This window comes from Salvia miltiorrhiza, chromosome 2 (assembly GCF_028751815.1).
Source record: "Salvia miltiorrhiza cultivar Shanhuang (shh) chromosome 2, IMPLAD_Smil_shh, whole genome shotgun sequence".
Lineage (NCBI taxonomy): Eukaryota > Viridiplantae > Streptophyta > Magnoliopsida > Lamiales > Lamiaceae > Salvia > Salvia miltiorrhiza.
In genome coordinates, this window is record NC_080388.1 from 63443758 (window position 1) to 63512673 (window position 68916).

Here is a 68916-nt window from a genome sequence, read left to right on the forward strand (position 1 = left end):
CCCTGCCACTTTGGTTTCAGCCCAACCCTTACTGCAGCGTTGTACTCATACTAGCGTGGGATTATTATAGTCACATTCCCACAAGTCCCTTTTTATGGTTTTCTCGCAGAGCCCTTGGGTCAACCTTTCCTCGTTACTTAAGGTCAGCGCTGGAATCTCTAAAGCTGGGACAGTGCACATTTTACTCCTCGTCAGTAACCCTCTATAATCAATTATTTGTTGGCAGATCCAGTTTACTAAATTTTCATTACTATTTTGCACGATATTAATATTTTGCACTGGATTCAAAAAAATCAAAATATTTTGCACTTGTACCATGCTGTGAGAGATTTTTTTTTCTTGGAAGGCATGCGGTGGGATTCAATGTACCCACTTTATGTCCCACTTTGTGTCCCACTTTCAATTTTGTTTAATTTCTTATATATATTTTCTTCAATTTCAATTTTTTATGCTTTAGTTTAATTTTGTGATTATTAACTAGGGTTTATTCAATCAATCTAGGGTATAAAATTATTTTTTATCATTTAATTTCACTTTTATTAGCTAATAATAGGTTGATAAATTCAAAGTCATGGTATATGCTTTTTAAAAAATTTAAATTTTTGAAATAAAAATTAAATATAATTCATAGTATTATAATAAATTTTATTTTTATAAAAAATATTTTTAAAATAATAGATATAAACATGGGACACAGTAGCACACATAAGATTGTGGTACACTGAATCTCATCCAGTAGATAAGTTGAATCTATTGTTATTGAGAAACAAATATTTACGATTAAAAATGTTGAGTACAAAAGTGGTGCGAGAGACCTATTTTATCTTATAAAAATGAAAGCGGCGTGTGCGATCCAAGAAATTAACTTTGAATCATATGCTTATATTCATCAAGGAGGGCCACGCGTATTTATCCGTAATAATAAATTAATAATACTCCTTCCTATGCAATTAAGCTATAGATCCTTTTGTGTTTTTCTTTGTCTATCTATGTTTTAATTGTGGTTTAGGGATTGGTCGGTTTTAAATTATAAAATTATCAAGTATAAAATTATATTAAATCACAATTTCAATTGTCAGCTCTTTAGTAAATAAAATTATAACAACTTAATTAATATAATAATTAATTTTTTATTAATAATTTGAATTAATTTAATAATTTATAATTTAAATTAATATGATAGTTTATGATTAATCATTTCACTATAAATTATTATGATAATGATTATCTGTCTCATTACACATTCAAGTATTACAAAATAAATAATAATTTAAATGACGAAAGACTAAAAAGATAGAGAAAATTTTATGTAAGCATGTCGATAAATATTTAAACATGTTTAGAGCATGTATACTCGTACCCGCCCAAATTTGAATAATCGAACACAACTAAATTTATAAATATAATAATTGATTATTTGTCTAACAATTATCATTTTTATTTTCATGAATTTACTAAATTTTAATATTTCCTATTTCTATTATAATTAACATTCACAAATCATTTAATAACATCACATCACAATTATATATATAATTATATGTAAATATTTATAAATAATTTATATAAATATTCATTGATTTATAATTTTTGCAACTTCTTTATTAATTGATTGATTAATAAGAATTAATGTTAATTAGAATATATCATTAATAATTATAATTTATAGTCAAAAAAATATGAAATAGAGAATAATGGCAAATAAAGAAGAATTATGAGATTTTGAAATGATGAAATTTAAGAGTAATACATGTAATAAAATCATTTTCCTATTATATAAGATTACTCTAAGGAGTTGCAGAAGAAGACGAAGAGTTTGGGCATTTATATGGCTTTCCTTAAGAATAAATTATCAATAATTAAGACTAATTTGAGCATATATATTCCAATTTTCATTAGTATGTGTGCTAAACCTAGCTCAAAACCACCTTTTATATAAATAAGAGGGGCTATTATTGATAATACCAATCTTCTTTATAATTGGAAAATGAATTTAGCCCATGTGGCATATCTAGAATCTCGCCATTTTGAAAATTCTCTATTCTCCTTCATTCTCATTTTCTTCACAAGTCACATCTCTTTATCCCACATTGATTTTTAATCAAACTCCATCTTGACTAAATGCTATATAAATACTTGTGTATTATCTCATCCCTTATATATATGTTTGCACCATCAATTTAATTTGGTCAATTAACTTTTATGTTAGTTATGTTTTATTAATTCTATAATCCAACATTTAGCTTTACGATATTTTAGCAAATGTAAAATCTATATAAAATCATATTTATAAAATAAAATGATGCAATATGAATCTCATCTTGATTTTTATGACACTTTCTTAGTTCATAACCTAAACAAAGTATTTATAATAGGAAAATGAATTTAGCCCATGTGGCATATCTAGAATCTCGTAATTTTGAAAATTCTCTATTCTCCTTCATTCTCATTTTCTTCACAAGTCACATCTCTTTATCCCACATTGATTTTTAATCAAACTCCATCTTGACTAAATGCTATATAAATACTTGTGTATTATCTCATCCCTTATATATTTGCACCATCAATTTAATTTGGTCAATTAACTTTTATGTTAGTTATGTTTTATTAATTCTATAATGCAACATTTAGCTTTACGATATTTTAGCAAATGTAAAATCTATATAAAATCATATTTATAAAATAAAATGATGCAATCTGAATCTCATCTTGATTTTTATGACACTTTCTTAGTTCATAACCTAAACAAAGTATATAATTTTTGCAATTTTTATGAAACAAAATTGAATTCCAAATCTTTTTTCATAAAGCTTTACAAATTAAAAATCCAAATTGAATAATATATTTTGTAATCTTCTAACCATATTTTAAATTACATATCAATTTTTCATTAGACTTTACAAACTGAAAATCTAAATAAAATGATACAATTTGAACTCACATCAAATTTTGTCATTCTATTAACATAGTATATATATTAATTACGTAAAGAAAATCAATTTTTGTAAGCGTATTCTATCAATGATAAGCATTAAAATTTAAAATATACACAGTATATTAGTTTATATAAAGTAAATAAATTAAGATGGTGATTATTCTATAAAATTAAATTATGAAAATACTTATATGTTTTTGAAAATATATACTCCCTCCGTCCCGTAATTACAAATATCCAACTTTCCATAATGGGATGTCCCATTACAAATGTCACATTCTTTTTTTGACAATATATGCTCTCTCTATACATAATTTAAATAATTTCCATCAACCCACTTTATTTACTTTCTACACATTTCTTAATCTCGGTGCCCAAAAAGTAATGAGACATTTGTAATGAGACGGAGGGAGTGATTTGTATGCATAGTTTAAACTCGAACTCGAATAGGAATAAGTATTTTACTCTGCATAAAACAAGTAGAGAGAGAGAGAGCGAGAGCGCCGTTTCCTTCTTCGTCGGATCTCCACAGCGCCTCGACGGCGCCGTTTCCGCAGAGCCCCCGCGCCGCTGCCCGCCGCGCGCCGCCCTGCTGCCCGCGCCGCTGCCTGTGCCTCCCCGGATCCGCGCCTCTGCTGCCAGCGCCAGATTCGTCCACTACCAGCGTTACTATCCACTCCGGCGCTCTGCCCTCCGGAACCGCGCGACGCTGCTCTCCGGCTGGACCGGCTCTACCCACGTCAGTCAGCCCAGGCGCCGCTCTGCCCTTCGGAACCGCGCTGCTCTCTCGCGGCGCTGCCCGGTGGACGGATCAGTTGCGCAAGCCACCTCGCCAGATCCGCCCACAGATCTGCCACCCAGAAGTAGCCGCCCAGAAGTAGTCTTTCTGTGGTAGCTACCTTCGACTCCAGACCAGCGTGACTATCCACTCCGGAGAGACCACGCCTCCAGGCCCAACGCAGCCCTCAAGTCCGGCGAGAACGCGCATCCAGCCAGGCCTTCCGACTCTTTATGAAAGATCAGCGTCCAGATCCGCAAGTCAGCCCTTCCTATTCAAAAGCTAATTTCTACTTCCATTATCTCGGGTGATGTGCAGTTGATATAGATGCGAACTGAATTTAGTACTTGAGACAGCAAATTACCTTGAAGGTTTTCAAGCAGATGGGTTGTTGTTGGGGTTGAATGTATTGTAGGATAAGTGTAATGAATTGAATGTGCCATGGTGAAACGAATGGACAAGACTTGAACTGAAATTAGCAAAGTTTAAGGACAGCTTATCTTACAGTTGTTTGGTTAGATTGATGTATTGTTTGTTGTAGTTGATTACTGCATAAAACAGGTGATTTTCTCTACAATGGAGCCTAGAGTGAGCGAGAGAGAGTGGAGAGTGGTGAGAAGAAGAGGGATTGGTCCAAAACATGTCGAGAGAAAACAGGCAAGAAGCTGGAATCGGAGCAGTTTGAATGGGAGGAGAGATTGGAGTTCGAATGAACGTAATAACACTTCAACCTTTTTCTTTAACAACATCCCAGAGGATTGCAGCCTTGATTTTCTCAGACGTAAGTTCGAGACGGTTGCGAAGACGGTGGATGTATACTGCCCAAGGAAGAGAGATCTTTGGGGAAGACCGTTCGGCTTTGTTCGATTTGAAAAGGTGGAGAGGTCTGAGACTTTACTGATGGACCTCAACAAACTTTGGATTGACAGTTATAAGGTTAGAGTTTATAAGCCTAAATTCCAAAGGGATTATAAACCTAAATTCGAAAGGGTTGATGAGAAGAGAAGGAATGAGCAGAATAGCGTCAAAGAAAAGAAGTTGGAACAGATACAGCCATGCACCATGAAGGTGTATAATAGGCACGCAGGTGTCTCCTTTAAGGAAGCTCTTACAGGTGCTAAAGATGATAAAGAATTTGATGATGAAACATTACAGTTCCAGACGACGGAAGAAGATTTGGTTTGGCTTAATGGGGCTTTTACAGGTTACATTAAATCTGAGTTTCTCTGGGAGGAAGTTCAAGAGGAAATAAATAGTGAATGCGCAGGTTGTTTTAAGCTGAACTCCCTCGGTGGCAACATGGTCCTAATCCAAAGCAGCAACGAGCAGACGACCGAGGAAAATCTCAATAAGCTCAACGAATGGAGAGACTTCTGGTTGCAGTGGTGGAGGCCTTGGAAATCTGTTGATATCAACTATCAAAGAGTTGTCTGGACTAAATGGACCGGAGTCCCGCTACATGTTTGGAATTCCCGTTTCTTCAGTACGGCAAGCGCGAGGTTCGGGTTGCTTCTGAAAATTGAAGAAAAAACAAGAACGAAAGAGAGGCTGGACGTGGCTTTTATACAGATGTCTACTGGGTTCAACTCCATCGGAAACATACTGAAATGTAAAATCGACGGTGCTTCGTTCCAAATCCGGGTGGAAGAAATGCCCTATAATTTCGTTTCCCCGGAGGAGGAGGTGTGGTCTTTGGACGAAGATGCTGACTCAGAATGTTCTTTACAAGATATCTCACAGTCTCCGGCGAAGGCTTTCATTGTCGAGTCGGAAACAGAGGACGGTGAAGGAAACGATTCGGTTACTCAAAAAAACGGCGTCTCGGAACTCGAGAGGAAGGTTGTGGAAACTAATGGCCCGTTCTTACATTACTCTGACACAGATAAAGGAAGCCAAGTCCAGCGGGTTTCCTCCGAAGGGACTGATAAATCGCCTTTAAATGAGTCAGAGACCAGAGGTAGATAGATCAATGAAGGGAGTAGAAACGAGAAAGAGAAGGAATTTCAAAATGAACTTGAGGGGGAGGAGTGCGATCCCTCGAGGGTACCAGATTCTCTCACTGCGGGGGTTGTTTCTAAGAAAGGAACGGCGAACAGACGAGGAGGAGGTTTGAGGAAGAAAACTCAGAAATCAAAAGCCACCGAAAATCAGCATCAAGTTTGGGGCAATTTCATTGCTGATATTGAATCAGAGGGTGAGATGGGCAAGAATGGAAGCGGCTCGCGATCTACTGAGGCGGATTGGGAGAATTCGGAGAGAGATGAAGATACAAGAACATGGCTCTTTGCCAAGAAGTTGGGTTTGTCGAGCAATCACCAAGACGCGGTCATGATCGAGCAATTGAAGGAGCAAAGAGCAAAGGCAGGACATCCGAAGGTCGTGGGTGATATTGAAACAGGTTTTTAATGAATATTTTATCTTACAACATTAGAGGCTTGGGGAGTTCCATTAAACAGAGTGATATCGGAGAATTGGTTAGGAAAAATGCTTTAGATTTTTGTTTTGTTCAGGAAACCAAAATGGAAATTTTATGTTCCTCAATGTGTGATAAGTGGTGGGGGAGGAGTAATTTTGATTGGGCTGTGAGGGAGTCAGAAGGCAGATCGGGTGGAATACTATCGGTCTGGAGTAAGGATAAGTTTGTGGCAACTAGTAAATGGAACGTGACGGGGGCTGTTATTGTTAATGGGATTTGGCTACAAGGAGGCCTGCATTGTTGTTTTGTTAATGTGTATGCGCCCATGGGAACCACCGAAAAGGAATCTTTGTGGGATACATTACAGCTCATTGCTCTTCAAAACAAAGACTCTTGCCTGTGTTTTCTTGGCGACTTCAACGCAGTGCGTGATCCGGGAGAAAGGGTGGGGAAAGGTGCTGTCTTTAATCAAGCAGATGCAAGGTCTTTTGACGCTTTTATTAGGCAAAGTAATCTGCTGGAAATCAGAACACAGGGGAGAAAGTTTACGTGGTATCAACCTGGTGGAGGATGTAAGAGCAAACTAGACAGATTTATGGTCAACGAGAAATGGATGCAGGAATGGCCGGACACAGTCGGAAGGGGGCTTCAGAGATCAGTGTCGGATCATTGTCCGATCTTCCTGACTACAAAAACCAAGAACTGGGGACCCAAACCTTTTAGGTTCCTCAATTCTTGGCTCTCCCACCCAGATTTTTGCGCGTTGGTAAGGAAATCTTGGGATGAAGCTAAAATTGAAGGATGGAGCTGCTTTGTGTTCAAAGAGAAATTGAAATTGGTGAAGAGTGCGTTGAAAGAGTGGAATCTGAGGATTTATGGCAACATTGAGCACGGATTGACAGATCTTAAGGATGAACTTCAGGAGCTGGACATTTTTGATGACACCTTTGGTCTTGAGGAGAGTGAGACAATCAGGAGAAATGAATTACGAGCAAAGATTTTCCTTAAATCCAAAGAAAAATGTAGTCTTCTCCAACAAAAGGCGAAAGTCAAATGGGTCAAGGAGGGCGATCTGAATACTAGTTTTTATCACAAAGCAATTGTTGGGAGAAGAAAGAAGAATGAAATTGCAGGGCTTGATGTTGGGGGCCGTTGGATCGAGGATCCAAAGAACATTAAGGAGAACGTCAAAACGTTCTTCGAGAATCACTTCAAGAAGACGTCGCGCGTCCTACCTATGATACCGGGAGATTTCACTGCTCGGAGAGTTTCTGCAGAGAATAATGCGGAGCTGATCAAAACTTTTTCAGAATCAGAAATTAAAGAGGCCATTTGGAGCTGTGACGGTGACAAGAGCCCGGGACCGGATGGTTTTAACCTCAAGTTCTGGAAAGCGTCATGGGAGATTATCAAGAAAGATTTTTTAAAGGTGATGACTGAATTTCACTCCAATGGCAAAATCCCTCGGGGATGTAACTCTTCATTCATCGTTCTCATTCCTAAAAAGAAGGAGCTTGCTCACTTGAGGAGTTTAGGCCTATTTCACTTATTTGTAGCCTCTACAAAGTCATTGCGAAGGTTTTGGCGAATAGGATGAAACAGGTCATGGATTCAGTTATTTCGGATAATCAGTGCTTTCATTGGCGGCCGTTACATCCTTGATGGGGTCGTGGTTCTAAATGAAGCAATCGCGGAGGCTACTAAGAAGAGAAAAGGGAGGATTATCTTCAAGGTGGATTTCGCGAAAGCATATGACTCCGTCGAGTGGGATTTCTTGGATTTAATGCTTGAAAGAATGGATTTTGTACCATTATGGAGGAAATGGATCCGAGGTTGTATCTCCTCGGCGACGACGAATATTTTGGTGAATGGATCTCCATCTGGTGAGGTGTGTTTAAAAAGAGGATTACGGCAGGGGGATCCGCTTTCCCCATTTCTCTTTCTTATTGCAGCGGAGGGGCTCCACTCTTTGATCACGAGAGCTGTTGAGAAGGAGTTGATTAAGCCGGTAAAGGTAGGAAATGATTACATTTCAATTCCGCACCTCCAATACGCCGATGATACGGTCTTCTTGATGGAGGATGATGAAAGAAATGCAGTGGCAGTTAAAAGGATTCTCAGAGTGTTCCAGCTACTGTCAGGGCTTGCTGTGAATTTCAAAAAATGTTGTCTCTTCGGAGTTGGGGTCGAGGAGGATAAGATCGAGAGGATGGCGGCTGTTTTGGGTTGTGATGTAGGCTCCTTACCTTTCAATTACCTCGGTATTAAAGTGGGTAGCAAGGGCAAAAAGGTTGCTGATTGGAAATACTTGGTTGAAAAGGTGAGAAAGAAAATCGATTCGTGGAAAAATGGGAAGTTCTCTCTCGCGGGCCGAGTGACCTTGGTGAAGGCTGTGCTTCAATCTATACCGATTTACCAGCTCTCTTTTACCTGTTTACCAAAATCAATTGTGAGTTCTCTAAATGCTTTACTTGGTAATTTTCTGTGGGGAGGGGGTTCCAGTAAAAGTGCGATTGCTTGGGTGAAATGGAAGGTGCTTTGTGCTTCAAAAGATGAAGGCTTGGGGCTTAAAAATATTGAGTGGTTTAATCAGGCACTTGTCGTTAAATGGTTGTGGCGGTACCTTACTGGAAGGGACATGCTTTGGGCTAAAATTGTTAGGTCCATTTATGGTGAGGTTGAGTGGGGAGAGACAGGTCTGGAAAACGCGGGGAAAGGTAGATTTAGAGATGGGTGGTGGCCGAAGATCGTTTCTGCGGCGGGAGGGGCGAGCAATTTTTGGTTTGTTCAAAATTTGAAGCCAAAGGTGGGGGATGGGAAGACCTTTAAATTCTGGAGTCAGTGGTGGGTTGGACAAAAGCCGTTGAAGTTTACTTTTCCTAGACTTTTTCAGTTGAGTGCTAATAAAGAAGCTGCAATCTGTGAAGTTGGGGAATGGACTGATACTGGATGGTGTTGGGATTTAAGGTGGAGAAGAGAGCTATTTGACAGAGAGAGGGAAGGAGTTTCGGAGTTGCTTAGCCTTGTTTCTGGTACTAATCTGTGTGCAGGTAACAAGGACGGATGGACATGGAGTGGCGACATTGGGAGAGGCTTTACAACCAAGTCCGCTTATGAAGCTATTAAAGATCAAGCAAACGAGACTACGGAGGCGGTGGAGGAAACTGATATGAGTACGAAGGTGTGGAAGATCCCTATTCCAAACAAAGTCAAGCTTACCGCATGGAGAATTTTGAAGAACAGAATTCCGACGTGTGACAATCTCTCGAGAAGAAATGTGATGTTGTGTGAAGTTGAGGTGGGATGTAACGCCTGTTTTCATCGGCAGGAATCCATGAACCACTTGTTGATCCACTGTCCAAAGACCTCAAAGGTATGGGAAGCAATCTTTCAATGGCTCGGAGTTAGCATGGCACAGCCATATGACGTGTCCTCGCACTTTCAGTTCTTTACTAATTTGAGTAGCCGGAAAAGAAATAAGAAGCTCTTGATGGCTCTTTGGTGTTGTACTACTTGGCTTATTTGGAAAATGCGTAATGAGAGTAGATTCGAGAACAAAAGATGGAAGAGTGCAAACTTGTTTGGAGAAATCAAAGCTAGAGTGTGGAGTTGGGGTAGAATTTTTGGTTTTATTAACGATGGAGTTGGGATTCATAGGTGGATGTCGAATGATGAATCACCGATGATTTTGTAATCTTCTTGGTACTACTGGTGCCTTTTCGTTCTATAATATTTACTTTCCTTATCAAAAAAAAGTTTAAACTCGAATAGTGATAACTGTTGCTATTTTGGTGTCAAGAATTTGGTTAATACATTTTTTTTATAAACAGCGACAACGATAATTTAAATGAATTTGGATCATTATTAAGACCGATTACTATATTATAATAATTTATATTAATAAATTTGAACAAGTTTGGATAATTTGTGATATTAAGTACTAAAATCATCTTTGGGACGCCATAAAAAAAGAGACAGATTGAATTATCAGAAATTGAAGTATCAGATAAGTCAAAGATTAAAGTAGCCAAAACTACATCAGCACAATCAGGGGCCTTCACGTGACACTATTCGAAATTAAGTTTCATAGCATGTTTAAGTCCTTGAAATATCAAGAAACCCTAACCCGTGGCGATATTTATTATACACACAACAGTATTAATTTGTAAATTAGAATGGAAACACGTAGAGTATTTTAATTTGTTGGTCATTTGCCATAAAGCACATGTCGGAGTGTAAGCGAGGAGAATTGCAGTGACATGCATGGATGAAAACAATATAATTAGATCTAACAAATTAAAATGATACAAAATGCGATAGTTTAAGCAAAAAACAGCACACTAACAATTCATAATTTGAATTCGAAAGAGGCTGCTCAATTCTTGAATTTAGAGGAGGTTGATCATTGCTTGGTTGCTCAGTGTTTGAATTCGGATGAAGCTGCTTCTCTCTTCTTCTTCTTTTTTTTCTTTTTAATGAAGGCTTTGTGCTTGAATTTAGAGAAGGCTGTTGAATTCTTGAATTTGGAGGAGGATGATCATTGCTTGAATTCGAATGAGAGTGCTCAGTGTTTGAATTTGAAGGAGGCTGCTCCATTCTTGAATTTGAAGAAGGTTGTGATGAGGAGTAAAATATGCACCAGCTAGTGTTATGCAATATAAGGGCCGAATTATTTATATCTATTATTATTATAGTGTTACTATTGTTATTTTCGATATTCTGTATAGAGTTGACTAATACAGGACTGATCTGATGAGACACCGAGGTTCGAATATTCTTTCAAAGAAAATAGAACTCAGTTTTGGCCAGCCTTGGTTCCCAACTTCAACAACTCATCAGCAACAGCCACAAAACCTCTTCATTTTCTATCATTGAAAGTTTGTCTCCCTCTCAATCATTCACACGACGCATACACAGCAATCGCTGCCGGCGAGAAGTCACTACTCTCCCTCGTCTTCTCTCTCCCTCTATTTCTCAACCCCCATCTCCCTCGGCCTCTCTGGTTTCGCGACAGAACGGCCGCCATCCACAAATGGATAAATCCGAATTATTAAAAAATGCTCACCGCTATGATAGAAATACATTGAAAGGTGAAATGAATAGCAACGAAGGTTAAATGAGCCCGAAAGTCAAAAAAATTGTGTGGAAAAACATAGTTTTGTGAAAGAGTCGGCTTCACCTCATTCAAAGATGAGCAAAACACGTTAAGAAATGCCCAATGACAAGGTTGGATCTACCTCATTCAAAGATGAGCAAAATACGTTGAGAAATGTCCAATGGCACGGTTGGATCTACCTCATCCAAGAATGAGTAATATTTTTAAGAAAAAGCTCAAGAATAAAGGTTGGATTACCCAAGAGTGAGTAAAATTCTTAGAATGCTTAACCGAAAAATTGGTCTCATTTCACCCAAAAGTGAATAAAATTCTAAAATTACCCAACGGCAAAGTTGGCTTCACCTCATCTAAAGATGAGTGAAATTCTTGGAAGAACCAAGGGCAAGTATTGGCGCAAGAAATGAAAGTTGATCACATTTGACGATGTTAAAAAATTAAAAGGGAAATCAAGTCTGTACCACGATTTATATGGCTGAAAATTATTATCATTGTTGATTTATATGGCTGAAAATTCTTATCATTGTTAACAACTTGCAGGGCTCGAACATCTCGTTTGTTTAGCCGAATTAGGAGAGCAGCACAACGTTGGCTCCAGCAATAACTTCACTGGTTGAACACGAAGAAGACATCGAGGTTCGAATATTCTTTCAAATGAAAGAGAACTCAGTTTGGGCCAGCCTTGGTTCCCAACTTCAACAACTCAGCAACTGGCACCGTCTGTGGGAAATCGAGCTACAACGTGAGTTTCAATCTTACGTTCTTCCCGATTTTTCAAATTTCCAGAATTTGTCCTCTATCGCTCTTTCGAGGAGAAACCATGTAAAACTTTCCTTGATGTATGACTAAAGTTTTCGATGGACGGACTTCTTTGACTTCCTTCACAACACGGTTGAAAAAAGTTTCAAATTCCATCTTCTTGCCTTTTGTTTTATGACGGTAGAACCTACTAATATTAGGCAACAACTTCTATCATCCCTTTCTTCCATTATGAAAAAACAACAAAAATATTTTAATTCTAAAATCATAACCACATCTTGATAATTTGATATTGAAGATAACAAACAATGAACAAAGGAAGGGGAGACAAACAAAGGATAACGATGGAGGCAAACAAAAGATAACGATGAGTAGTAGTCCTATCTTTTTACAGATTATCATCACAATTCTTATCAACAGCGCAGAACTTATACAAATTCCATTTCCAGATATTTCAGAATACAATTACACAAACCAAATTGCAGGCCGGTGAAGTTCAAAGCAAACCTGAAGAAACTGACGAGCGGTATCTATTACAAGAAACCTGCAGAATATATGGAGCTCTCAAGAAATAGTGAGAGTGTGTGGGTGAATGGAGAAGAAGATTGGGATGAAATGGAAATTTGGATTGAAACTTGCTGACTACTTCTTTTATTTTGTTAAACTTATTTTTTCTTGTTTTATCTGAAGCTTCTCTTTTGCTTCTCCTTAATTTATCTCGCCCATAACAATTGTTCTTCTTTTTAAAGAAAAAGTATATCTGCGCTACTAGTTTAAAAATAATAAGATTGGATATACCGCACGCCACCTCATGCATTATTCAGCATCACACATTCACACTCATCGTCATCGCACACCAAATATCTATATCATGATTCATTTCACATGAACTCCTATGAAACTCATCAACTATTAACTGAAACTGACTTACAACTAATTATATATGGAAGCTTTTGTAAACACATATATACTTTTGTAGAATTACGCGAGTCGTTATTTCAGAACTTGATGTATAATAATTATGTGTCGCATTGGGATTGCATTAATATAACAATAATTTCATGCGCGTGTGTAAAAGCATGGCCAATAAGTCAAGATTTGGATGTAATTTGTAACAATTATTTTCTTTTAAATTTAGCCACTATGATAAAATAGAGTTTGCGTGTAATATGTAAAATAAACATTTCTGATAGCAGACTACATTAATTTATAACTTATCTTGCATTGAGTTGAGTTGAGTGGGTACTGAGTCGTCAATACGATAGGAATAGATATCAAAGAATATAAGTAGTAGTAGTATGTAACATTTAAAATGTGAGAATATCATATATACTAGTATCAAATAAATCTAATAAATTCAGTCAGTCATTGATATGGAATTGGAATTTGTGAATATACAATATAGTAAAGCACGTGTCGCTTTCTTAATTTGTATTGGAAGGTGGCGACATTTGTGAGTCTCTATCTAGAAAGTTAGAAACGAAACGAAGAAGAATCAAAGTAAAAGTGAAACTGCGCTCTACGCCCGTTGTTTGTGTTTGACACAGCACTATACTTAATTTGTGTTTCCATTTTCCAACGCGTTATTGCTTTCGTTCAAATATAACATTCAATTTCAACCCCATTAATTCATTCCCAAATTAATCAATACATGGGTAGTTGCATCTCCTCTGAATCCGTCGCCGGCCCCTCCGCTAACGTGGTCGCCATCACCGGTGAACTGCGCCTCTTCTCTCTTCCCATAACCGCTTCCCAAGCACTCCAATCCCTTAATTTATCCCCAAATTCCTTCTTCATCTGCAACTCCGACCGCCTCTACTTCGACGATTTCATCCCACCCCTCGCCCACGACGACCTACTCGACGCCGCTCAGATTTATTTCGTCCTCCCTGCCGCCAGGCTCCAGTATCGCCTCGCCGCCTCCGACATGGGGGCGTTGGCCGTCAAGGCCAGCCTGGCGCTCGACCAAATCGGGCGCCGGAAGAAGAAAGCTCGGATCTCCCCTACTTGGACGGCGGTGGAGGATCCGCAGTCGAATCACACCGTTAATTACAGAAAGAGTTTCGTGAGCGATGATGGTGGTAGTAGTAAGTCATCGGCGACGCCGCGAGTATCGAGATCGACTTCTTTGAGGAAGCTAAGCAGATACTCTTCCCGGCGAGCTATGCAGGCAGTTAGATCCTTTAAGATTAAGCTGTCCACCATAAATGAAGCATAGTTAACCCCAAACAAATAAAATGTAAATTTGGTTTGAGACTTGTAAATTGTTATCCAATTCTTTTCATTTACCAACTAATCCTTCATATCTCAAAACTTTTCTGTTCGATTTCGTTAGCTATATGAATTGCATGCTGTCAATGCAATGCAATCCAGCACTTCAGTTATTGTCCACTGTAATTCCTATTTATATACAAATACAATTAGTAGTTTAATCAACACTAACATGAGTTCTTGCATGCATCAAATATTTGAATTCGACGTATGATTAAATTTCATTTGCTGGGATTTAATGTGAGTCCATTTGTACGGCAATACGAACTTTTGACTTTGGCGTGCAATCAATTCAAACTTGTTAATAAGTTTTCTTCAGAATTAATTAAGTCATTCAAACGTGGAAATTACATAAAAGGAAACAAGTTAAGATTAAAATAAAGAAAAAAAAACTACAACCTACTTATGACTTTTTGTTGCGAACCTAGATTTATTAGAGCATCCACACCTAAGACACACCCCTCTCCAATGCATTGTGTCTTAGGTGGGTGCTTAGATCCCCATTTCCACAAAATTCATATTTCTACATTTTTATTTTTAAAATTCAAATTTCATTAAAATTAAAATTCTACATTACAATAATTTAAATAAAATTAAAAACATAATTAAAATGGAGCAAACCCCATCATTGGAACCCTCGATCCGCCTTGTTGCTCCATGTATTCATCGAATTCACGATCCATCTTTGGAAATGTAGAAGAGAGAATTTTTTTTGGGAGAGAATTGTAGTTGAAGGTGTTGGTGAATTTGAAAGAATGGAAGGAAGAGTAGTATTTATAGAAGGGGAAAAAAGAAAAAAAAAATAAAAAATCAAAATAACCGTTGAAAATTTGCAACGGTCGTTTTTTTTTTTTTTTTTTAAAAGAAAATTTGGAAACGGTCGAATTTTGCCAAAATAGCCGATTTTTGGATATTTTTTTTTTTAAAATTAGGCGCGTCCGCAGGACGCGCCATCTCATCTCCTCTCTCGCCTCGTGCCGTAGCCTCGACCCCGCCTCGCATCTGGGCGCCCCTCCAGCGCGCGGCCGCCTCCTTCGCCCCGGGTCGACACCGCCCTCGACATGGCCGCTGTGAATGCTCTTAACCTCTTGTTTGACTTATAGCCAAGTAGTGGTTAGCAAAATTATGATTTTGTACAGAAAATCCTACGTTTTGTGTATGTTATAAAAGTTTGTAGCTAGGTAGTGACAAAATATATCAATAATAAGCATATGAATAATTCAAAACAATACTGTTTGTGTATATGAACATTAATTTTTCTCTCTTAAGTCGAAATTCCTTAGCAGAAGTCCAGCAATATAGTAATGCTTTGCATTTATATATGGTGGAGGTTAGGAGATTGGATTGGGCCATTTGGTTAATAATCATGACCGACAGGCTTAATAAGGCCATCCACTATGGTGGGGTAGTAATTTATGTGGAAGGAGTAGCACCATAGTGGAGTAAAATTTTTTGGGTAGCAAGAATTTTGGGGTAGCAAAATTGCTACCCGGTAGCAAACTGAATTCGTGGGACCCAAATGCTTCCCCTACCCCACTTTTTCATTTCCTATGTTTCATTTTTCAATTTCTCTTTCCTTTCCTATTTGTTTCATTTATTTTGTTTTTTCTTCTTTGCACTTTTCGTTTGGTATTTAAATTTTCATGTTGTGTGTATTTAAATTTGTGTTTTTAATTTTAGTTATGTGTTGTAAGAAATTAATTTTCAATAAAATACGCGTTTGAATTTTAATTTTTGTTAGCATAATTGTAGTAATTTTAAAATTTTATGTTATCATTTAAATAAAATAATTTATTCGTATAATTATATTAATTTTAAAATTAATTTATTCATATAATTATATTAATTTTATTAAAACAAAATATAATACAAAATTAAATACACAAATATATTGAGGTTTGGTAAAATAATAATAATAGTGGGGTCCATGAATAGTTAAAGTGAGGTAGTGCTATAGTGGAGAAAATATGGGGTAGTTGAAAAAGGAGGTAGTAGATGAGGTGGCACACATGTGGCATCCACTATGGGTAGCACTATAGTGGATGCCCTAAGGGCGCGTTTGGTTTTGGTTATAACACCATATTAACTACTCCCTCCGTCCACGAAAAAGTGCCCCATTTGGGTGCTGGCACGGGTTTTAAGAAAGCTGAAAAAGGTGGTGTAAAGGTGGTGTAAAAGACTAAAAGGGTAGTGTTAATGTATTGTGGTTACTTTTACTAATCTTGCACTAACTATTTGGCATTATTTTATTAGGTGAATTAAATGAAAGCATTTAAATGAGAAAACATTAAACAAAAGTGCCGATTCAATAAATAAATGAACTTGAAATTCAGAAAATAAATAAATAAATAAATACATAAAAAAATGGAAAATAAATAAATTGGAAATAAAATTTTCAGAAAATAAATAAATTGAAAATTCGAAAATAAATAAATAAATAAACTGAAAATTGAGAAAATAAATAAATAAACTGGAAATAAATAAATAAATAAGTAAATAAACTGGAAAATAAATAAACTGAAAATTCAAAAATTAATAAATAACTAAACTTGAAATTCAGAAAATAAATAAATAAAATGGAAATAAATAAATAAACTGGAAATAAATTAACTGAAAATTCAGAAAAAAAAATAAATAAATAAACTGGAAAATAAATAAACTGAAAATTCGAAAATAAATAAATAAATAAACTGAAAATTCAAAAATAAATAAACTTGAAATTCAGAAAATAAATAAATAAATAAATAAACTGGAAATAAATAAACTTGAAATTCAGAAAATAAATAAATAAATAAACTGAAAATTCAAAAATAAATAAATAAATAAACTGGAAATAAATAAACTTGAAATTCAGAAAATGAATAAATAAATAAACTGAAAATTCAGAAAATAAATAAATAAATAAACTGGAAATAAATAAATAAATAAGTAAATAAACTGGAAATAAATAAACTGAAAATTCAAAAATAAATAAATAAATAAACTTGAAATTCAGAAAATAAATAAATAAATAAACTGAAAATTCAGAAAATAAATATATAAATAAAATGGAAAATAAATAAACTGGAAATAAATAAATAAATAAATAAACTAAAAATTCAGAAAATAAATAAATAAACTGGAAATAAATAAATAAACTTGAAATTCAGAAAATAAATAAATAAATAAACTGAAAATTAAGAAAATAAATAAATAAACTGAAAATTAAGAAAATAAATAAATAAATGGGATTGATTAGGCGTGGGGGAGTTGGTTTTGTAGTTTTAATTAGTGAGTTAATTGTGTGGATTAATTGCATAGATTAAATAAAAGTGTGGATTTATTAATGGCATAAGTTGTAAATAAATTGAAAAGTAAAGGGTATGAATGTACAAAAAGGTAAACAGGGCACTTTTTCGTGGACAAAAAAAAAGGGGTAAGTAGGGCACTTTTTCGTGGACAGAGGGAGTAATTTATTCCAGGTTAGTCTTATGTTTGGTTTCCTCTGCGAGCACCGCGGACGGCCCGGCGCAATGTCAAGGCCCGGACGAAATTTGGCGGATTACTCAAGATTACTAATATCGCCTCCACCCTCCGATTATTCCATAATACAGATGCTAGAGAAATGATTTATCTTTTCTACCCTTCGCACGAAATTCGAAGCTCATTCAAAAAAAGACATTCTTCCTCATTTCTTTCTCCTTCATCGCGATTCTGAAGCAAAAATCAAAACAAATCCATAGCAGCAACTGGAACGGTAAAGAACCACATCGTTCGAATCTTCAACCGAAATTGGTATTCAGTTTTTATGTGGATTTATGGCTTCGATTGGTATATCATTTGTTGTCGTTCTTTTGAGAGTTGCAGATGATGTGGTTGAGAGAAGGGTAGGCGGATATTTTCAAAAATTGGTGATGATGTCGTTCTTCAACCGAAATTGGTATTCACTTTTTATTTGAGAGTTGCAGATGATGTGGTTGAGAGAAGGGTATGCGGATATTTTCAAAAATTACAGAGGGACAAATGTGTCCTTCTTTATGTTAATCTAACCTATATTAGTGGATACCAAACTAAATAAAGGCGTGACTAACTATAATATCAAACACCAATCAGTATTATTAATCACGCTTTATCTACATTATGTAATCATTAGCTAAACTATACTGCCTAATCCTTTAACCAAAACCAAACTCGCCCTAAGGTTGATAACAACGATACGGGATTATTCTGACTGAGAAATGTTGGAGACCTCGCCATGACATGAGGCTGGGTCAAACCCGCGCTGCTTCATTTGATTATTATGCGTAAATGATATTTTTATTAGTTATTAATAATAAACGACACTTTTATTAATAATAAATGAAATTGTATTTTTCTTAATAACAATTGATATTTTTTTCAAATGCAAATGATAATTCATAAATAATATTTTTTTTAATAAAAACAAATGATACTTTGTACTATAAAAATAAATGACATTACAAGTAATACTAGTAACTACAAATTAGAAGTAATAAAACAAAAGATAACTTCCATAATTAAAAAGAAGGAATCCCTTAATTATTGGAAGAAAATAGTTACAAAATATCACAATTACTCTAATAGCCTCACAAATTAAATATGAAAAAAATAAATAGAATAAATTAGTACATTAATGGATATGATGGTATAACGAAGAAATTCTCCATTCCCAAATGGCAGTCACCTTGAATCAAGTATCTTTCCTGATCTGGATCTAGTAAGCCAAGCCAAGAGTGTGGAATTTAGTAAATACCAAGCAACCATGATTCCATCCAAGTCTAGGACTTAGATAGTTTCAGGTTGATCAATTATGCCCAATTTTCAACTCAGCTCTATAAGGGTCTTTACACTGACCACATCAATAAGGCCAATGGTGCAGCTACTATCTCTGAACCTTCCCAATTGAGTGCAAATACACTGAGATCGAAACAACGCTGCCAAAAGAATAACTTTGATGGTAAGACTATATATAGCTCATTACAAATTATATGGTATCTGCCTCAATATTTGATTTGTTAAAAAGTACTCACGTCGAACCAAGAAAGAAGGCAAGGGATAGATGAAATCCAAACAGGAAGACAGACACCACTGCTGTCAACAACATTGCAACTGATGTAGAATATACCTGCAAAAAACCATGAAAATTGCGCCTTTTTTCCCCCAAAAAATTGATAACAGGAGGTAGTAAGAGTATTTCCTTGATTGGCCACAAACACATAAATAAGCTGAAGGACTCAGGGTAAAAACACACCAATCTTAAACGCCATCAATCTTGATTGTGGCTTCAGTACCCATGAACGAGACATGCCATGGGGTGTACTTTGATTTATATCAGGAACAAATAAGCATCTTTCTTCAGAGACACCACCAGTTCTGAAGGGTATATAATAACCGTACTATATTTCACTAAAATGTCTTCCTCAGATATATGCAGACCATCACAGTTGGACAATTTTCCCATGATCAAAACATATATTGAACCAACTTTAAGTCTCCACTCACTTGTTCAAGAACCTTATTTGTATCTGTGCCTATCTCACACTAATCACATAATTTTCTTTTTCTACCTCTTTAATACTAGCCAACTTAGCATTTCAATGCACAGCTCCAAAGTATTCAATAATGAACGGAGTATAATCTAATAACTGATTCATGTTTCAAAGTAACCTCTTTACCTTCACTATGTTGTCGGCATATTTCATGACCATTGATACAGCAATGCCACTGCATTAACATCAAGAGTAACACAAAACGTTGGAGCAATTATACTATTAATAAGAATGGTATGGATGAACATGTTTAACAGCAGAAAAGTAGATGTAAAAGTATGTCAACAGGAGAAACAATGATTTTCTCAAATATCCCAGCTGTACGCTACTATTTTCTTTTGATGTCCACAAATAATGTCTTGCTACCTACAACAAATAACTTATCCTATAGCCTCTCAAGTATAAGCAATGACATGCCAATATACGCTAGGTCCAGCTCCTATTTTTTAGGGTGGGAAGTAAAAATTCTATTTTAAAATTTTAACTTTCAGTTAAAGCTTCCTGCCAATCTAAAATAGGACAAGCACAGCATGCACCACATTGGTGGAGCACAGAACTACAAATCATCCAAAATCATCAAGAATCCTTGTTTGGGGCAGAACCAGCACAATCAGCATGCATCGACTTAAACTCATATTCATCTTAAATTTATTATCTTGATCAAATTCATATTCATAGTAATAGATTCCCAGAAATAAGTACCTAAGAGCATGGTTCAGAATCATGAGAACAGTAATGAATGAATATCCATGAAAGAATCCCCTGCAAAGAAGAAAAGAAAAAGCAAACTTCTTAAGGATGCCAAAACTGCAGTCAAAAGACCCACCTAATAATCTAGATCAAGGATGTTACTAGAATATAGAACTATATATGGTTCAATTTGAATGAAAGCCTTGTGGTGCAAGATTCAAAAAGAGACTGTACCATCAACAGAGTTCCATCCATCCTTCCAGATCCAGAGTAATTTCATTGGTTATCGAACAGGGGAGTACTTAAAAATTTTGAATTGCTGATTTATGTCGAAGAGGTAAACAAATTAAGGGGTAGTTCAACTTACTTGTTCGTAACAGCATCAAAATCTTGAACGACTATTGCGATGACATTGAAAATCATCCCAAATACATACAGCCAGAAGTTCTGAACATTAATGTTCCTTGAAGGTCGTTTTTTAATTATAGCCTAGAAAACAAAAACAATTATCAAACAAGTCCCAACATATTTCATGACTGTTTTCTTAATAATAAGGAAAGCACAATCAACAATATTGAGATGGGATCTTTTGATGAGAAACAAGGAGATTTATGAAGAAAAAGATGAATTAAGACTTTAAGTCATTACAAAGGGATTAATAAATTCATAAAGGCGATGCCATCTTAAGTAAGGATACAACTCCAATCTCTGGCAACATCTAAAACAATATAAAGGCCTTGAATTCTTTGTGACTTGGGTTGATAATGTCAATGGTTTATCATCAGAAGTAGAAAACACACACACACACACACAAAGATACATACAAACAAACAAACAAACTTAACCACATGAAGAGTTTCTAGGCTGCAGAATGGGTGACGTACTAAATGATTCTATTTTACTTAAAGAATAGAAAAGGACTGATGTAGAGAAAGAAGAGATGTACTACCGATTTACCTCAGTGTAAACTCCAGCAAAACCACTAAGAAGAGCCATGACCTGAAATGATCAACCAAGAGTCAATGAAGCTGGACACTGGAAAACTAATAAAATAATTTACAGCCGCTGTTGGACTAAAAGAGGACATTCTTGCTTGGATACAATGTACTGAGACACTAACTAGCCTATAACTTCCTCTCTCTTTCTATAATCAGCAACTGAATTTAATAAGTGAAATGACTGAAACATTAAATTATCATGAATTTTCTATTTATATTTTAATTCTTCCTGCTAATGCTATCTCAGACAGTATTAACGTAGTGGACATAATTTTTAAATGTAGGAGATTTGAGTTTCAACTTACAATTGCCATCATCCAACCCTGCAAAGGCGTCTGCAACACTTTATCTGAACTGAGTAAGAAGGATTAAAAAGAAAAGGTGAGGATGCCGTAAAGACATTGACAATGTAATAAATAAGGTCAGGGTTCCAAGATAAAGCAGAAAGAGAAAGCTGGAAAGAAAACTAATAGATATGTGTGTATCTCAGCCTACATCAAATATGACAAACATTCTAAGATATGCTTAAATACAAGGAGTCCTCAAGGACATATATACAGCCAATCCATTGACTAAGAGATGCTGAGGCTAGCAAAGATTATTAGCTCTCTCTCACACATGACATTCATTCTTAATTACATTTTAAGCTACGTAAAAAGGCAACAAAAATTGGTACTAGACCATGTAGCACAATGAAAAGAGTCGAGCCAAAACCCTCACATCCTTACTTGGAGTTAAGTTGTGCTGTTGTGCACCCTGCACAAAGTAGAGCGAAAGCTGCCCACTGAATCTCGTTCAACCTGAAAGGTGTTCTTCTTTAGTTTCACATATATTATGTTGGTTTGAATATTGAACAGTCATAACAGGAAACATAATCGCAATTTTAGTGTATGATTACATCTAAAAGATCTTCAAAAATTTAAGATAAAGGCCTCTCTCAGGAGCTGATGTCAAGTACAGAATTTCGAACTTGGAAATAAACTCAATAAAAGTAGGGTTCCAGGAATAACTTACTTTCTCTTGAGAATTATGCGGTATAGCACACCGGTGCTGATGATGTTAAAGTTCTTTAATATCTGGTAACCTGGAGCATCTACGTATGCAAAGATGTAATACTGCCAAAACAGAGAACTTCAGGAAACAGCATGCCACAGAAAGGAATTCATTGTGACTTTTTAAGTGATGAGACCCTACCTGAAGTAGATTCTTGACGAGATAGAGAGCTGCAGGGATGGGGTATACACTAACTTCATCCCATGTTGTACTCAACCTGGAGGAGGATTGAAACAGGGAAGAACAATTTGAATTAAGTAAAAGGAAACAGGAACTACTGAGGTTCAAAAAACTTAAAAATCAAATTTAGCTATTCCAAAAGATGCCACCCCAAGCATGCAATCGTCTCAGGATGGTAAACTTATGGCCCCAAAAACTTTTGGCAGGTTATAATGCAATTTAAATTCATGAACATCTACTAGAATCTAGCAAAGATATAGAGCCTCTTCACAGGATTCAGACTGGGGACTTTTAGATATGTGGTTAATCAGATCGTACATCTAGAACTCTTTACTCAGTTGTGTGTACTATAAATAAATCGTTCCCTCAATACCTTTTTAAGTCATAGATGAAGAAACTGTGTGCATAAGCCCATGAGTCTTACTGTTCTGTCATTTAGTGGAAAAATGAATAGCAAAGGGAGAAAACCTGTTATCATCAGTAACACCTTCATTCCTCCAGATTCTCGCTAATGCAGCAAGTGATAGTGCACACTTCAAAGTCTCTACCTAATCATAAACAATGAATTTCAGAACATTCTTCAAGAGATGCAGTCCCTTCGCAAAAACATTTGAAATGAAAAGAAAATAGCTAAAAAATAATATAATGATTAACCCAAGAGGAAACATTATACACTCACCAAAAAATTAGCAGTTGTAACACTGTACTCATACTTGCCAGCCCTCTTTGACCAGACGATAAGAATTGCTTGTGAACTTGTAAGAACTGTCAATGCTAGTGTCACCGCAGACCTGTTATTTATGATTAATCAAGCAGAATGGACTGTGAAGGTTTCCCCAAGTAGTTGTCGATACTCGCAAGATGTATAAGGGAATTTAAGACATCCATACTTGCGCTTCCACTTAGTATGGTCCGCAGAGCCACCTACTAAAGCAACCAAATTACTAGGAGGGCCTGCAATTCGACAAAAGAATATGAGGTGCAGATGGCAAGCCTGGTAGAGTGAAAGGATATGAAGGTGTACGGCACCTGAATGGGATTTCCCTCTTAAGCTCTCAAGATCATCATGAACTGAATCCTCATCTTTATCCTAAAGGATTCATCGCACAACAGTAGAGAGTGAAAAATAGATAAAATTCATTCTCGAGGCAGATTCCGGATGTGATTAAACTATAATAACAGAATCTCAATAATTCAGTGTGAGCTGATCTCTGAACTAGTAAAGAGAAACAGCGGCGAACGCACAAATGTATGTGTAATAGTAGAAGAGAAGCTCAAACAAATAAGAGTAGGCAAAAACAAAAATTGAAAGCAGTATATAGAAATGTTACATATAGGCAGCTGGAGCAGATAAAATAACAATGGGTGCAGGGAAACTAAAAACTAAAGGAAGAGTGATCCAGAACAAAATAGAGAGACTTGCGATGGCTTAATGAAATCCGAAATTGGCGGATAGAAAGCAGATTCAGAGAAGCAAATTGAGTAGAAAAGGAGGAGAACCTGATCCTTAATTCTTCTGTACTCCATTCACACTCTCTCTCTCTACCAACAATCGTCCTCCGTCGCCACCGCCACTACTACTACCACCACCACCACCCAAATGCAGTAGAATAAGATTTGGGGAGTAAGAACTAGAAAAAGAAACAGAATGGAGTGGAGTGAGGTGAAGAAGAACCGCGACGAGAACTGAAGATGAGAAAGAATAAGCGTTTTTATTTGATTTTTATGCTGTACTTGTTTTTTTTTTTTCAATGATGGTGCTATAAAATTACTATAAATTTTATACTGCTAATTTATTTTATTTTAATAAATTAATTAATTTTGCACTAATTTAATTATTTTATTTTTCAGATATTCAATTATATGTTTTATGAATCAATTCTAAAATATCACTCAAAATATGTGCCACATTTTATTAATTGGGCTACTGTTGGGTTGATTGTGATTCTTGTGAGTACTTGTTTGATTTAAATACAACAAGTTGGACCGAGAATCTTAGGCTATATTATTATATAATGAACTTTTATTTTAAAATTAAAAATTTTAAATGATATTTACCCATAAGATAGAGCTCACTATTTTAAGTTCATAACCACTTCTAAGAGCATAAGCAATGAGGGTGACCTGATAGCTGACCTAATAGAGGGGAGGACCATATTGGGTCAGTGAGGCTGCAGTGGGATGACATGATAGTTGACATGATCTTTTTAATTTTGATTATTGTATTTTTCATTTAATTTTAATTGCAGAAATTTAAATAACACAATTGACTTCAAATTAAACTTCATTAATTTTAAATATCCTAAAGATTACATTAAAAAAAATTTAAAGACATAATTTAAAATTACTTAATTAAAAATTTAAAACATAAAATCCTAAAGATCTCCAGCTTCTCTCACCCTAGCGATGATCTTCGCGCAAAGCTGCTTGTGGAGGGCGAGGGTTTCCGAATTCATGTCGTCGGTCTTCATGAATAAAATCTGGTCGCCATGCATCTTCTTCTTGAGTTCGTTCGACTTGGCGACCTTGGCCATCATTTGTTTGATGTTCTCGTCCGACCTGTCCATCCTGATCCTCTCCACGTATACGGGAGGAGGCCTTAAGCTTTGCGACGCCTTTCCTTTCCCCTTCGCTGCTCTCGCTGCCGCCTTCCTGCCTTGTTTTCAATTGGCCGGAAAGACGTGATCTCCTCGCCCGACGCCGAGGTAGTGAAGTCGCCTGTCTCCGACATCTTCGTCCTCTTGGAGGAATGGACGTCGCCCTCAAATTACATGGACTTGAACCTTCAGTTGATTCGGAGCATCCTCCATGCATTCCAGTAGTTGAAGGGGCCGTTACTTGGGCTCCTTGCTTGGAATATGACTTGGGCCTTTTATTGGAGCATGTCGTCGGAATGGCCGGAAGACCACTTCGCGCAAACCTCCATCTAAACATTCTCCCACAACTTCACATCCTGGGCCACTCAGGCAAAGTGTCCCTTTATTTGGCGGGGCTTCAAGGTGAGGCCGAGGAGGGCGTTCACCGGCTTTAGAATCCGGCCTCAGTAGGCTTCGCCTTTTTGATCGACACCCCGGATGGCGTCGTTCGTCTCCTCCGCCCAAATACGGACAATAAGGTTCGTCTCCTCGAGGGTGTATGTGTGTCGAATGGCCCTTCCCTCCTCCGGCTCTCTTGTCGGCGCCTTCTCCTTGAAGGCCAAAGCCTTCCACCGCTCTCCTTTCTTAGGCTTCGACGCACTGTGAGTGGTCGGTGGCTCCTCGTCGCCTCTTAAACTAGGTTCCTCCTCCAAGTTGATACTCGCCAAATTGGGACGATAATCATCTCCGTCGGAAAAGGTCGGGAACCCAATTTGAGTCGTACCAATTGAAATTGTATGGATCCATTTTTTTTTTTTTTGGAGAGAAATTGAGAGAGGAGGTAGATGAGTATGGAAGAGAGGTGAAGAAGAAGAAGAAGAAGATAGGCAAATTTATAGAAGAGAAAAAAGGGAAAAAAAAAAATCAAACGGTTAAATGACTGTGAATCAAACAAAATCAGCAACGGTCAAATGGCAATTTTCCAATTAATACAAATTTGATTTTATTTATTTTTTATTTTTTTAAAAAATTGGCGCGTGTAAAACAAGCGCCTGCCACTTTCCTCTATCGGGGCTGCCCTGTTCTATTGGAACCCCATCGAGTCACCGTCGCTTGCAGTGGGCGACCCAATAGGCGAGGTGACTCGAGACCCCCTATCGGGCGACCGCTGTGAATGCTCTAAGTTACATAAATTATTTGGTGAAGATTGGTGGACTTAGCAATTCATGTCATACCACAGTTCATATAATATGTTTTTTTCAGGGAATTTATGGTTTATATCGTTATATGCTAGTTATTTGGCAGACGAAGAAGGTAAATATGGGAATGACTAATAATTTTGAAAAATAAAATGGATAGTAAACAGTAGTATTATGTGGGAATAATTGCACGTAAATATACTAATTTTGGCGAGAATTTATTTGTAACACAAATTTAGAAAAAATCAATAAGATACACGAATTTTAGTTGTCGCTTAAATTTGACTTCGTTGAATGCTAAAATATTCAAAATTGTCCCCTCTTTCAAGACAAATTGCACAAAAGTCCACTTTTAAATTTATGTGTACAAAAAAAATCCATTTTCAAATTTGTGTGTAAAGTTTTAATAAATTACCTTGGTGAGCATGTTTTCTATAATTATAAAACTCACGCTCTCGTCAAAAACGGTATCAGAGCGGATTTTTATTGAGGATTTATAAAATGTTTAATGTATTATGTAATTAATCCTATGTGAGAGAAGACTCCAAAGAAATTATGGTTCCGGATAACTGTTCGAGATGCAATGCATACAAGATTATTCTTTATAGGATAGAGGAATTTCAGATGGTGCGAATGATGCTTTGAAGGATATATTGGTCGAGAAGAAGATGAAGAAAATATTCGTGAAATTATCATGAGTATTGAATACTATCAAACCCATATTCTAGAAATTGTCGAGTTCTAAGCGGCAAAGACGAATCCAAGCAAGTATTCATCTCGAACAGTTGTTTGAGTCCATAATTTTTTCGGAGTCTTGTTCCATATAGGATTAGTTAAATATTTTATAAATTTTCAATAAAAATCTACTCCGATACCATTTTTGACAAGAGCATGGGAGAAAGTGAGATTTATAATTATATGAAAACAAGTTCACCAAAGTAATTTATTCAAAATTTACACACAAATTCAAAAGTTGATTTTTCGTACGCATAAATTTGAAAGTAGACTTTTGTGCAATTTATTTTGAAAGATGGGACAATTTTAAATATTTTAAGATTTAACGGAGTCAAATTTAAATGACAACTAAAGTTCGTATATTTTATTAAATTTTAAATTCGCGTTAAAAATGAATTATCGTCAAAATTGTATTACAATTATCCCTCTATTTACCTCAAAATGTACCAACTTTGGTTTATAATCGCTAGAATATTTTGCGACTTATGGACGTAATCCTATAAGATTCTTCTTGCTGCTTCCAAAGCTCATTCTGTTTCCTCTCCCATCTCTTTGTGCCAATTAATTCTCTTTCTTCTTTACCCGAGCAGGTATTCTTCTTCGTCAATCTCCATCATTTTATTCGGATCTGTCAGTGCTAATTCTCGTATTGATTGTTGCTTTATAGACTAACTGATCAAGCGTGAATTTATTCCGATAGGAGTTAGGGTTTCCTCTCCGGTAATTCTTAAGATTTATCTGTGATTTTTGCATGTAAGATTTTTGTTTTCATGGATTGGGGTTTAGGGTAACTATTAATTGCTAAAGATCGATCCTTTTGCTCTATATCTGTTGATTTCTTGACCATGAAAAAAGTTTGTTTAAATAACACCTGAGGTCTATTCCTTAGAGTACTCTCCTACTTGCTCCTGGGGAGTTTTCTTTTCATGATTGAGTATTTTTATCATCATTACCAGGACTTCTCCAATTCTACCTTTTTAATGGGATATGAATAAGCAAAATTAGCTAAATGTAGAAGTTATCAAGGGCTCTGTGATATTCTAAAGTTTCAATCCATCTTAGTAAACAATGGATTAACTTATACTATGTTGTCTGGTGGTGTTGCTGTGACTGGGGGCTGCTTTCCCTGGGTGCCAACAAGCCTCGAAAGTATAGTTGTTGAATGTTTTTGTTCCTCGTCACTATTATGTGTTGTAAAGCAGATAAGACGAGCCACAGAGAGATTCAGACAAATATAATATGCTTGGATTTGACGTGCTTGTATGGATGATCACTAATTTTAGTTTTCCCCTCTCAGGTCTGAGCGTTTAAATCTAGTTGCAGGAAATCGTGTTCCCTTGTACGGTTGCTGCATCAACCAATTTTCATGTCTGATCTTGATATCCAGATTCCTACTACTTATGGTATGCTTGTCACTTAAAATTCTTGTTTATTTGAGCAATTACTGCATTAGTTCATAAGTGGAGAAGTCGAATATAGAGGGTGAACAGTTAGAAATGCTTGAGATGGCATACCTTGGATGCCTTGCAAGGGATTGGGAGACCTTCCATTTGACTAACTATTGGATTTTTACACTTTTTGTAATGCAGATCCTTTTGCTGATGCAAATGCTGAGAACTCTGGTGCTGGAACAAAAGAGTACGTACACATTCGGATACAGCAACGAAATGGCCGGAAAAGCCTGACTACTGTGCAGGGATTGAAGAAAGAGTTCAGCTATAACAAAATCTTGAAGGATCTTAAGAAAGAGTTTTGCTGCAATGGAACTGTTGTCCAGGATCCGGAATTAGGCCAAGTATGTTTTAAGATTTTCTTCCTTATCTTTTGCATTTGATTGTCGTAGAAATCAACTCTTTATTTTTTATTTTGCTGAAGGTTATACAACTCCAAGGTGATCAGCGGAAGAACGTTTCTACTTTTCTTGTTCAGGTTATTACCTAGTTGCTAATTTGTCATTTGGCGTGATATGAAAATATTATGTGGAAAATAAACGTGTCAAACCGAAGGGTACGAGAGAAAGAGATAGGTAGTGAAATGTAGTTTTCTGAGCACAAGAATACTAGTCTGAGGCTCATTAATGAAATGAAATAAAAACCTAAATGGAGCCTTTTGAACTTAATCTGCCTGTATGACTATTTAATCAGTTCTTGGTTCCAAATGCAGGCTGGTATTGTGAAGAAGGACCATATCAAGATTCATGGTTTCTGAAGTGCTGCAGCTTGCGCCTTTGTCTTTATTGTAGGATCTGAAGTTATCAGAAGTGAAATTTCTTGTATGCTTAAGTTGTATTACTCCAGTATCTCTTTGTTTTGCTACAACTGTCGTGTGTGATTTTGAATAAACTATTCCTAGTGTTAAAGAATTCAAGTAATAGTGATATAGTATATCTTTTATTGCTTTTGTAAGGCAAAATGTTCATCAAGGCTCCTATTTTACACTTGGATCAGTGATTACTATAGTATAAAATCAACAACTTGCTTCTTGTTTTGTTTTTTCAGTCCGGAATCGTACTTGTGTTTCAATTCAAGGGCAAAATTATCTTCCAATCATCTTCAAATGGAAGAGAAAAATAGAGACGAGGGAAAAGGAAATACCAATTACCGCTTGGTCAATACTCGAATTTTAAAAAATGATAGTCTGGAAATTGAAATAATTCGGGAAAATAATTGGGTATATACTAAATCCACCGATGTTTTGTTATATAGACTAGTAATAAATGTACCTGTTTACGGGTGTAATGAAAATTAAGTTGAAGTTTTGGAATATTAACACAAATTATTAATACTACTAAGTTTTATGTTTTCAAACTAATTTTTAAATTATACTCCCTCCGTCCCAAAGGAAATGTTGGCACGGTTATTAAGGATGCATAATCTGCCTAATCTAGTAGAAACTGAAATGATGCATAATCTAGTAGATTAGGCAGATTATGCATCCTTAATAACCGTGCCCAAAAGAAGGAAAACATTTCCTTTGGGACGGAGGGAGTAATTATTATCGAGTTAAGCTGGAGTGAGTTCGAAATGAGCTAAAACGAAGTGTGAAAATAGGTTGTGTTGACTCATTTTAAGGAAGTAAGAAATTATTTGGTTTAAATAATATCTACGTTTGTGAAGGTACCGGAATAGGGAAGTCTTCTTACTCGCTAAAACCAATCGCTGCATTTGATCGACTCTCGCGGCTGAAGCGCACCGCCTTCTTATCCACCCCCGATCTCCGATCCTCCTCTCACAAACATCGCGCAAAAGCAACACCTCAATTTTCGACTCGAGGTTTCAGTTTTTTCTTTTCCATACCCTGTGCAGGATTTTCTTATTTTATATGATCTCCAAGTGTTTCAAATTACTGGAGGTTTCTTTTGGGGATTCGGATTCTGAATGCTGTCTTTTAATTTTACTTCATATTCAGCTTCTGTTTGTATTTACGGCGTTTTGGGTGGATTTACTTTGTTTTACTGCTTCACTTTTGGTCAAAAGGCTTTATAATCTTGTCTTCGTGCATTTTATAAGCAAGATTTGATCAGGAGTAGAACAAATGTGACCTGCCTATGATCTCATAACTAAAATTAATGGCTATGCCGGCTGGATTTAACCGTTGATTTCAGTGCTCTTTTATCTTTTTGATGGCACCAAGTTGTCTTTGGTCCTTTGAAGTTGTTTATTAGCAACCTAACAACGACACCACATATATTGCACTACACATGTTTCAGAAAATAACTACACTACACATGTTTCCCACTTAAACCTTTTTTGTGTTAATCAGGTAGCTGTGGTTTGTCGGAATGGCTGTCCAGTTCCCTAAAATCAGGCCAACAGCAGAAGCCAGTTTTGCTGTGATGGGTCACCCATTACCGTGGCGGACGCACACCCAGATCAGCTTCAGTGTTCCTAACAAGGCGTTGAAGCTCAGGATTTCAGCGCTGTCTGGAGGAGACAATAGTAGCAGTAACAAGAAAGCTGCTGCCCCCAATTCAAATTATGTGGTTCCTTTGGACAAGTCTTCCTGCATCACTCGCCCCCTCGCTGAGATTCTCCGTGACCTCAATAAGAGGATCCCTGATAATATTATTAAGACCAATGATGATCATTCCACATTTATCCCATGGTAAGTGATAAGGTAGCTCTGAACCTTGTATATTTTTTTTACTTGTCTATTGTGGTACTAATTATTGGTTGTCTGGCTATGACAGGTACCAGGCCAACCGTATGCTGAGCTTTTATGCCCCAGGTGACATGAGTTCCATCTCATTTATGTGCTTAGTGTTGTGGAAAAAGAGTTTTCCTTATAAAATGTAAAAGCAGCACTCAGAGTAACTTCTCGTTTGATGATTTCTATGGCACCTGAATACAGCCCTAAAATGAAAGTTATCCCACAATTTACCTAAAGAACTCATAAGTGATAACTGATTAGAGTACATATTGTATTACTCTGATCATAAGTGAAGTTCATGGCGTTCCTTTGCATGGTTTCCATGTTTATTCTATCTACTCACTCAGGGGAAGATATCGATGTGCTGTCCTGAAGTACTGTATACCTAACCTTTCCTTCGTGGTCCTTGAATTTTGTAAACCTTGTTATCTCAAAATGCAAAATGACGCAGAAGCTCCAAACTGTGGAAATGGGCTACGAAACATAGCGAAACTGGAAGGCTGGATCCTTTATTGTATTCCTTGTTCACTCCTTTCTAAAAGAAAATAGATTACAATTATTGGTTTCAGCACAATCAATTTGATTGGCTAGGAGCAATATACATAACATGAAGCCTCAAACACAATGTATTGAATATCTTTATAAAATCATGTTGAATCTACTGTTAATGTTCCGAACATGTTAGATCTTTTGTATGACAGTTCCTCTCCGAAGGAAGTATAATATAATAGATATTGCAGAACCATGCCATTGATGATTATTATTTCAGAGTAGTGTTCTGTATTATGCTAGTTTTGGAAATGTAGGGCTAAAATTTAGGCAGGATTAATGCCAAGGATGTCTTTGGATCTTCCAAAATACTAATTCTTTTTTGTAGGTTGGTGCGGAGAAATTCGTGATGTTATTTTTTCTGAGAATGGAAGTGTGACCGTGGTTTATCGGGTGACTGTACGGGGTTCAGATGGAGAGGTGCGTTCCTTTCCATATTACTTAAACATTACCTCATACCTGATAAGGCATTCTGCAGCTCATCCCTTTTCTTAAGAGTGTATAAGTTACTGACCTAAATAAAGCTTATTGTTTTCTTACAAATTGAGGTTTATTAAGTGGAGACCTTACTCCTGATGTTTTACCATCTAATGGCCACAACTCTCGTGGTTCCCTCTACTAGTATAAACTTGCACATGGGCTACCATTTGTCATTGGTCATATGTTTGGTTTTGTTGTACACTGCCACAATAGTTTGCTTAAGTACTTGTGAATAGATGATATGATTTTCATTTGTTTTAACAGGAATTTAAATATTTTTTAACTGTTTGCTAGTATGCAACTATTGACTAAACATCTTAGACATCAGAGTTGAAGTATCCATCTGAATTGAATGTGACATTGACTAATTTGAGATTGCATGAAGATTTTGTCCTTGTAATAATTTCATTATCTGCACCCAGTTCGCCACCTTATCCTCCCTCTGAATTTTAGGTTTAGAGAGTTGATAGCCATTTTTTTTGTAGCAAAACAAAATTGAAAGTACTTGCTTACCTTTTTGTTATTTATGCTAACATACTCCATCAAATCCTTCAAGGATATAAGATTTACAAAAAATTTGAACTGATTTGCAGACACCGTTTGATTTGTAAATAAAGTATCAACTATCATGAATAGTAGCCTCGGAAACTACATGTTTAATCATGTTGAACAGGTGAGCATAAACTTGCATGATGAGAGCATGGTTTTCCACACAGGAAATGGTGAAACTCTTCATTTCTAGATCGGAAAAAACTTTCTGAAATGCAGGACTGAAGATATAATTTGGGCTAAATAAAATCCATAAAAATTTCATATGTATTTAATATTCTAGAAAAAGTAGTCACTTGAATTTCGACCTCCCAACTACTAACACTACAAACATTCAGTGAATTAGATCTATCTGCAATCAGTATTTCTTAAGCAAGTTGGTAGAATTATAGAAGTTTATGTAGGTCTCTCATAAAAGTCCAATATAATTTTGAAGTTCTGTGAAAGGGAAAATAACTAATAACATATAAAAACAGAAAAGGTAAAAGAGTAAGAATGAGATGAAAAGAAGTGGTATTATATCTTATTTGGCAGAGGTGCCTCACTGTGCATTTGATGACTCTAGGAAAGAATGGTTTGTGGAGACATTGGGAGCTTTTTTTATAAGGTCGGGTCTTGATGTGCAAGAAAAAAGATGGGGCATTTTGTGGTGGGAGATGCGATGGCATTAAGTTAAAAGGGTGGCAGTTAAGAAGGAATGAGTGGCTTGGGAAGCAAGGATGTGCTATTAAAAGGTGGGATATAGTCTAATAGAGAGAGAAGAAAGTTTATGAAGCAATGAAATTTGACCTGTTATTCTGTTTAGGATTAACATATCATAATATTCTTTTTTGAACCAAAAAATACATTGACTTTGTTTCATGGAGTCCTAACCTGCCGAAAAGTCAGGTTTCTACGTTCAACTTAGGGTTGCCATCTGGCTATTTTATATCTAAAACTCTGTGGAAAAAGTGGTATGGTACTTTATCTGGTTGATAAAAATCGTATAAAGTTAACGAACTACTAAACTGCTAGAAAGTGCATACGAATTCTTGTGTTGTGCATGGCTCCGGCTTTTGTGCTTGGGTTTGGATGGCCAGGATCATCTTCCACGAGTAAATTTAGCGAGTATTCATTTGCTTCAACATTTGCTCACTTCAGACAAAAACAAAATATTGGAGAATTTTACCTGAGCACTCAAGGTTTTTGCTTCAGCAAACCAGAATGCTCATTATGCAAGGGATATATGGGACCTTTTTTGGATCTACCTTTTGCTTCAAAGTTGTTGATACATATGTGATATATGCTGTTAATATTTCCTGCATCGGAAGCTAAAATGTTTCTGTTTATTGGATATTATGAGGAATAAATAGAAAAAATATAAAGGCTGGAATTATAAAATGCAGGCACATCGTGAGTCAACTGGCACAGTGTCACCTGGCAATGGCGATATTGTAGATCCTGTTGCTGCAGCAGAGCAAATAGCATTTTGCAGAGCATGTTCTCGATTTGGTCTTGGCTTGTACCTTTACCATGAAGATTAGAAGAGGTTGTTTTGTCATGTCTCGGTCGTTTGTACGTCTACGAGGTTATTTTCCTTTTGGATTAATGTATGTAACGCTTGTATTTTCAAATTATTGAAATTTAATCTTGTAGCATCTAAATGCTACCAACTTTAAATTTGATTAGCAATATTGTATAATATAGTCCAGAAGTTTGTATGAAATTGGAGGAGCTGGATGAATTATTGGAAATGGATACCAGTCCTTTAACTAATGCTGTTAGTATGATTCAAATAATCTACTAATGAAGGAGTCGATATTTGTTTCGAAGGTCTGTTGATAATTTAGGTTTGAATGAGTTTTGGAGACATGATATTCTAATGAAGGAGTAAACACAGCTAATCTTTTAGCACTTGTAGAAAATAAGTCATTTAGAAATTAGAATAATGCGAAAGAGTATGATTTAGTTTTCATTTAATATAACTAGTTAAATCAGACTTAATGTTGAATGAATAATTCTCGAAAAGTACTAGTATTATAAATGTGCGATTAGTAGTATATTGAATAAATAATCAATAATTGAAGCTTGGGGTTGAATTTGGAGTAGCAGAAGGCGGCAGCAATGCATAGTAATAAAGTCAATTTATTTGAGTTGAAATTGCAGTAAATTACTACTTAAAACATTTATGTAGAATTGAAGCATCTGAATGATATTATTCTCTTATCCCAACAAATATAATAAATCAGATCTATGACTAATAATACGACTACGACTATCCTCTCCCTAAGTCTAAATTGGGTCTCTATGAATATGGTGCTACTAAATTTGAATTTGACGCAACCTCCACATGCTCCACAACTTATCCTATTTTATCCATCAAAATTGTTTCTACTCTAACATAAACCAAACTGCATTGAACAATTTCAAACTAATAATCAAAAGTGTTAAACATTTGCAATCCAAAATACATTATCTTGAAAATTAAAGTATTAAATTCAACTAAAAAGATACAACCAAATGCAAGACAACTTTAAAAAAAATCCGAGGTCCGGAAAAAGAAAAATAAATAAATAAATGTTTGATTTTGAATTTTTTGTCACTGAAAAAGGAAAAAGGAAAAAAGGATGAGGCAATTACAATTTGCAACGTTGTTTATGAATCTTTCATCATCATAATCGGTTGGCTCTGTCGTCGTATTCGCCCTCTCTCTCTCGCATCGCTCACATTAAATTTTGTGAATCGGTTATACACACAGTTTTCTCTCTCTCTCTCTCTCACACACACGCACGCGACGCATCCATCTGTGCGAGTGTGCGTGTGAGTGTGAGTTGTGAGTTGTGAGTTGTGAGTTGTGAATTGTGATGTGAGTGAGATCCATCACTGTTTCCGCCCTCCTCGAGCCCTTTCTTTGAGTGGCGGATGCGGATCTACTCACTTTGCATTCATACTTGAAGGCTTTTGATTTCGTTCTCAGCAAAGTGGTGATCTCTTTCTCGCTACTCAACAACTACTCCTACAGTAAAAAGGCCAGTTCAGATACTTTGGGTATTCTGTGCGTGTTGTGAGAGAACTATTCCGAAATCAGAAATGGAGGCTGAAAAGAAACCTTCAGCCGTTTCAGATGTCGGTGCGTGGGCTATGAATGTCATCAGCTCTGTTGGAATCATCATGGCAAATAAGCAACTCATGTCCAATAACGGATATGCTTTCAGCTTTGGTTAGTCCCTCTCTCTTTTTCATTTTTTTTTAATTTTTTTTTGCTTTCGCCTCTACTCCGATTTGAATTTTTAACCCTCTTGTTTCTGCAATTTCTACTTCAATACCGGATCTCAAGATGTTCAATTTCTTCTCTTGAGGAACTGCTTACACCTTACTGATTTAACATCGGCTGCTTTGATGCCAACTTCGACCCCCAACTCTTGCTGCTCCTTATCTGCGGCTTTGTTATAGTTGAAGTTTTCTTTGGGATGACAAAGATACATACAGCTGCTTTTGAAATCATGTCACTTATATTTAATATACAATAGTTTGGGTTGTAATGGGCAGCAAAAACCATTACAAGAAGATGTCTTATTTTCATCACATCAATTCAAGAATTTACCTTTATAAGCTATTTACTTTGTTTAGCTCCAATTATATTACAGTTGCTGTTCTTTGACACGAGGTCTGATTAATGTATTCCCCATCAATGTTAGGTGCCTATCCTAATTTCCGAATTTTCTTATTAATTGCGAATCTTACATGTCATTTTTCTCTCTGCAGCCACAACATTGACTGGTTTCCATTTTGCTGTTACCGCACTTGTTGGCATGATTTCAAATGCTACAGGATTTTCTGCATCAAAGCACGTCCCTTTTTGGGAGTTGCTCTGGTTCTCAATTGTTGCGAATATGTCTATTACAGGGATGAATTTGAGCCTCATGCTAAACTCAGTCGGATTTTATCAGGTATGAATGTTTTGACTGTCTCCACTTATATTTTCTGCACCAGATCTATCTAATTTTTCAAAATGTTATCTATTAATGTTTATCATAAATACCTATGTGTAACTTAGCAGAAGTGGATTTCAATATGCTACTTTCTTCATTCTTTTTAAACAATGTCGATAGTATTATAGGGACTTCTTTTCAAAATGTTATCTGTTAATGTTTATCATAAATACCTATGTGTAACTTCCCAGAAGTGGACTAATATGATTGTTTTGTTTTTACTTATCTATCTCTGTATCTAAATTCTTACTAAGTTAGTTAGTACTTTTCCCTTGTCACCACTTCAAGCTAAGATCAAGTTTAAATTGTTTTATTTTAAATATGCCTTCATATTCTCAAAGTCAAAGGTAGATTATTCCCTCAGATTGTAACTCTCCGGGTGTACATACGAATAGCAATTTTCTAATATCAGGGTTTGAATGTAGTGGTTCCTTCTTCCAATGTTCATTTCAATTATTTGACAGCTCGATCAGCTTGTATAAACTTTGTACTAGTTCTTAAAGATATTTCTGTAGCCAGTCTGACCCCTTTTTGATCATGTTATGCTAATTTCTCTTTCTAAATTTTGTTAATTGTCTGTATTTTTGGTGCAGATTTCAAAATTGAGTATGATTCCAGTGGTCTGCATCTTGGAATGGATTCTTCATAGTAAGCAATACTCAAGTCAAGTTAAATTGTCGGTTGTGGTTGTGGTTATAGGCGTGGGTGTTTGCACTGTGACAGACGTGAAAGTGAATGCCAAAGGTTTTATATGTGCTTGTGTTGCAGTTCTTTCCACCTCATTACAACAAATAGTGAGTAAATTGCCACTTCTTCTACGATAGACTAATATAGCAAGCCTTCTTTTAAATGCAAATTAACAAATTGATCTTCCAAAAAATGACAATGGAATGCTATGGAGGATTTGGTGTAAATCTCCTCGGCTGATGATGTGTTCCGCCTCTGAAAACTACATGTCTTGTGATATGAGTTTTGACTTTAGTATTGCTTAATATGTGTTTGTCCCTTTTGGCACACTGGATAAATACAAAATTATCATGAGTTTGGACCTATGTGGAAATCCCCGTAGCAATGGTTACCTGTTAGTTATACTATTGATCTCTTGGGTGTTAATTGCTAATATTACATAAAATTGATCAAATTTTATGCTCTCTCAGTATCTTGGTGGAGAATTATACACTAAAGCTGTGATTTTTCTTGCCTAGCCTCAGAAGAGGCATTTGATATGAAATCCATATTATTTGATTGTTGATTTTGTGGGATAGTGGCCCTCACTCTACTCCTTTCTATTTGCTGAAGCTCCCCATCAATATTTGTTAGGGGTTCACCTTAAATTTCTCAATAGAAAAGCAGGTCGCTGCTAACCAACCAGGCCTGTCCAAATTGATTGCTCTTGACATTTCTGCTGCTTGTCCCAAGTCTGTCCTCTAGCATTCCTCTAGTCTCTCCTTCATCTATGTTTGACAAGTATTATTTTGATAATGACTGACCGAGCTCTCCTGCCATGCCCCCTTTGAAATAAACAAATGTAAATGGAAATGCAAAAAATTTCTAGCAAGATTACAGGAAACTCTTGCTGAACAAATAAAAAACAAAACTGGGTTCGAGTTCTCTGTCGTTCAGTCTTTGAATTTCTTTATTTACTTATATAATTTATCAAAAAAAAAAAAAACCAAAACAGAGCTGGGTTTAAGCTCTTCAAACCACATTTTTGTGTTTCTGTGCTGCAGTTATATGATTAATGAAACTCTTTCAATGCAGTCAATAGGCTCCTTGCAGAAGAAGTACTCTATTGGATCATTTGAGTTGTTGAGTAAAACAGCACCAATTCAAGCTGGATCTCTCCTTGTGCTGGGTCCTATAATCGACTATTATCTTTCAGAAAACTTAATTTTGGACTATAAATTTACTTCTGGAGCCCTGGTAAGCATGAGTTTGGTTGTATAGTAAGTAAGAGCTAAGTGTGGTATATGTTTCTAACATGAGTTTGCATAATGTGCAGTTCTTCATACTTCTTTCATGTTCTCTAGCTGTGTTCTGCAATGTGAGCCAGTATCTCTGCATTGGACGGTTTTCGGCTGTTTCCTTCCAAGTTTTAGGGCACATGAAGACGGTGTGTGTGCTGACATTGGGTTGGCTGCTTTTTGATTCCGAGCTTACTATGAAGAACATAATGGGGATGGGTGTGGCGGTACTGGGCATGGTGATCTATAGTTGGGCTGTGGAAACTGAGAAGCAGCAGCCTAAGTTAATAGCCAATGCAAAGCACAGCTTAACAGAAGAAGAAATCAGATTACTGAAAGATGGTCTGGAAACGGTTCCAATTAAGGATATTGAGCTTGCTCAGCCCAAGCAATAGCCGCCCCGCCCTGCTTCCACCACCACCATCATCATTTGTGTAGTACTTACTAGATTTAATTTGTCCTCTTTTTTTCTTTTTTTCTTTTTAATTTAAGGACTAAGCGTTGAGGGGATATGAAGTTTACGAGTAAAAGTGAGAAATTCGTTTGATTGTGGACACTGTGAAAACGAACGTGCAAGATACCTGTTTATTTAGAAATCTTTATATATAGTTGCATTTGATAAATTCTTCCACCTCAAGGGGTACCACTATTGGTATTGGAATTGAGGCTTCCTTAAATCAAATGATTTTGGTGAGAATTGCGAAAACAAGAATTACTCCCCAATCATCAAACTTATCCACCTATATCACACAACAGCCACTTTCCCACATCTTAATTGCATTATTTCTAGATTTTTTCCCCTTAAATTGTTTAACTGGTAACTTTTCTCATTCAAAATTGGATTGTGGTTCGAGCCAAAATTGATTTGAGCTATGATTCCACAAATATTATGATTATGATGTTAGACAACAAAAATGAAAAAAGAAAAATAAAAATAAAGGGGAGTATGCATCACTGCATCAGCATCAGCATCACGCCTTGTGAAGAAAAGTTCCTAAGATGTCACTGACAGTGCAAATGTATATAAATATATAATGGAAGGGCGTTAATGTTTAGTGTTGTAACTGTTGTTACATAGATAGAGATATTCAAGAGAGAGAAAATGGAAGGAGAAATTGGTTTGTGGAATTACATACACACACGTGGTGTGGTGAAGGCGATGGAAACGCCCGCCAATCCGTTGGATTCACTTCCATTTCCAGGTGAGGTCTTCATCGTTTTCCATTCAATCAACCATCCATCCGCTCACGGTTCCTTCCCTTTCATTTTGATTTCGATTCATTGCCATTGTCAACTTTGTTTGATTGATTTCATCCTACCTACTAATCATACATACAGCTGTGTTGAAGCAGGTGATTTTCTGCTAATTATATTAACATCCTCTAATCTTCAATGCTGTTTTGATCTGATCCAGTTTGTAGGGGTGAGGGCTCTTTTCATCGATGGTGAAGGAGACGGAATACTATGATGTGCTGGGTGTAAGCCCCACCGCCACTGAGGCCGAGATTAAGAAAGCATATTACGTTAAGGTATGACAAGTTATCAACCCCTAATTCTATTCGTGACCTAGCTAGCATTCCCTAAAGAATGTATGATGGTGCAATGCGATCTGGTGATGTTTGTTTGGTATCAATATTAAGTGAACAATCAATTCGTTAGCTAAACATCGCATCGGATACCGATAGCGTCTGCCCCACAATCATTGACGTGCAATTGATGTTCCTCATCATCTCAATATAATGCCAGTACGATCATGTGATCCTAACTTCCTTGCCATCACCATAGCCTGTAGGTTTATGAAAATAGCCTCATTTTTTAGGGAAAAGACCAGACTTCAAAAAATGTTCAACAATGAAAGACCATCTGGAAGTCTTGGCCGGAAGGATGTGTCATTACTTTTGGGTGCACGGGGAGCAGAATAGACAAAGGAGAGGTGTTTGGAGGCAATGTACCATTGAATCCGATTAAAGCCTTGATATTTTAGCAGTGTTATAGGTGCACAGAAGAGACAGCCCAAAGTCGGATGGTCATTTTTGACAAAAGGTGGAAGTAGAAGTTAGGTGTAGGAGTTGCAAGTAAGTTCAGACTCAATGGAATTTGTGGTGTAAAATGAGGTGTTTGAGGCGTACAACTTGAAAATTTTGCACTTCTTACGCCTCGAAGTGCTCCATGTTTTTAGGGTTGGAAAAAGATTTGATAAAAACCACATTCATCCATGCATATGGGACTTAATTTTAGCTTGGACTGTTGGAGAAGGTATGCCTGATTAATCTTATGCAGCACGCTTACAGGAAGATTTAATAGGCCTGAATAATGGGCATTGATATATTCCAGGCACAATACAGTTTGTGTAATAGTAGGATGCTTGCATCTTAGAAATCACGGGTAGGGCAATGGGGATAAGCAGGCAAGAAATATATTTGACTTATGGCTGTACAGCTACGCAAACCACATCGAGTGGGGTCTGATGGGGTTAATACCAGAGCTCTTCTCCTTGTTGCTCCACCAGTTAGTGTTTGTATTTTTCTAAATTGTAACTAATTCTCATCTTCTTCTTTTCATCTTTCGAAGTTTAAGTTCTTACGCTTTATCATTGATACCTCTTATGATTATGGTAAAACCACTTCAGTCACAATTCAAAACTAGCAAATCCATGATGCGAGTCTCCAGTTTCTATTTGAATTGTGCTATTAGTTTGATTTCATAGAAATAAGATCCTTCACGTGCCTTTATGTGTTCTACCACCTCAAAGTCATGGAAGGCTCTCAGGGCCCCTTAATGATTTTTCGAAACATACAGCACATGTATATTAGGAATTTTTGAGGAAGTGAAAGAGGTCCATAATAATGATGATGATTGATGGACTGATAGCTTGGAATCAATAAAAAAAGGTTAAAACTTAAAACACACAAGACAGCTAACAAGCTAAGCTTACATCAATAACCTTCTCTGACAATTTACCAAAAATTTTCAAGCTTGTAAAGGGAGTTTGTTCTGGCATAATAAGAATCAATACCTTGGCATAAGAGTTAATAGAGAATCATTTAGCACAAATTATTTGCTATATTTTGTATTCTTTCTTCTGATTGAATCGATTTCTTGTGCTTCCTCATCATTTCTCATTGTTGTACGGTCTCTTATTTTCTTTGTTTTGCGGTTCTAATTCTTCTTTTCACTTCCAAATACATTATCAACTGGGTATGGTTGGATGTTGTAGGCAAGGCAGGTTCATCCAGATAAAAACCCGAATGATCCTTTGGCTGCACGGAACTTTCAGGTTGGCCCACTAACTATGACTCTCATGTGTCTTTTGAAGGCATCTTGTTGAAATTATGTTTAAGATATTGATTAAAATAATCACAAATGATTGTTATCCAGGAATACAACTAAATCTAAGGCACGGGGCAGCAACTTATTCATGATGATACATATAACTTTTATTAATAGAGTAGGATTTTCAGAGTTTACATTTATGAAACTGCTAATTTCGAATGATAAATATACATGCGTTCTTGCAGTTTTGTCATGCTTATTTATGTTTTATTTATCAAGTTTCATGTCTTAGTGAGCAGAACTTGTTAATCACTCAACTGGTGAGGTAATTACCTGGAAAGCACTTTGTGATTTTAGCTCGTTTTGTGTCATCAATTTGAAAGATTATGGCTTAAATTTAATTTCTGTCAGGTTTGAGAGAAACTATAAAATTTAATTATGTCTTTGAAAAGGATTTCCTTTCCTTTGACGTCAAAAGTTTTAACTATCTTATTCCTGACCATCATTTTCTTGAAGTCAACAAATGAATGAAATACTGATAGCCTTTTCATTTGTTTGAAAAATTGCACACACATTGAAAAACTTATTCTGGCACATCCAAATTTTACTGTAGATTGAAAATAGATGAGTTATTGGTCAGTTTTATGTTGCTCAGTATTTGCTGAGAGTTCTTCCTGTCTTTAACATTTTCAATCAGTGTCTTGCCTTTGATATCAGATATTGGGAGAGGCATATCAAGTGCTGAGTGATCCTGCCCAAAGACAAAAATACGATGCTCATGGGAAGGCTGGAATCTCAGCGTGAGTGTGTTTTGGATTTGTGCATTCTACAAAACACATTGTCCTGAAATTATTTACAACCTTTGCCTACTAAGACCCATTTTCGTGAATGTCTCTCTTTGTTGCTAATTCTTTTCAGAGACTCAATTATTGATCCTGCAGCAATCTTCGCCATGCTTTTTGGAAGTGAGCTTTTTGAGGAATACATTGGCAAGCTCGCCATGGCATCTATTGCTTCGTTGGATGTTTTTACAGAGACTGAAAACGTTGATGCAAAAATGTTGCAGGAGAAGTTGCGGGTAAAATGCCTTATGCTTTGTAGTTTATTGCATCACGCAAGCTTATCTGTATCTATCTACTCCAGTTATTATGTTAATAAAAATAAAAAGGTTTCAGGGATGGATGGTATAACAGGAAAGTGGGGTTAGGAGGGGGATGATTTGTACTGTATGCTTTCTGCTTTTAAGTTCATTCTAAAGTAGCCTTAAACATATTGTAAATATTAGAGACTTCTTGTTCTATTTTCTACCTTGTTGTAAGCTCAAGCTCGAGCTGATAATAAACAATTCGAGCTTGAGTTTGGAAATAATCACGTTAGCTCAACTAGGTTACACCTTTTGGTAGGCTTTTCTCATAGAAAGATGGATTAGGTGGGCACATGGTCAGCTGATAGAGTTAAAGAGTAAAACAAGAACACTCCAAAGAACAGGAACGAGCAATGATATTTCTGAATATTAACTGAACAGGAATGATCAGAAAGTAACAGGAAGGAAGAAGAACACGATCAGGAGAAGGGTTCTCCTGCCCAAGCGCAAGCGCTCTTATTCTGTTCCCAGAGTCCTAGACAAGTCTCACCCTTATAGGGCTGAGACTAGTCATTCAACCTTAGGTATATGAAAGCCCATGCAAGCGCCCACAACCCAAAACAACTACTAACTTAGAATGCTAATTGAAAATAAAAGACAAAAACAATGGAATGACAAAAGGCAGAAACAAAGGAATGAATAAATGATAGAAGAACAGAACAGCAATAGACTGCTCTACACCCGCTTCCTGCACCGGGTGTAGACTCGATCCTTATCATCAGCGCACAAAGTTCAGTGTGTGGTTTCTTTGCTTAGATTAGTTCTGATCTTTATAATCCTATTTCATCATTGTCGTTATGTTTCCAAAGATGTTACCTTGTAACTTAAATATTCTTCTATCTTCTTCAATATGTTCTATATTAAACTAGCCTAGCTGCTGATGATGGGTCTTCAATTGAAGAAAATATTTAATGTCTTTCTGCCACTTATCCTATCTCCTTTCCTCATCTCTCCTCGATCTCTGGTTGCTTCCTTTGGTGAGTTTAAGCTAAACCACCCCATTAGCTACAATCCTATTGAGATAGTGCTCACTCTTATAATCAAAAGTGAAGAATCCTCTTAATTTAAAATAATAATTAATAAAAGTGAAAGTACAGAGACCTAAATGTGCATTTTCCAAGTGAAAATAAACTTCCTTATCTTAAAACGGAGAATTTGAAAAACGTAGCTTGCTTTGTCTTCCCTAGTTTTAGTTTCACCTATAGTCATGCTTCAAATATTTGTTATCTATATGGAGAATAGTTTAGGGTTTACTCCATTTTGCACCATCCAAAGAACTTGCTAATCTAAAGATTTATCTTCAAAGTCCCGATCATTGTCAAAGACATCTGATGTAGTACCATTTATCAAAAATGCAGTGTTGGAAGTGTGAATTTGAATTGGATAGAAGAGTAAATTTGAACAAAAGATTACAGTAGTTCAATTTGTAAACAAAAGATATACAGTGGGATAAATGGTTCAGTTAGACTGCAAAAAAAATAAAAAATGATGGATAGAATAATGTGCCCACTTTATGCTCCAGAACGTAATTGTATACTTTATATATGTCTCTATGAAACATATATGTCCACTTTACATGCTAATTTATATTCTTCACATCTTTAGACTGTCCAGAAAGAGAGAGAAGAGAAGTTGGCTGTTATACTTAGAGATCGACTCAACGTGTATGTCCAAGGTAATAAAGAAGAATTTATTGCTCATGCTGAGGCCGAAGTAACGAAGCTTTCCAATGCTGGTAATCATCACTTATTACATCTTTTCCGAATTGCTTAACTGTAAATTTTGTTGCTCAACATGCTGGAATGTTGCAGGCTCATCTTCATGCACTTCATCTTAGGCCTACCTAAATTTTGTTGCTCAACATGTTAGAATGCTGCAAGCTCGTCTTCATTCACTTCATCTTAGGCTTTATTGCTTCTACTTGATAGTAAAAATTTACATTTTGGTTGGTCCAGTCAATAAAAGACAATAATTAACTTTGGAAAAGATGGGGGTCTGACCACTTTTATTCAATTTACACATTCTCCTTAATCTCCATGCCGAAAATAAATGAGCCACTTTTAGCGAGACAGAGGGAGTAATATTTATAGATTTAACAGAATGGTGTTTTTCAAATATTAAACTTTTCCTTTCTATCCCTTAGATAGATAATTTTTCTATCATATTAAGCCAAGTCTAATATAGAAAATTATATGGGGTACAGTCTATCACCCAATGACATCCCACATCAAATCACCATAGACAACCAAGTACTATGATGCTTGGGTTGTTCTGAAGCAAATAATTGCAGATAAGTCTCTAGGCATCGAGGGTTTAGAAACAAGGGAAATTTGGTTAGGTGTACCACCTCCTGGAAATTCTACTAATTTCAAGATTAATCCAAACATAATCCTAACTAAATGACAGCCCAACATATGATTGGCCCAATAGGCACATATGTTAAATGAAAAGTAACAAGAGCATGGTTGAATGCTCTGTTCCTAATGATCAAACGTCCTTACAGCATATGGTGTGGATATGCTGAGTACCATTGGCTATATATATGCAAGACAGGCGGCAAAAGAGCTTGGAAAGAAGGTGATCTACTTGGGCGTGCCTTTTGTTGCTGAGTGGTTCAGAAATAAAGGACACTTCATCAAATCCCAAGTAACTGCTGCCACAGGTTAGTTTAAGCATATAGCTGGTTCTGCCTAAAGTTTTTTCTACATAATTGCCTTGATTTCCTTGTATTTGTTTGCATTTAAGTTATCTTTGGGCACTTTCATGCAAATCACCTTAACTTCTTTAATTCTTGTTGACTTAATGAACCATAAACTGATTTCTTTTTTCTAATTTATTCAATGATTCAGCCAAGTAAAGAGGACTGACTACAGAATCTAGGACTTAATGATGTGGTGAACAAACTGAAAACGTAGTGTCCTGAAATCAAAGGCAATTATCTGAAGGGCATAATTACTTTAAAAATGACAAAATGGCCATGACTAGTTGTTTGATATGACTTGACTCAGGTACCTTGACTAAAATAAGCTTCTGCAAGACGGTCCTCAGTTACCATCCACATCGCCTAACATGCTAAAATAAGCTTCTGCAAGGGGTAGTGCCATGTATAGCTGACATCTAAAATTCCTAACTTGGTATAGCATTTGAAGTAGGTCTCAGTGAACTAACATTTCAGTTTCTTTAGCAAGTCTTTATTATAAATATGACATGCCAACCTTTTCAGGCCTGACTTCCAGCAATTATTGCAATTATCTTTTCTTAGTCTTCTTTTACTTGTTCAGATTTAACATCTAATGGAACGCACCACTTGGATTTAGCAATCAACTAATGAGATTGTTAAGTAGAAAAATTCTTTAGGAGCATTTATTTTAGGCAATAGTTTTGGAGGTAGAAAAATAACATAGGCCAACCACCACATAATTTTAAGGATTGAATTTGAGCTTGTTGGTTCATGCAGTCCTTCAAATACTCAATCTTATGTATTGTACTTACTAAAAAGTAAACATCACCTTGAGGTGTAAGGGGAAGTACTGCTAGCATGAAAAGCAAATCTACTTATAGCAATTAAGGAATGAAAATATTCTATGTTGAACAAAGCAGATCACCTCCACAGTATCCATTTGCCTCAGCCTCGTAATATAAAGATATCATGCTCCACTTCTGCAATATGGAATTGAGATACGTGTGTATGATTATATGACCCTGATTGTCCCGTCTTATCAATCAACTACCATTTCCTATCGATCATCTTCTTCTCTAGGTGCAATTGCCTTGATTCAGCTGCAAGAAGATATGAAAAAACAGCTGAATGCTGAAGGAAATTACACTGAGGCTGAACTTGAGGAATACATGCAATCGCACAGGAAGTTGATGATCGATTCCCTATGGAAGCTAAACGTGGCTGATATTGAAGGCACACTCTCCCGTGTTTGTCAGATGGTTGTTGACGAGTTTCAGCCTTTTGCTTTGGATTTCTTTATTTCTGTTTCATTCTACTTGATGGATTCATCTTGTTAGGTTCTACAAGACAACAATGCAAAGAAAGAGGAACTGTGTCTAAGGGCAAAGGCTTTGAAAACCCTGGGCAAAATTTTCCAGGTAGGCATGCCAATTCCTATTCCTTGAGTCATTGTTGTTATATTGCATTATAGCTAGTTTATTGAATGTTATGTTGCTTCAGAGGGTGAAGGCAGTAAATGGAAATGAAACTGAAAATATACCAAATATTCCAATCATCAAAGCGAGTCCAAATGAGGCAAGCAGCAATAACGCAGAGGTGGCCTTTGGTTAGAACGGAAAATATAACCTTGTAGCTCATTCTTCAACTTGGACTAACCATTTTCCTATTTACTCATATTTACAGAAGCCGTCCACGAATGTGAATATTCCAGTGGCATCGGGTGCTCAGGGTCAGGGACAATGATTAACGTATTTATTTTGGAATTCTAAAGTTTTGTTAATTTTTATCTATCTACTTAATTAGTTGTGGGTCATTTCTTGATTGAGCTTTTTTGTGTATAGTATAGACAGATGATATAGAATCGTGTATAGTGGCTTTATGCATCAAATCCAAAATACTTGTGTTGAGCACGAGCGATTCTGATTAACTTGTGTAACTGCTTTCTAATGGTATGTGATATTACAACAGGTAGTTTATTGGAGTTTAAAGTTAGACGAAATCCTCTGTGTTTACTATTTCCTACTTATGCTGCCACTATCTATCTATCTATCTATACCTATTATAAAAAAGTCTTGTTTTACAAAATTTGATTTCCTATTATGTCCCTATTTTTTAATTTATTTTAAGGGCAATAATATAATACTTTTATTATGATTATTGCTATTATTTTTATTATGATTATTGTTTTTATTATTATTATTATTATTATTATTATTATTATTATTATTATTATTATAAACATAGAAGAATCCCACACTAATCACAATTCTTTGTTCTTAAGCGATGCTAATAAAAAAAATATTCTCATACATATTGTGTACTCATTGAACTCTAAATATGATTAGAATCACTCTTTTTTGCCAAAATCTCATCTTTAATCTAATCCTACTTGTTTCTCTCATTGATTTTCATAGATTAGTCTAAATAACTCAAACATTAGTTATTGGATCTGGCAACTCTCTTTCTCTTCACATGCAACTCACGCGAACACAATTCTAGAGCAGTAAAAGCCTTTAAGGTATATCAATTAATTTCGTTCCTATTATGGACTTAATTAAGATTTTATTAAAAGAAAAAATTCTAAAACCCTTGAAAGCACAAAATTGCAGACTAAGGATCCGAGCCTCATTAAAACTTTTATGGTGAAAACCCACGCCAATAAAGGGAAAAGAATACTCGTCTAAAATTACAAAACCTCTTTACTTAGCATTCTTTTTGTGTTACTTGTTTGCCTTAACTTTTGCTTTGTCTTTAGTTGACACTCCTTAATTGGATACGTGGGAACAACATTAATTCCTTGAAGCTGCTTGACGATAAACTATCCATTTCTTCCAAGTAGAACGTCGCCTTAGTTTGTCTCCCTACAAAATATATGTATATATATTTCAATGACATGCAACTCGATCACAATTAAATTTCATGACATAGCATTAGCAAAGAATGAAAAAAAAGGTCAAACCTCGACTTCGATTGTATCTGAATGTTTCAAGCTGTCCAGAATAAACTTAATATCATCTGTCATCTCTTTTATCTGTCAAGTCAAAGTTTGCATAAATATAACTATAAATATACAAAAACAGAAAAGCATGAGCAATATGCACGAGTCTTACTCGATTAAAACCGGCAATAACCTCAATCGAAACTCATCCGTTGTCGATGTCCATTTGGTCTTTCAGATGAAGATCTTTGGCAAGATTGTTATCACTGCAACACCAAAAATTATTTTAATTAGTATCTTAGTTAAAAGAAAAAAGAAATATATATAAAAAGTACAAATGAATTAAATCGAACCAAAAATAATATTCAATTTGTTTGAGAATCTTGTGGCTCAAATCTTCTTCTTTGTTGGGAGGGAAGGAATTGGAAGGTGGATGCAAGGGTAAAGGTGGTGCTGATGGTGTTGGTGTTGGAAAGGAAGGTGGATGCATTAATGGTGGAGTAGTATAAGCTAAAGGAAAAGGCGGTGCTGGTGTTGGTGTTGGGAAGGAAGGTGGATGCAATGTTTGAGTATTGTTCCAAAAAGGCAAAGAAGGCGGTGTTGGTGGAGAAACAAACGAAGATAATAGAGGCAGTGTTTGAGTATAAACGTAAGTATGGTTGTCCCAAGAGGGTATAGGTAGTTGTGGACGAACAAACGACCAAGATACTGGCCGCGGCGTGTACGCGTATGGATGGTTATAAGGTAGCATCGGATAAGGGAAGAAAACTGGCTGTGGCTGTGGCTGTGGCGGTGGCGGTGGCGGTGGTGGCGCCACCCGACGTCGATCATTAGGCATTGATCTTGCAGCTGACGATTTCATGGCCGACTCAGCAAATTAACTAATGAATCAGAGAGTTTGTGTGTAGGAAGAGAAGAGGACCCAAATACCAAATATATATGTGGCGTGGTTTCGATTCCTTATAGTTATAGGAGATGGATTTCTAATTAGTATCAATCTGGATTTTGATTCCTTAGAGTTTATATATAGGAGTAGTACTATGATACTAGGAAACCAAATTGATGAGTATGATATATGAGAGATAAAATAACGCGAGTAGGAAACCAAAACATACTAGGAAACCAAGACTAAATATCTGCAAGCAAGAAGCAGCTTTATGCGATTGAATCATCATTCGAGAGAAGAAAAAGAAGGAATTGCCCCTCGAGAATGGTACGAAGCCGCTTTCTCCAAGATGAAGAAATGGAGCCAATCATTGAAAGATCTCGACCTGATCGGCGGGAGGCTCGTGAACATCAACGATCATTCAAGAATCTTCGATGAGAAGCTTGAGAAGAAAATGCACACTTTCAAGTCCATCGCTAGGGAGCTCATTTTGCTGCCATCTATGCAGGAGACTTTGAAGAACAACTTGATGGATTCATTGGCTGATCAACGTTACAAAGAGTTGGAGTACTTCTGCAGACCCCACGAAAGGGATGTACTCACAGTGAGCTCGTTGACAAAGGTCGCGGACATGTTGAGCATCTCAGCTCAGCAGAGGAAGGTAGTGAGGAAGAACATCGGCCCACAGGTGACACAGCACAAGATATGGACGGGTGCACTCTTTCAGATACTCAACGGATTGAAATCCGAGGTTGAGCTTCTCAATCAACGAGGATCGAGCAAGGAGATAAGGCTGTCTCAGCAGATTCTTGCTGGCTGCCTCAAGATTCTTGAATCAACAATGTCTTATGATGTTGAATCCAGCTCCTGGATGCGCCTCCCACCCACAAAAGGGGTGGATGCAACGCATTCCCCCAAATGGGGAGATGCTCTCGAGATGTGCATTGATCTTGTCAGCTGCTTGAGTGATGAAAGTGAGCTAACTTTCCATGTCTCAAAGCTTGAACTGATGAAAGAAGGGCTTTTTCAGATACGGGACATCTTGATTGACAAGAGCATCGGGTACAAGGAGAATCGTTACCAAGAGCACTTGGTGCAGAAGAGGTTGACAAAGACATTAGGCCACTCTTCCAAATGCCTGTTCACACTCTTGATGTACTATCTGTATGGCACCATTGTGGATGTGGAGCTGGAGGTTCGTGGAGGGGTTCATGTCGTTGGGATTGGGCAGAAGGTGTGCTTGTATGCGGGGAAGATCTTGACAGCGGACGAGGAGGAGGTGGTGAGGAGTGGGGTGAAGCAGCTGGACACGGCCATGGGGTTGTTCAAGTTCGTGTGGGAGAGTGCAGGGGTGAAGGGGGATTTGGAGGTGCAGGGCCATTTGTGGTGTGTTGGAGCTCAGAATAGGTCATTTATGTTAGAACCGGGTACACGATCGAGATATTACAAAATATTTATTTTGAGAAATTACGACTCAAAATAATTGAAAATATTACAAAGTAAATAATTTGAGAAATTACAACTCAAATAATTTGATACAACTGAAATACACTGTATAAATAAATTATACGTATAAACAAAGTCGAGTCGAGATGAATCTCTTCCCGCAAGAAGATTATCGCCCCGGTAGTGCTCTTCGGTTTGGCGTATCTTCCCCAAAGGTAAAACGACTACGTCTCGTCGGATGTAGCACCACAATCCGGCGAGCTCCGGCGAACTGAATAGGATCAAGAACTGAGCACAAGTGTTATGCAGAGAGTGAGTGTGTAGAAATGGCAGAATGCAGTATTTGTTAGTGTGTCTTCTGCAAGCTTTCCAGAGGTCTATTTATAGACATGTGGTAAGTATGAATTCAATACATTGAATTCTACTATGACGACTGGAAGCAGTAAAGGTTGAAGAAATGGCCGGTGGGCGCAGTCATTGAAGAAACTCAGTTGCAAAAATGAAGACGCCATGCAGAAGTCGAAGCTGGCGTGCTTCTGCTACTGCTCCTTCTGCTGCTGCTGATGTGTTGCTGTGGGTTGGGCCAAGAAACAATTTAGTTGGGCCAAAATTAAAATCCTGTTGGGCCAAAAATAAAAGCCCAATGGAGTTGGTCCAAAAAATAGTTTGGGCCCCAAACACCAAGATCCAAGTCCTTGGCCGCGGCCCGTACCCGACCCGCCCGTCCGGCGGCGACGTCGTCGTCCGTCCGTCCGTCCGTCCGTCCGATCGATCGTCGGCGCGCGTGTGTGTGTGCGCGCGAGGCTAGTACTTAGATCAAGCCCACTAGCAAGCCCACAAGTCAATTTATCAACTCCATGTGCTTTGCTATTCTTATACATGAAAAACATCTCTATGTTTTCCAATGTGGGATAGCATTTATTTTCCCTCTTCAACATCCAAACTTTGACATACAATATCTCACTCATCGGAAATCGGTTTTGAGACTTCAAGTATATCACGTTGATCTACTCGAGATGTAGATTAACATCCAATAATTATTTTAATTAAATAATAAATATTTAATTAAATAATAATTTTCAGATATGGCTTAAAACCATATTTCCAACAATTTACGTATAGAGGAAATGTCTATATGGTGCATGCTATGAATCTTTGACCTTTTTAGTATGTTTTGATTGATTTAAGTCTGTTTTCTGCAATTTTCAGTTAGCAAGAACTAGAAATTGGTAGCAAGCAATATGCTTAGCTAGTTGTAATGTTCGCAGCGCATCGCTCTGGTGTAAGACTAGTTTTACATAACTATAATTGTCTATAGTCTATGCAATCAGCAGCAGCTCTCTCTATTATTATTATCTATATATTATACTAAAGGAAAGTTGTGGATCTAAAATTTCCCGCCAAAATGTATGCCTATTTTTTATTAATATTTTTTTGTTTAAGAAAGCGGTTCAACCGTTCAAGTTTTGAGGTACCAAAATGTATGCCTATTTTTTATTACTAATATTTTTTTGTTTAAGAAAGCTGTTCAATTTTTGAGGTCCTATTCCTATTTCCAATGAATATATGTCTCTTTACATCTCCAATGCAAATAGGCACAGTTTGTATCACAAACAGACAAATGATTAATGTAAAAAAGAACATACACGATGACATAGATTAACCAATCTTTCACATTCATTTTCTTCTTCTATTACTTACGAGTTACGGTAGATTGATTTTCTTCTTCTTCACAGACTGCACGTTTTCTATCAAATATAATATGATGAATGAGAAGAATAAAAATGAGAAGAAAAATGATTTATAAAAAATGAATCTGCAGAGCAAAGAAGAATATATAATGATGAATATAACGGAAAGAAGGAGATGTAAGATGACGAAGCATAAATAAATATTCAGTGATGAATTATTGACAGAAGATGCATGCATAAAGAGATGTAGAAGAAGAAGTCACATAAAACGGCCATAGAAAAGATATGTATTAGGGATTCCACTATTTTCCTTTTTAATATATTGTTTGTATTCATTTTTATTAGTTTTTGTTTTTTTTTAATCTTTATTTTTGCACGTTATGTTTAATCAATACTTTAAAATATGAATATTTAATTTGGGGTATTTAAATTGAACTTTTAACATTAATGTAGTTTAAAGTTTTAGGGCTCAATATTGTTAAGTTGGGGCTATTAATTTTATTTAATTTACTGATGGGTCCAAAAAATTTTAAAATTTCAAGTTGTGTACTTTAATTTTCACTTATTTAATAGACAGTAAATTTAATATTCTTAATTTATTATAAGTAAATAGTGTATCATTAGTAATTAAGTTTTTGTATTGATTTAAATTTATTATTTAGTTTAGAAAATGTTTTTTTTTTATGAAAATTTAGTTTGGACAATTAATTTGAAATCACTTTGGGAGTCTGTGTCTATTCTCTCACCCTTTGGATGTTTGTTTTAAAAAATATATATACACAAATGTTAAGTTATTTTTGAACAAAAGATATTGTAGAAATTAGTTATAATTAATTACTCTTAAATCATTTTCTTTTTACCTAAATAACCATGCAAACGTTTTATATATTTTAAAAGTAATTAGGTGTCAAGGGATAAATTATCAGTAATTATTGTATATTTTTATTATATCATTAATAGATATAAAATCAATAATATAATACGATTTTTTCTTATAATAAAAAATGTGCGTGTATAAAGAATATTTAATACACCTTTTCAAATAACACACACAACATAAATATAGAATGAAAAAGTCGAAGAATGGTTTTTCTTTGAAATTTGTATGCAACCAAATTTATTATTCTCTATATAAGATTTATAATTATTCCTCAAAAAAATAATTATTTTCATGAAAATTAATTAATAATAAAAGATATATTGTAAATGTGACTAAATACAAATTATAAATATTAAGTTATAATAAAAATTAAATTATTTTAAATTTATGTATAAAAAAATACTTCATCCGTCCCAATTTAATAGGTCACAGAGATTGCGCACAGATGCTAAGAAACTAATAGTTTATAGTAAAATATGAGTGAGAAAAAATATTTTTTGAAGGTACATTTATCAAAAAAAGTAGTATAGAAAATAAAAAAAAAAAAAATTTAAGTAAAAGGAGAGACAATTATTTATGGGTCATAATAACATTTTATATGAATAATGAGTTGAGTAAAGGGTGTTTGTTATGTGATAATTTTTCATTTTAGAAAGTAACTTATTAAATTAAAATATCAAAATAATAAAAAATGGTGTATTGAATTAAAACGGAAGAAATAATATGCATGATTCCGCGCATAGCGCGCGGGGGCACAGCTAGTTATTATTAAGAACATCTTGATGGTTCTCTTTAATCCACCTTATTAACTTTCTTATTTGCTTGACATTCCTTCCCTGGGAACAACATTCATGCTGTGTTACATTACGCTCAGCAAAATTAATATTTTGCACTTCAACAAATAGTCGTATCCAGATGTTAATTGCGGCAATATTGAAGACTTGAAGTATAGCATACAATCCCAAGTAAACAATTACTGATTATATATTTTTGTAGTATTGTTGAAACGAGAATCATTATTAATCATTTAATAAAAAAAGGTGATAAAAAACAAAAGTAAAAGCGCTAAGGTATATCAATTAATTTCATTCCTATTATGGACTGAATTAAGATTTTTATTAAAAAAAATCCTAAAACCCTTGAAAGCACAAGATTGCAGACTAAGGGCCGGAGCCTCATTAAAACCTTCATGGTGAAAACCCAGAGGAAAAAACGCCAATAAAGGAAAAAGAGTACTCGTCTAAAAATAAAAAACCTCTTTACTTAGCATTCTTTTTGTGTTACTTGTTTGCTTTGTCTTTGGTTGACACTTGACACTCCTTAATTGGATACGTGAGAACAAGCTTAATTCCATAAGGCGCTGCTTTACGATAAGCTACCCATTTCTTCCAAGTAGTACGTCGCCTTAGTTTGTCTCCCTACAAAATATATTTACATATATTTCAATGACATGCAACACGATCACAATTAAATTTCATAACAAAGCATTCACAAAGAATGAAAAAAAAGATCAAACCTCGACTTCAACTATATCTGAATCTCTCAAGCTGTTCAGAATCAACTTAACATCATTTGTCATCTCTTTTATCTGTCACGCCAAAGTTTGAATGCTTATTAATTACTGCTCATTATATAAGTATAAATATAGAAAAATAGAAAAGCATGAGCAATATGCATGAGACTGAAAAATAGAAAAGCATGAGCAATATGCATGAGACTTACTCGGTTAAAACCGGCAATCACCTCAATCGGAACCCATCCATTGTCGATGTCCATTTGGTCTTTCAGATGAAGATCTTTGGCTAGATTATTATCGCTGCAACACCAAAATTTCTTTTTAATTAGTATCTTAATTAAAAGAAAAAACAAATATATATAAAATTAAAGTACAAATGAATTAAATCGAACCAAAAATAATATTCAATTTGTTTGAGAATCTTGTGGCTCAAATCTTCTTCTTTCTTTGGAGGGAAGGAATTGGAAGGTGGATGCAACGGTAAAGGCGGTGCTGATGGTGTTGGTGTTGGGAAGAAAGGTGGATGCATTAATGGAGGAGTAGTATAAGCTAAAGGAAAAGGCGGTGCTGGTGTTGGTGTTGGGAAGGAAGGTGGATGCAATGTTTGAGTATTGTTCCAAAAAGGCAAAGAAGGCGGTGTTGTTGGTGGTGGTGGAGAAACAAACGAAGATAATGGAGGCAGTGTTTGAGTATAAACGTAAGTATGGTTGTCCCAAGAGGGTATAGGTGGTTGTGGACGAACAAACGACCAAGATACAGGCGGCGGCGTGTACGCGTATGGATGGTTATGAGGTAGCATCGGATAAGGGAAGAAAACTGGCTGTGGCTGTGGCGGTGGCGGTGGTGGTGGTGGCGCCACCCGACGTCGATCATTAGGCATTGATCTTGCAGCTGACGATTTCATGGCCGACTCTGCAAATTAACTAATGAATCAGAGAGTTTGTGTGTAGGAAGAGAAGAGGACCCAAATATATAATGATGAATGTGGCGTGGTTTCGATCGATCCTTATAGTTATAGGAGATGGATTTCTAATTAGTATCAATCTGGATTTTGATTCCTTAGAGTTATATATAGGAGTAGTACTATGATACTAGGAAACCAAATTGATGAGTATGATATATGAGAGATAAAATAACGCGCGAAGGACCTTAATTGATGAGTATGATAACATATCTCCCATATCTCCAGTGCTTGATATATGAAGGAAGCATTATATATGGCATGATGTTAATTGTTTTACTCTCACAGTAAAAGAAAGGAAGCTATAAGAATATATATATATATATATATATATATATATATATATATATGATGAACTAAAGTTGATCAACCATGGCTGGAATCATCAGATGCAGACTTAGTAGACAGTGCCAACCAGCTTCCTACCTCAGAAGTCGCCGGGCAGCAGCTCGTCGTAGTCTCTGTATAAGCACCGCCACACTCCAACGGCAGCATATTTGCAGCAACCTTGTGCTACAGGAAAAGAAGATAATATATAAGTCCCATTTTCATAGCTTTATACATCAAGAATTTCTTGCATAGATAGATAGCTCAGACCGCTTACCGCATCATCGAGATTAATGATTGGGGCATCATTTAGATTGAGTAAAGAAGGGGTGTTAGACAAGGTGGAGACTGTGACTGTAACTGCACGTTTTTCAGCCAATGGCTTGACTATGGATGGCGGTGGTGGCTGATAGTGATGAAGCTGAGGTGCCACGGTGGAGGAGGAAACTGAAGGAGGTGTGGGAACCTCAACTTGGACCTGTACAAAACTAGTGGAGTTATCAATGCTGCTGCTGTCTTTGACCATGTTTGGCCACAGGAAAGTCCCCTGTGGCTTGCAGATTCTGAACCCACTCTTCAGCCTTTGTATCTTTGCTGTCTTTTCCTCTAACTGTAATGTTTTTTTCTCAGCAGCTGCACTTAATGCATCTTGTACTTACTGTTCGAGGTGACGTGGCAGTTACTGTTCGAGGTGACGTGGCAGTACTGTTCAAGGTGACGTGGCAGTTACTGTTCAAGTTACTGTTCCAGCACTGTATATTTTTTCCTCCCCTACAAATTTGCTCAACATCAAACCAAACCATGTCAGAACAAGAAACTTCAGACACAGAAAAAACTAGCCACACCCCACCAAATTTCCCGATGGAATTTGCTGCACAATTTGCAAAATTCCTCAAACAAAGCCTCAGAATTCCAGATTCATCGGCCCATAAACCACCAAACCACGACCAACTTGAATCTTTTGGAGAGATTTCCATCAAGGCGAAACTCAATGGGGAGAATTACCCATTATGGGTTAACCTCATGAAACGGGCAATTGCGGGAAAAGGTTTGACATCTCACATTAATGGAGTTTCAAAACCACCCGCAATTGACGATCCCAGCTACACGAGATGGGAGCAACGGGATAACTGCGTTTTCAATTGGGTGATCAACAATATCGAAACCGGACTTGTGAATGAGGTATCACAGTACGCAACCGCCGCTGATCTATGGGAAGGATTGGCGATCACTTATGGAAGTGGATCTGATCCATTCCAAATCTATGATCTGCACCGACAAGCCATGACAATCAAACAAGAATCTATGACACTAGAAGGGTTGTGGATCAAAATGCAGGACTTATGGATCTCGATTGATACCAGAGATCCGAGTCCGACAGACATAGAGGGATATCAGAAGAGGGAGGAGCGCCATCGCCTCTATCAATTTCTAAGTGCATTGGATGACAAATATGCTAATATCAAGAGGGAGATTATGGACAAGGATCCATTACCAACTGTTCGAAGAGCCTACGGACTGGTACGAAGGCAGGCCACAAACGAGGATATCCTCAAATCCTCTGAATCGCCGACCGTAGGAATCGGGTCCGGACTCGCCGCGGTCAACCACAGCCGACCACCACCGCTCTCCAATCGACCACAGCAAGGAAATCAAACCTGGAACAACAGGAAAGGGGAAATCGACAAGAGCAAACTCGTTTGCACACACTGTGGAGGTAAAAAACATACCAAAGAGGGATATTTCTTACTCATCGGATTTCCCGAATGGTGGGACGAAATGAAGAAATCAAGAGCTGCGTCCAAAAATCGGAATCAACCGTGGAGTCCGAATGGACAAGCGACGGTGGCGGTCAGCGGCACAAGACCGACGTCAATCGTGTCTGCTGCAACGACTGGCGGGGCGTGGTCAGGCGGTGATACACGAGCCGCCAACGCCGGAACTCCGGCAGGCAACGTCGGACCACCACCGCCACAGACGCGCATTAACGAGGAGAGAGGAGGTGCCCTGGCGGCTAGGGTTCACGAAGGGGAAGGTAATGAGGGGTTATACCTTTTAAACCCCTCACTCATTCACAGCTCTTATTTTGTTCAGGCCTTAGCATTATCTTCCTCTAATTCTGGAACACCAGATAAAGACTACCATTGGATTTTTGATTGTGGAGCCACAGATACTATGTCCTTTGATGCCTCGGATTTTATGGAAATTTTTCCTACCCAGAAAAAATATGTTAAAACTGCTAGTGGAAATTTAGCATATGTAGAAGGAGCTGGAACTATTAAATTATCATCTGAATTATGTCTTCCAAACTGCTTATATATCCCGTCTTTATCCCACAAATTGGTGTCTGTTAGCCACGTAATGAGAGAATTACACTGTAACTTACTAATGCAGCCTGGCTTCTGCATTTTACAGGATACGAGGACGGGGAAGATAGTTGGGCGTGGCACTGAATATCGAGGACTCTACTATGTGGATAGGATGGCTCAACAGGGTGCTGCGATGCTAACTCAAGGACTGGCAGAGGAACAGACTTGGCTTTGGCATAGGCGGTTAGGACATCCATCCATAGGATATTTACGGTTAATTTATCCAAACCTTATTACTTCACACCCTTTGAACTGTGAGACATGTTTTCTGGCTAAGAGCCATCGTCACTCTTTTAAACTTAATAATACTCGTGTGAAGTCAGTTTTCTCTTTACTTCACTCTGATGTTTGGGGTCCAGCTCCGGTTACTAGTGATAATGGGTTTAGATATTTTTTGCTATTTGTTGACGATTGTTCTAGAATGACGTGGGTATATTTCTTAAAATCCAAAAGTGAAGTTTTTGAAAAGTTCACCCACTTCTATAATCTAGTACAAACACAATACAAGAAAAATATTCAAATCCTTAGATCTGATAATGGGGGGGAGTATGTAAATTCCAAGATGCAAAACTTCTTCACCGAAAAAGGCCTTGTCCACCAAACAACATGTCCTTACACACATGAACAGAATGGGGTAGCTGAACGGAAAAATAGGATCATTTTAGAGATGACTAGAGCCCTTATCATCGACTCCCAAGTCCCTAAATCTTACTGGCCCGAAGCCGTAGCTACCTCTGTTTACCTCTTGAATCGACTGCCAACTCATATCCTAAACTTTAAACCACCCCTTAAGTTCCTAGCTACTCACTCTGAAATACCCTCATCCCTCACACTGGAACCCAGAATTTTTGGATGCACCGTTTATGTTCATATCCCTAAACAAAATCGTACAAAGTTCTCACCAAATGTTGTTAAGTGTGTTTTCCTGGGGTATGGCAAAAATCAGAAGGGGTATAGATGTTATGATCCTGTAGCTAATCACCTATACACTACCTTAAACTGTGACTTCGTTGAAACAGAATATTTTTTCCACCAACATGGGAGTCAGGGGGAGAAAAAGGAGATTGTCGACTCCCTAAGTTGGCTCCATACGCCATCCACTGTCCAAACAACCCTTCATTCCCTACCTTCTCATCCGTCTCAAACTAGCTCAGTGTCATTGCCAGGTTCTGTGCCAGACGTTGGTCCAACAGAGAAGGTTAGCACACCCGCCGAGACATCTACAACACAGGTTCAGTTCGAGATGTCCAGCGAGTCGACCTCACTATCAACCCCATCTTCAAATCCTGAGGTAAGTAATCTCAATAGTTCTCAAGTTAATACTAACATTGAGGAACAGAGGGATGAAGACACTGACACAGAAACTGGAAGGGATACGGATGAAGATGATGAACGTACTGAGTTAGCAGGTGCCACAGATCAGTACACATTGCCTCCCCGAAGTACAAGGGGAAAACCACCAAAGCGATACTCTCCAGACTGGCAGGGACGGAAGATTAGGTACTCGATTGCCAACCTTGCCCAAGGACAACTCACAGAGATGGCACAGGCCTTTGAAGCAGCTCTTTATGAAGAGGAGGATGTACCCCAGACAGTAGAAGAGGCAAGGAGACATAAACATTGGAGGGATGCCATGAAGAAGGAAATGGATGCACTAATTAAGAATGGGACATGGGAAAGATGTGTGCTGCCAGAAGGAAAGAGGCCAGTGGGATGCAGATGGGTTTTTTCAATCAAAAGGCGAGCAGATGGTTCAATCGAGAGGTACAAAGCTAGGTTGGTTGCAAAATGATACACTCAGACCTACGGGATAGACTATGAAGAAACATTCTCACCAGTGGCCAAGATGAACACAGTAAGAACACTTCTCTCAGTAGCAGCATGCAAGGATTGGCCTTTGCATCAGTTGGATGTAACTAATGCCTTCCTACATGGAGAATTGGATGACAATGCAGAGATATATATGGAAGTTCCCCCAGGTTATTCCGAAGAGTTCGATGCAGGTCAAGTGTGCAGGCTAAAGAAGACACTCTATGGATTGAAGCAATCGCCCAGAGTATGGTTCGGGAGATTCTGTTTAGCTATGGCAAAAAATGGCTATAAACAGAGTAACTCTGATCATACATTATTCGTGAAACGAAGAGAAGGAAAGGTAACATGTTTAATCATTTATGTTGATGACATGATTATCACAGGAGACGATGTTGAAGAGATAGTAAACCTGAAGAAAAACTTGTTCCTGGAATTTGAAATGAAAGACCTTGGATCTCTGAAGTACTTCCTTGGAATTGAGATTTTAAGGTCGAAAAAGGGAATCTTCCTGAGACAAAGAAAGTATGTCCTTGACTTACTTGCAGAAACTGGGCTACTCGAGTGTAAACCTGCAGAAACACCGATTGTGATAAATCATGGATTAACAATTGTTGAGGGAGCTGACTTAACAGATCAAGGAAAATACCAGCGCCTTGTTGGGAAACTCATCTATCTCTCCCATACACGGCCCGACATCACATATGCAGTTGGAATAGTAAGTCAGTTTATGCACAAACCCCAGAAGGAGCATATGGAGGCAGCTTTGAGAATTGTCCGGTATCTGAAAGGAACCACTGATTATGGGATTTTGCTTGAAAAAAAGGAAGATTTGGAAGTTGACGGGTTTACAGACGCAGATTGGGCCAGTAACCCAAATGATAGGAAATCTACCGCCGGATATTTTACCTTCGTTGGAGGAAATTTGGTCACATGGAGAAGCAAAAAACAGAAAGTAGTGGCCCTATCAAGTGCAGAGGCAGAATTCAGAGGAGTAAAAAGTGGGATAACTGAAATCCTGTGGCTTCGGAGATTGCTCACAGAGATTGGCTTTCCTCCAAGAAGGGGAAGTCGGCTCTTCTGTGACAATAAAGCTGCGATTAGTATATCTGAAAATCCCGTACAACACGACAGGACCAAACACGTGGAGATCGATCGGCATTTCATCAAAGAGAAGCTCGATAGTGGGATCATTGAACTTTCTTTCATACGATCGGATGAACAGTTGGCTGACATATTGACTAAGGCTGTAAACACAAAAGTCTTCAGAGAAGTTCTGGACAAGTTAAGTATCGGAAATGCCATTACTCAACTTGAGGGGGAGTGTTGAAAATAACCATTGCATAAGTCAAAGATTATTATTCAAAGATCATGAATAATAATTCAACGATAAAATCTTTAGCTTTTGATTTTAAGAGATTGTATTTGATTTTAAGAGATTGTAGTTTGACATTTGATTCACCCTTACACTATAAAAGGGTGCATTGTAATCTAAAGAAAAATATCAGAGACATTATCAATTCTCTCTACATTTTCTATCATGTTGTTCTTTCTCAACCTAGCTTCTCTCGATTACCATATTTAAGACTCATTGATCTCTTTAACCTTGATCTTCTCTTCTTCTTCATCATCATCTTCTTCTTCTTCTTCCTCTACTCCTCCTTCGTCTTCATCTCCTTCTCCTTCTTCTTCTTCTTCTTCTTCTTCTTCTTCTTCTTCTTCTTCTTCTTCTTCTTCTTCTTCTTCTTCTTCTTCCTCCTCCTCCTCTGCATTTTCCATATCTTCCCCTCTCTCACCATCTCCACATTTAGGGTCTTCTTCTGTAGATTCTCCACCATCAGCAGTAGCTACTAATCCCATCTGAGATTCCTCAACTCCATTGACAAGGCTTGAAGACGAGTTCTGAGCAATGTATACACCATTCAGAACGCACCCTAATTGTTTTACTCTCACAGTAAAAGAAAGGAAGCTATAAGAATATATATATATATATATATATATATATATGTATATATGATGAACTAAAGTTGATCAACCATGGCTGGAATCATCAGATGCAGACTTAGTAGACAGTGCCAACCAGCTTCCTACCTCAGAAGTCGCCGGGCAGCAGCTCGTCGTCGTCTCTGTATAAGCACCGCCACACTCCAACGGCAGCGTATTTGCAGCAACCTTGTGCTACAGGAAAAGAAGATAATATATTATACATCAAGAATTTCTTGCATAGATAGATAGCTCAGACCGCTTACCGCATCATCGAGATTAATGATTGGGGCATCATTTAGATTGACTAAAGAAGGGGTGTTAGACAACGTGGAGACTGTGACTGTAACTGCACGTTTTTCAGCCAATGGCTTGACTATGGAAGGTGGTGCTGGCTGATACTGATGATACTGGTGAAGCTGAGGTGCCACGGTGGAGGAGGAAACTGAAGGAGGTGTGGGAACCTCAACTTGGATATGTACAAAACGAGGTGGTCTCTTGTACACCCCTGGATCCTGACTCAGTTGGACTATCCTGACCCATTTTTTTTTAAATGACACTAACACGATCTTGGAATGATACTAACATTTTTTTGTTTTACAAATGACACTATTTCGAAAATGACACTAACACTATATTGAAATGACAGTAACACTACATGTAAATGACACCAACACTATATCGAAATGACACTAACACTTAACATTCGAATAGGATAGTCCAGTTGGGTTAGATCCGAGTCAGGATTCGGGTCGAGTACCCGAGTGTACAAGAGATTTTGTGGTACAAAACTAGTTAGTATAAAAAAAACCTTGTTTTATAAAATTTGATTTACCTATTATATCCCTATATATATACTTAATTTAAGGTCAATTATGTAATTTAATATATTATACATATAATAAATCTAAAAATATATTATGATTTATGTTTTATATTTTAATAATTATTTAAGTAGTACTCCCTCCGTCCCAATAATGTTGTCCCCTTTCTTTTGGGCACGGAGAAGATTAAGGAGTGTAAAATTAGTGTTGTAAAATAGAAGGTCCCACATGTTTAAGAAAAAGTAAGTATAGCTTAACTCCCTCCCCAAACATGTCCCTCTCTCTCTCTCGGCACTCTCTCCCTCATCATACACTATGCAGTCGCCGCGCCACCGGCGACACCATGTTTAACTCCGGCGACGACAACAGTAGGCGGAGCCATACCTGCGTGCAAGACCAAGTCCGACAGCCCCACCTCTTCGCCTGATTTCTCTCTTCTTCGCTGCCTCATCTCTCCCCCTAGTTCAACCCCAAGTTCTCTGTGTCTTTCAACAATTCCACGAAACCCTCAGCCCTCTAATTTTTCTTAAACAAAATTCTGCGAATGCAAAATTCACCCAACTACAAAGGTGAGATTTCAGCGAATGCAAAATTCTGCAAAATTCACCCTTAGCAAATTTCAGTGAGATGCGAGAGGGCAGAGGTGAGATTTACAAAGGGCGAATGGGGGAGACGGTGCCAGCAGAACAGAGGGGGAAGGGGGAGGCGGCGCCTGTGGAGCGAATTCAGAGAGGGGGAAGAAGGTCAGTGGGAAGGCGGTGGAGGCGAGAGGACGGAGGTGGGAGGGCGGCAAAGGTCAGTGGGAAGGCGGTGGAGGCGGCAAGAGGCCAGAGGGATGGAGATGGGAGGGCGGCGGAGGCGAGAGAACGGAGGTGGGAGGGCGGCGAAGGTCAGTGGGAAGGCGGTGGAGGCGGCGAGAGGCCAGAGGGATGGAGATGGGAGAGCGGCGAAGGCGAGAGGACGGAGGTGGGAGGGCGGCGAAGGTTAGTGGGAAGGTGGCGAAGGCGAGAGGACGGAGGTGGGGAGGGGGCGAAGGGTAGAGAAGAGGGGGAGGCGAGAGAGTGTGGAGAGAGAGAGAGAGAGAGAGATAAATTAGGCTTTAGAGGGGGGAATTAATTATGATAGTGTTTAATTAGAAATTAATTAGTTCCTAAAATTTTCCTAAAAAGGAAATGTGACAAGATTATTGGAACAACCCAAAGTGGAAAGTGTGACAAGATTATTGGGACGGAGGGAGTAGTATTCATTAGAACTCTTCATCCACATAAGTTACTTTTTTTATTCTGTAAATTTAATAATTTCGAATTACAGTACAAATAATTTATTTATTAGTTTTATTATAAGTTCAATTTTGTACGAGAATCCTTGGAATCAAAAATTAATTATGTAAAGATGAAATCTATAAAATAAACATGAATTTCATATTAATCTTCTTTTCTTTCTGGTCGTGTTTTTTTAATGTAATGATGATAAAATTAGGTGATGCTTAATTAATTAAAATTAATTTTTTTTATTAAATTTAGATTTTTTTTTTCAATTTTATGAGTTTTATAGTATTACAATTTTCAAAGATTATCTAATAATTGGTTTAAGAACTATATTAAAATGATAAATGAAGATCTATTATGCAAAAAAATAAACAAACAAACTATATGATGTTAGTAGTTGAACTAGACGAGAAAGAATAACACATTTTTTCTATTATCTTGTGCGATATAACTTGAAGATGTTGGAAATTCTAAGAGGAGAGAGGTCTTTGCGTCTGTCTCACTTCAAAAGTCAAGTCCACTGTGTGCATCTCTATATCTAATTCAAACATTTACTAAGTAAGGTTTCGTTGGTTTTATACTTTGGCAGTCAATAAATAAGATTAATAAATCCCCACTCACAAGTCCCATCCTAATCAAGATAGTATTGAATCCAATGGCGTTTCTTGCTCTGGTGCTGCTGCTGCTGCTGGTAGCATTTCCGGTGCAATTTGAGGCCCAACAGAGCTACGTAAACAACAAGCAGCTCAAATGTAATGAAAGCCCCAACAACACTCTGGGATTCGTGTGCAACGCTGCCCCCTCTTGCACCTCCTACCTCACCTTCCGATCCACCCCCACCTACAACAGCCCCGCCACCATCGCCTACCTCCTCGCCGCCGACGCCTCCCAGATCGCCACCGCCAACAACATCTCCGACGTCGCCCCGCTCCCCACCGACACTCTGGTGCTGGTCCCCGTCAACTGCTCCTGCTCCGGCAATGCCTATTACTACCAGCACAACGCCTCCTACACCCTCAAGACCCCCGGCGAGACCTACTTCACCGTCGCCAACGACACCTACCAGTCCCTCTCCACCTGCCAGTCCCTCATCGCTCAGAATCCTTACAATCTCCGCCAACTGCTCCCCAACATGAGGCTCCTCGTTCCCCTCCGCTGCGCCTGCCCCACTCCCTCCCAGACCGCCGCCGGCTTCAATTACCTGCTCACCTACCTCCTCCGTCAGGGAAACGACGTCAACTTCATCGCTGCCCAGTTCGCCGCCGCCGGAGCCGACGTCCAAGCCATCCTCCACGCTAATATGCTCAATACCTCCATCGTCTTTTTCTTCACTCCACTCCTCGTCCCCCTCAAAATTCAGCCCACCAAGGAAAACATCAACACCGCACCCTCTCCGCCCCCGCCTCCGCCTCCCTCCGTCCTTCCCAATCCCACCACCCCCTCCGCTTCCCACAAGTGGGTTTTCATCGGTGTGGGAATCGGAGCTGCGGTTTTGGTGATCTTGTCCTCAATCGCTCTAGTTTGGTTATTCCGTCGGCGCAAACCTCATCCTCATCCTCCGCCTGCCAAGGGAGAGGAGTCGCCGCCGCCGCCGCCGCTGTCGGAGTTATCCCAAGGCATCCGGAGCGCCACCATGGAAAGTCTGAGCCTATACAAGTTGGAAGAGTTGAACAAGGCGACGGATTCATTTGCAGAATCCAAGAGAATTGCAGGATCGTCGGTGTACCACGGGTGGTTCAACGGCGATGAAGCGGTGGTGAAGGTGATGAAAGGGGATGTTTCCGGCGAGATCAATACGCTGAGGCAGATAAACCATTCGCGCATCATCAGGCTGTCTGGTTACTGCGTGCACGAGGGCACCACCTATCTGGTATATGAGTACGCCCAGAATGGGTCTCTAAAGGAATGGGTGTGGCGCCTTGATTGGAAACAGCGCGTCCAAGTAGCCTACGACGTAGCTGACGCCTTGAATTACCTCCACCACTTCACCAATCCTCCCTACATCCACAAGAATCTCACCACCGCCAACATCCTCCTCGACGCCAGCATGCGGCCCAAGCTCGCCAATTTCGGGCTGGCCCGGGCCTTGGATTCCGACAACATCACCACCACGAGGCATGTGGTGGGCGAACAAGGATACATGGCCCCCGAATACATAGAGACGGGCCTCCTCACTCCCAAACTCGACGTCTTCGCCTTTGGGGTGGTCATGCTGGAGCTCTTATCCGGGACTGGGAAGGACCATAAGTGGCATGGTGATGATGATTTGAGTGTAAGAGAGAAGCTGCAGGGATTCATGGATCCCAATCTCGACTACCCCTTGGACCTTGCCTACTCCATGGCCCAGCTTGCTACCAGCTGCGTCGCTCACAATCTCGATGCGCGGCCCACCATGTCTGACGTCTTCGTCCGTCTTTCCGCCCTGCGCTCGTCCTCCTTGGATTGGGATCCCTCGCTGGATACATCCTTCGGCGACTAGCTACCTATGTCTATCTATCACCACACCAATTACTACTGCTCTCTTCAATAATCACACTTGAGATATTTATATATAGTTACATGAAAACACTAGAGTTATGTTATGATCATCCATTCCATTATATTTCCTTGTGGATCAGATAACGAAATGATGAGGTCTGTTCCAACCAATATACATACTTTTCAGGCCTGCCCTTGACGCACGCTCTCATCGATTTCTGCTGAATTCCCGGCAGGCATCCGCTGACCACTTCCAAGAGCGCGGGCATGGGGAGCGACATATCTTTGCCGTAGTAGCATAGTATTTTGGGCAGATATATTTTTGTTTCCTTGTGAACATAAACTGTGGCTTGTATAAACTCTTCCTTGGCTACTTTCAGATCCTCAAATATACTGTTTGCTCTATAAACTCGAACCTGCAATTCATTATTCACTTACTTAGTAACTAACACAACTGCAACAGCTAGCTAACTATATCACTATAACAAAGAAAATTAAAGGAATGAATGGAATGGTGCATACTGCAGGATCTGAATAGGCCCCCGATGAAACTGCAAAATGAACGAGTGGTTCCGGGTATTCAATGGCTAAAGCATGTCTCTTATTCCCACCCTTCAATTTCTTCCCCGGAGACACAAGTGTCTGAAGCCACTGCATTTTCAATTACACATCAATTACATTCCAACCCCATTTACTAAATTTACACAACTAATTAAGTAGCTGGACTTTTACCGGTGCAGAATAGTGCGATTTGATTCCTAAAATAGAGCTTTGTATGTCATGAGCATTGACACAATGCCCACCAACGTTATAGGCAGCCTGAGATTGAAATAGCAAATTAAACAATTAACATTGGCACATAAATAAAATCACTAAAGGAAACAAGTTGAGTTAGTACATTACTTTCACAATGAAACTACTTTTTAAGTATTGTTGAGTTCCATATGCTAAATAAGCCTGCACAGAAGATCAAGACAATATTTAACAGAGCATCTCGATCGGGACAATGTTTATAATAGATTAGATTCACTTATATTCATTCACCACATCCATAAAAAGTTCTGAAAGCCATACATGCATCACCAAGGCATTGTGAATATTGATCCAAAATGCCAGCTTCTCCTCGCGTCTCATCTTCATTGGCTCAACAATCTCAAGACTCTTTACAAGAGATCTGTAGTGATTCAAGCATAGCTAGTTAGAACTTGTAAGGATTTGCTCAAGACAAGTGTTTCAGTGCGTTGAAATAGTCTGCATGTTTCATTAGTATAAAGCAAATACTAAGAATAGTGGCAAGATTTGACTGTCCTAATTGCAGCCGCACTTTAGGGAAAAAAGGGATGGCAGATTATCAAAAAATTAATAATTCTTTTTTGAAATGATCACTGATACCACCCACATCTACTGCGGGGCCATGTATAAGATATAGAACTAAAATGGGAATCATGAAGATTAAAAATAGTAGGCTCTGCAGGCTTGTATAACAAAAGATTTATTTGGCGTATCGAGTACCTGAATCTCTCAAGCAT

General features: G+C 37.5%; 10 protein-coding genes and 2 long non-coding RNA genes across 16 annotated transcripts in view; 8 read left to right on the forward strand and 4 right to left on the reverse strand.

The window, feature by feature from the left end:
* Positions 1–11725: 11725 nt before the first annotated feature.
* On the reverse strand, positions 11726–13172 carry LOC131011044 (uncharacterized). The gene is made up of 2 exons (XR_009096724.1): positions 12509–13172; positions 11726–12191 (listed from the first exon to the last, which is right to left on the reverse strand). It is a non-coding gene; the product is annotated as an uncharacterized LOC131011044 (long non-coding RNA).
* Positions 13173–13652: 480 nt separating this feature from the next.
* Positions 13653–14219, forward strand: LOC131009872 (uncharacterized). The gene has a single exon (XM_057937276.1). It carries the CDS (start codon positions 13653–13655, stop codon positions 14217–14219), a length of 567 nt encoding a protein of 188 aa, XP_057793259.1.
* A 4567-nt stretch (positions 14220–18786) lies between these two features.
* Positions 18787–24599, reverse strand: LOC131011040 (CMP-sialic acid transporter 4-like). Of its 2 annotated transcripts, none has more exons than XM_057938785.1 (15): positions 24243–24599; positions 23772–23832; positions 23633–23696; positions 23422–23533; positions 23211–23290; positions 22704–22779; positions 22524–22624; positions 22238–22309; positions 21815–21863; positions 21469–21510; positions 20879–21000; positions 20524–20583; positions 19948–19996; positions 19303–19397; positions 18787–19206 (listed from the first exon to the last, which is right to left on the reverse strand). In XM_057938785.1, the coding sequence occupies exons 1-15, from the start codon at positions 24267–24269 to the stop codon at positions 19155–19157; spliced, it is 1062 nt and encodes a 353-aa protein (XP_057794768.1). In that variant the 5' UTR covers positions 24270–24599; the 3' UTR covers positions 18787–19154. The 2 variants fall into 2 exon arrangements, with proteins under 2 accessions (XP_057794768.1, XP_057794769.1); XM_057938786.1 differs by having other exon boundaries at positions 23633–23666; positions 24243–24450.
* A 3073-nt stretch (positions 24600–27672) lies between these two features.
* Positions 27673–29670, forward strand: LOC131011045 (protein translation factor SUI1 homolog 2). The gene is made up of 5 exons (XM_057938789.1): positions 27673–27842; positions 28550–28655; positions 28842–29047; positions 29128–29181; positions 29416–29670. Exons 2-5 carry the CDS (start codon positions 28619–28621, stop codon positions 29458–29460), a joined length of 342 nt encoding a protein of 113 aa, XP_057794772.1. The 5' UTR covers positions 27673–27842; positions 28550–28618; the 3' UTR covers positions 29461–29670.
* A 570-nt stretch (positions 29671–30240) lies between these two features.
* Positions 30241–34638, forward strand: LOC131011049 (DNA repair RAD52-like protein 2, chloroplastic). Its single transcript, XM_057938796.1, has 5 exons — positions 30241–30524; positions 31015–31356; positions 31442–31479; positions 32279–32370; positions 34365–34638. The coding sequence occupies exons 2-5, from the start codon at positions 31034–31036 to the stop codon at positions 34500–34502; spliced, it is 591 nt and encodes a 196-aa protein (XP_057794779.1). The 5' UTR covers positions 30241–30524; positions 31015–31033; the 3' UTR covers positions 34503–34638.
* Positions 34639–35376: 738 nt separating this feature from the next.
* On the forward strand, positions 35377–39537 carry LOC131011047 (UDP-rhamnose/UDP-galactose transporter 2-like). The gene is made up of 5 exons (XM_057938795.1): positions 35377–36178; positions 36724–36908; positions 37544–37744; positions 38712–38873; positions 38953–39537. Exons 1-5 carry the CDS (start codon positions 36049–36051, stop codon positions 39307–39309), a joined length of 1035 nt encoding a protein of 344 aa, XP_057794778.1. The 5' UTR covers positions 35377–36048; the 3' UTR covers positions 39310–39537.
* A 155-nt stretch (positions 39538–39692) lies between these two features.
* On the forward strand, positions 39693–48010 carry LOC131011046 (chaperone protein dnaJ 10-like). Of its 4 annotated transcripts, none has more exons than XM_057938791.1 (11): positions 39693–40116; positions 40329–40443; positions 42132–42191; positions 42905–42987; positions 43106–43265; positions 44937–45066; positions 45835–45993; positions 47092–47270; positions 47349–47429; positions 47512–47607; positions 47695–48010. In XM_057938791.1, the coding sequence occupies exons 2-11, from the start codon at positions 40357–40359 to the stop codon at positions 47752–47754; spliced, it is 1095 nt and encodes a 364-aa protein (XP_057794774.1). In that variant the 5' UTR covers positions 39693–40116; positions 40329–40356; the 3' UTR covers positions 47755–48010. The 4 variants fall into 4 exon arrangements, with proteins under 4 accessions (XP_057794774.1, XP_057794776.1, XP_057794777.1 ...); XM_057938793.1 differs by having other exon boundaries at positions 39874–40116; positions 40336–40443; XM_057938794.1 differs by lacking the exon at positions 39693–40116 and adding an exon at positions 40123–40266.
* Positions 48011–48538: 528 nt separating this feature from the next.
* Positions 48539–49825, reverse strand: LOC131011050 (uncharacterized). Its single transcript, XR_009096725.1, has 3 exons — positions 49122–49825; positions 48971–49042; positions 48539–48872 (listed from the first exon to the last, which is right to left on the reverse strand). It is a non-coding gene; the product is annotated as an uncharacterized LOC131011050 (long non-coding RNA).
* A 266-nt stretch (positions 49826–50091) lies between these two features.
* LOC131009873 (uncharacterized) lies at positions 50092–52504 on the forward strand. Its single transcript, XM_057937277.1, has 2 exons — positions 50092–51262; positions 52491–52504. The coding sequence occupies exons 1-2, from the start codon at positions 50107–50109 to the stop codon at positions 52502–52504; spliced, it is 1170 nt and encodes a 389-aa protein (XP_057793260.1). The 5' UTR covers positions 50092–50106.
* Positions 52505–57457: 4953 nt separating this feature from the next.
* Positions 57458–58377, forward strand: LOC131009874 (uncharacterized). Its single transcript, XM_057937278.1, has 2 exons — positions 57458–58177; positions 58327–58377. The coding sequence occupies exons 1-2, from the start codon at positions 57458–57460 to the stop codon at positions 58375–58377; spliced, it is 771 nt and encodes a 256-aa protein (XP_057793261.1).
* Positions 58378–65537: 7160 nt separating this feature from the next.
* Positions 65538–68916, reverse strand: part of LOC131011052 (uncharacterized) — a 5819-nt gene continuing 2440 nt past the window's right edge. The window contains exons 5-10 of the mRNA XM_057938799.1: positions 68900–68916; positions 68462–68561; positions 68291–68344; positions 68120–68206; positions 67910–68038; positions 65538–67803 (exon numbers count right to left, since the gene is read on the reverse strand). The exon at positions 68900–68916 is cut by the window's right edge and continues 372 nt beyond it. Coding sequence (XP_057794782.1) covers positions 67507–67803; positions 67910–68038; positions 68120–68206; positions 68291–68344; positions 68462–68561; positions 68900–68916 — 684 coding nt within the window. The 3' untranslated portion in view covers positions 65538–67506. The remainder of the gene's footprint in view (positions 67804–67909; positions 68039–68119; positions 68207–68290; positions 68345–68461; positions 68562–68899) is intronic.
* On the forward strand, positions 65565–67796 carry LOC131011051 (protein LYK5). Its single transcript, XM_057938798.1, has one exon. The coding sequence runs from the start codon at positions 65565–65567 to the stop codon at positions 67386–67388; it is 1824 nt and encodes a 607-aa protein (XP_057794781.1). The 3' UTR covers positions 67389–67796.

Coding starts and splice junctions, on each gene's coding strand:
- LOC131011047 (XM_057938795.1), top strand. CDS start 36,049: ATGGAGGCTGAAAAGAAACCTTCAGCCGTTTCAGATGTCGGTGCGTGG. Junction 37,745..38,711: donor CCACCTCATTACAACAAATA/GTGAGTAAATTG, acceptor CTTTCAATGCAG/TCAATAGGCTCCTTGCAGAA. Junction 38,874..38,952: donor AATTTACTTCTGGAGCCCTG/GTAAGCATGAGT, acceptor CATAATGTGCAG/TTCTTCATACTTCTTTCATG.
- LOC131011046 (XM_057938791.1), top strand. CDS start 40,357: ATGGTGAAGGAGACGGAATACTATGATGTGCTGGGTGTAAGCCCCACC. Junction 42,988..43,105: donor GGGAAGGCTGGAATCTCAGC/GTGAGTGTGTTT, acceptor AATTCTTTTCAG/AGACTCAATTATTGATCCTG. Junction 45,067..45,834: donor AACGAAGCTTTCCAATGCTG/GTAATCATCACT, acceptor ACGTCCTTACAG/CATATGGTGTGGATATGCTG.
- LOC131011040 (XM_057938785.1), bottom strand. CDS start 24,269: ATGGAGTACAGAAGAATTAAGGATCAG. Junction 21,511..21,814: donor AGGGTTGGATGATGGCAATT/GTAAGTTGAAAC, acceptor TGATCATTTCAG/GTCATGGCTCTTCTTAGTGG. Junction 21,001..21,468: donor TTGCTGGAGTTTACACTGAG/GTAAATCGGTAG, acceptor TTTGTTTTCTAG/GCTATAATTAAAAAACGACC.
- LOC131009874 (XM_057937278.1), top strand. CDS start 57,458: ATGTCAGAACAAGAAACTTCAGACACAGAAAAAACTAGCCACACCCCA. Junction 58,178..58,326: donor TTCGAAGAGCCTACGGACTG/GTACGAAGGCAG, acceptor CTGGAACAACAG/GAAAGGGGAAATCGACAAGA.
- LOC131011049 (XM_057938796.1), top strand. CDS start 31,034: ATGGCTGTCCAGTTCCCTAAAATCAGGCCAACAGCAGAAGCCAGTTTT. Junction 31,357..31,441: donor CATTCCACATTTATCCCATG/GTAAGTGATAAG, acceptor TGGCTATGACAG/GTACCAGGCCAACCGTATGC. Junction 32,371..34,364: donor TACGGGGTTCAGATGGAGAG/GTGCGTTCCTTT, acceptor TATAAAATGCAG/GCACATCGTGAGTCAACTGG.
- LOC131009872 (XM_057937276.1), top strand. CDS start 13,653: ATGGGTAGTTGCATCTCCTCTGAATCCGTCGCCGGCCCCTCCGCTAAC.
- LOC131009873 (XM_057937277.1), top strand. CDS start 50,107: ATGCGATTGAATCATCATTCGAGAGAAGAAAAAGAAGGAATTGCCCCT.
- LOC131011045 (XM_057938789.1), top strand. CDS start 28,619: ATGTCTGATCTTGATATCCAGATTCCTACTACTTATG. Junction 28,656..28,841: donor CCAGATTCCTACTACTTATG/GTATGCTTGTCA, acceptor TTTGTAATGCAG/ATCCTTTTGCTGATGCAAAT. Junction 29,048..29,127: donor AGGATCCGGAATTAGGCCAA/GTATGTTTTAAG, acceptor ATTTTGCTGAAG/GTTATACAACTCCAAGGTGA.
- LOC131011051 (XM_057938798.1), top strand. CDS start 65,565: ATGGCGTTTCTTGCTCTGGTGCTGCTGCTGCTGCTGGTAGCATTTCCG.